We start from the raw sequence: 72,089 nt of genomic DNA on the forward strand, positions 1-72,089 counted from the left end.
CCGAACGCCACCATTATGTACACAATCACATGGATCTACACTCACATATTATGTAGATAAGCACATTGATCCACAGTACTATATTATGTACATAACCACATGGAGCCGCCCTCCTCTATCATGTACATAATCATGTGGAGCCGTCCTCCTCTATCATGTACATAATCACATGGAGCCATCCTCCTCTATCATGTACATAATCACATGGAGCCATCCTCCTCTATCATGTACATAATCATATGGAGCCGTCCTCCTTTATAATGTACATAATGACATGGAGCCGTCCTCCTCTATGATGTACATAACCACATGGAGCCGTCCTCCTCTATCATGTACATAATCACATGGAGCCGTCCTCCTCCATTATGTATATAATGACATAGAGCCATCCTCCTCTATCATGTACATAATCATATGGCGCTTCCTCCTTTATAATGTACATAATCATATGGAGCCGTCCTCCTCTATCATGTACATAATCACATGGAGCTGTCCTCCTCCATCATGTACATAATCATATGGCGCCGTACTCCTTTATAATGTACATAATGACATGGAGCCGTCCTCCTCTATCATGTACATAATCACATGGAGCTGTCCTCCTCCATCATGTACATAATCACATGGAGCTGTCCTTCTCCATCATGTACATAATCACATGGAGCCGTCCTCCTCCATTATGTACATAATGACATGGAGCCGTCCTCCTCTATCATGTACATAATCATATGGAGCCGTCCTCCTCCATCATGTACATAATCATATGGAGCTATCCGCCACCATCATGTACATAATCATGTGGACCCGTCCTCCTCTATCATGTACATAATCACACGGAGCTATCCTCCTCTATCATGTACATAATGATTTGGAGCCGTCCTCCTCTATCATGTACATAATCATGTGGAGCTGTCCTCCTCAATCATGTAAATAATCATGTGGAGCCGTCCTCCTCTATAATGTAAATAATCATGTGGAGCTGTCCTCCTCTATCATGTAAATAATCATGTGGAGCTGTCCTCCTCAATCATGTACATGATCATATGGAGCCATCTTCCATCATGTACATAATCATGTGGAGCTGTCCTCCTCAATCATGTACATAATCACAAATGGGCCATGCTCTTCCATCAAGTAGATCATCAAACTGAGCTATATTCCTCAATTACACACATAATATTTAATCTAAAGTAACACTATATAAAATCAGTTCTCTGCAGTCTTCGGCTCTGGAACAAGCACTTTAAAGGGTTTCTATCACTTCGTTTCACATATTTAGCTGTCAGACACTAGCGATCCGCTAGTGTCTGCTCTACCAAACCATCCTAATATAATTGCTTTTGGGGCAGCCGTTTTGCTAAAAAAATAACTTTTATTAATATGCTAATGAGCCTCTAGGTGCTATGGGGGCGTCATTAGCACCCAGAGGCTCGGTCTACCTTCACAAACTGCCGCCGCCCAGCGCATCCCTCCAGCCCGCCCATCTCCCCCGGAATGCGATGCTCCCTGTGAGCGCCTGTATTCGGCGCATGCGCAGTGAATGTCTGACCGCTTCCCTGCTCAGACATCTCCACTGCGCCTGCGCGATGACGTCATAGTGCTCCGAGGAACAGGCGCAGTGGAGATGTCTGAGCAGGGAAGCGGTCAGACATTCACTGCGCATGCGCCGAATACAGGCGCTCACAGGGAGCATCGCATTCCGGAGGAGATGGGCGGGCTGGAGGGACGCGCTGGGCGGCGGCAGTTTGTGAAGGTAGACCGAGCCTCTGGGTGCTAATGACGCCCCCATAGCACCTAGAGGCTCATTAGCATATTAATAAAAGTTCTTTTTTTAGCAAAACGGCTGCCCCAAAAGCAATTATATTAGGATGGTTTGGTAGAGCAGACACTAGCGGATCGCTAGTGTCTGACAGCTAAATATGTGAAACGAAGTGATAGAAACCCTTTAAATGACAGGGAATAGAGCTCCGCTCAATGTGTAGTGGCCGTGCCGGGTTACTGCAGCTCATCTCCCGTTCACTTCAATGGGAGCTTAGCCTCATAACCTAGCATGGAGATAACACTTTGAACAGAGCTTTGCTTCCTGCTCCATTCAAACTGCTATATCCTGGAACCTGGAAAAAAACTTTAATTTCTTAAAATTTTACTGTATTTCCCTTCTGTAGATTGTAAATCTGTTGACTGAATTGATAACATTGAAATACTGATATTTCTACTGTCTTCCTAGAGGATGAAAACATCAGGCTGTTTCTGGCTAGGGACAGCTGCAGGAGGATTTCAGACAAGGTAATATACTGTAATATTGAGGAATAGAAAATAAACTCTTCCAGATTATAGAAGGGGTTTATGCTAATGTGATCGGCATGAGACAAGCTGCAATCTATAACTTACAGTGTTGATACATTGTTGTCTTCGTGGTCAGAGGGAGATATTGACCACATAAATAATAAGATATTAGTTGTTTATAAGGATCTACAACCTATCTCTAACTGTCCTTCTCATCGCACTAGTACCTCCTGGCAATGGTCTTCATCTACTTCAGGAGAGGAAGACTACATCCTGACAAATATAGAAAGAACTTCTTTCCAGCTCTGTGAGTTTCCTTTATTATAACTGATATTTGTATATATGCAGCTGAAAAAATATTAAAATGAACACTAAAATACATGCACGTGCAGATCATACCATATTAATGAATTTATACCTTATCATTTATTTCTGCCAGGTTCTTAGCCAACCAATTTGAGGAGGAAGAAGGCCGATTTCGACGAGAGATCTACCCCTGGGCCTTAGGACGATCTTGGTACCTGATGAAGGAGAGGAAACGTCTGTTCCATCGACGCAACCTGCTGTTCCTCCGGATGGGATTCAAGGCTTGGGTGGACAAGGAATCCTGTGATCTGGTTAGTAAAAATAAAATACTCTGGTATTCGATGAAGAGTGTCTGTAGATAATATTAATTTACTACTCTTTAATTGCAGATCATGGCACAAGACCCTCTGCACTGGGCATGGACAAGAGAGAGGCAGATCCATCATGGTGCGGCTGTTCGCTCATTCAGGAGAAATGATGAGGAGTTCACCATCTATGGCCCATGGAGCATCCCTCCATCCTGCCCCATCTGTGAGACCATCCTTCTCCATCCATGTGCGAAAGAGGCTGAAAACATCATGTGCCAGGCAGACACACAGGAGGAACCTGGAACCTCACAGTCATAGTCATCTCTGGTAAGAAAAAGGCTGGTGTGGAACACGAGATTTAAATGGAGTCTGTCACCTACAGTATATTTAACATATATAATTAATCTTAAATTACTGGTATGCACTAAACATCATTAAAACCATACTTGAAGACCTTAGCAGTGCGGCATTTGCCCTGTACACACTGTGAGGCTGATGTATGTACTGTAATGCACAAGTGCAGGCAGACTTATAGCCTGCAAACAGACAAAATGTGGATACAGCGGCTCAATGACATCATAGGCAGTGGGGGGGGGATCAGTGACATCGATGGCACAGGAGATGGAACTGGGAGTGCAAGGAGAGGAACTGGGACCAAGAAAAGTGGCTGATTTGGGCTCTTTGAAAGATTTAAAATGGCTTGCTGGGCACTTGGTTTCCTCGTTTTACATGTAGTATCACATCTATCACTTCTCTCTTTGGGTTTGGTAATATTCATGTTCTGGTGCTTAGCATAAATATTTTCATCCACTTTATTTATTTCTCTATTTTTTACCAAGCTGTACTGCTGCCAAGATGGAAGACAACAACTTCAAGACCATCGAAGAAGAGATCTCCAAGACCAGATGGATGAAGACCACCAATATATCCTTTTATTGGTCACACACATGCACATAGACGTCACACACTCATGAAACATACTCATATAGGAACATCCACTCATCGTTACACACACAGTCCCAGCACATAATAACAGACACAATCACTGTAGGTAGACACATGCAGACACTAGAGGTAGTCACACACACCTGCACTACACACATTTGTATAGCGGTCACCTCCCTTAGTATGCCTGGAGGAAGGGCAGTACAGCGGCCATGGCTTCCCACAGGTTTCCTCCACAGGGGGTTTTTCCCGTCCTGAGTGTCGCTCTACACTCTTCGTGAGTGATGGGAGGTAACAACATATACACACACATATAATAGATATACATATAATAAATATCAATTTTTTTACACCTTATACTGTGTCTGACTCATTTCTTTTATTTCTGTGTGTGAAAGCCAAAGCAAATAAGCCTAAGCCTCTGTAAATACTAATCAATGGCATATATCTAGGATATGCAATCAATATGATGCAGGTCTGGACACTGGGACCACCACTGATCAGGAGTAGTGATGAGCGGCAGGGGTCATATTTGAATTAGTGATATTTCGCGAATATTTTGTAGAATATTCGTCGAATATTCCCGAATTCGAATATTCGTTATATTCCACACACTTTTTTTTTCCTCGCAAATCGGCAATGTAATGATCGCGTAATATGCGAATATTACGTGATCAATTCAGGCGTGTGTTAAAAACGAATATATAGCACTATAGAATATAGTGTTAAGTGTTCACTTCAGATGGAAAAAAATGACGACTATTCTAAAATACGAATATATAGCACTATATTCAATATAGTGCTATATATTTGTTTTTTAGAATATTCGTCATTTTTTTCCATCTAAAGTCATGATTCCTCCCTGCTTAAGTTGCTTGTGGGCCAATGACTCATTGGCCCACAAGCAAGGAGGAATCATGTGTTTAGATGGAAAAAATGACGAATATTCAATATAACAAATATATAGCAATATATTCGAAATATTCGCGAATTCTCGAAGTGGCGATATTCGAGATAAAAATTTACTTTTCGAATATTCATGCTCAATACTAATCAGGAGAATGCAGGGTCTGCTGCAATTGGTGGTCCATTGCAGTCCTTTCTCTTGCTTTATATCTTATTATATCTCAGTTTCAGCTCATCCCCATTCACTTGAATGAAGATGTCACAGTTCAGACCCAACCTGATCATATACTAATAACATATCCTAGTGATCTGTCATCAATTTGTATTAGTCTAGCACAGATTCTTAAACTCTGGTAAAATGTGATTTTTCATGTGTGGTTTACATTTCCCCTTCTTACACTCCTAGTCCTACCAGTATAAGGAACACTACTCCACGGCGAGACCTGCATGTGATACAGAAGAAGACAGAACTGTAGGAAGAAGATCTCAAGTCATAATCTGTCCTTCTGCCACTTATCTCCAATCACAAGATCATCAGTCATGGGGACATTTTACTGGGGGACTGATCAGTTTTGTTCCAAGAGCTGTGACCTGGGACATGGCTGGATATATTCTGAGGTCTCTTCCTTGTCTTTGTATCTGCCATATTCATCACCACTTTGTGTATATATATATATATATCCGGGGCGGACACTGGCAGCAGAGGGCCCCTGTGCAAAGAATGTGCCTGGGCCCCCCAACCACACATATAGAAATAAACATAGGACATAGGTAAAGATTAATACAATGAGGTGTGGCAGCAGAAGGGACCCCAATTTGTCATCTTCCCCTAATCCTACAGGGAGAGGAAGGGGTGATCAGTTGCATCAAAGATAGTGGAGACCCTTTAGATACTGTGGTGCGTATTAATGTCCTCTTAATGCTCCTACATAGTAATTTTTGCCCCTTTGTGCCAGCACACAGTAGTAATATCCACATTGTGACCCCTCCACAGTAGCTATGGACAGATATGTACCCCTCACAGTAGTTATGCCAGATATCTGCCCCCTCACAGTAGTAATGCCCAGATATGTGCCCCTCACAGTAGTAATGCCCAGATACGTGCCCACCACAGTAGTTATGCCAGATTATTTGCCCATCACAGTAGTTATGCTAGATTGTGTCCTTCACAGTAGTTATGCTAGATTATGTGCTCCCTCAAAGTAATTGTGACAGATTATGTGCCCCCTCACAGTATTTATGCCCAGATATGTGCCAACTTCACAGTAGTTATGCCAGATATGTGCCCCCCTCACAGTAGTTATGCCAGATTATGTGCCCCCTAACAGTAGTTATGGCCAGATATGTGCCCCTCACAGTAGTTATGGCAGATATGTGCCCCCCTCACAGTAGTTATGGCAGATATGTGCCCCCCTCACAGTAGTTATGGCCAGATATGTGCCCCCTCACAGTAGTTATGACCAGATATGTGCCCCCTCACAGTAGTTATGGCAGATATGTGCCCCCCTCACAGTAGTTATGGCCAGATATGTGCCCCCTCACAGTAGTTATGGCCAGATATGTGCCCCCTCACAGTAGTTATGGCCAGATATGTGCCCCCTCACAGTAGTTATGCCCAGATATTACCCCCCCCCTCACAGTAGTTATGGCCAGATATGTGCCCCTCACAGTAGTTATTGCCAGACATATGCCTCCTTACACAGACCTATTGAAATGAACGGATTCAGGATTCAGTCTGGATGATATGCATTTACACTGGCCGGCGCCTCTTCATAACATCAGCAGAACCACTTCCAGTTTAGGGGTTATTAGGACCAGTGTCTAAAACACCAGTCTTAATAAATGACCCCCTGCATGTCTGGGCAACACTTTTAACCCATTTACACGACACGGACCATATGTATTTTATGATCTGCTAATTACGGATGACGCCCATGTGCCATCTGCATTTTTTTGCAGAGCTATTAACTAGCCTGCATGTTGCGGACCAGTATAGAACATGTCACATTTTCTATCCTTTGCGGAACAGACATACGGATGCGGAAAGCAAATGACTTCCATGTGCTTTCTGCATCTGTATGTCCGTTCTGCACAAGATGGAGAATGTTACGTGTCCTATATTTCTCTACAAAATGCGGACTGCAGACCCATTTAAGTTAATGGGTTTGCAAAAATATACAGATCACATATGGACGGTATACATATCTTGCCAATAGGCGGACCGCAAAATACATTGTTAATGTAGCCTCACCGTATGTGGGTAAGGGACAGTCACAGGAGGGCCAGAGGGGTACAGGTGGGGTAAAAAAGAACAACATACCAAGCCAAGTTCAGTGTCTGGCAGAGACAGTGGTCACTGGGGGGCAGCCTCCGCTCCTCACTTCCTCCTAAGTTGCTGCTAGGAGAGGACCGCATGTGGGCGGAGCTACCACCAGGGGGCGGAGCTACTGACATTACCAGACGGGAGGCGGAGCTACACACAGTGAAGTGGCTCAGCACAGACCTGGCTGACGCTAGTACCCACTACACAGCAGGACTGAGCTGTATGGAGGATGGGGGGGCGATCGCAGATGCAGCTCAGGATGTGCTGCCCAGGCCCTGCTCCTCAGAGCTGCGGATGCAGAACATCCTGAGATTGAAGTCAGATAGTAAGGTGGGCCCTTCTACATGCGGGATGGTGTGATGATGAATGGTGAAGTGTGCGGCTCTCTGCTGCACCATTACAATCAGCTGTCTGTGCGTCCTGTAGATGCATAGACACCTTAATTGGAGGGCCCCCTCCCACGCTGGGCCCCTGTGCAGCTGAACCGGCTGCACAGGCGGTATGTCCGCCCCTGATATATATATATATTTATATATATATATATATATATATATATATATATATATATATGCATATATTAAGACAATTGTGGATATGTCAGCCCCTTTAAGCAGTTTACAGGTTGGGTGATATGTTATAAGTCTAAAGCGGCCAGGTACTATTTATCCTCAACATTGTTAAATGCTCTTATTTAAATAAAATATACATATTTCTTGTTCTTACAAGTGTGGTAGTGTCATTGATTGGTTTCTAGTGATATTCTAATAGAAACAGTTAATATGTACTAGTATAAAACTACTGAAATATTAAACATATTTTTTTCTATATCTAAAACTATATATGAAATAAGATCACAAACCAATTAGAATCCTAAAAAATAAATAAATAAATAACAGAGAAAAGACATAATGAAAAGCCAGCATGTGGCAGGCGCAGCACTATGAAGTGCCTTTTGCACTGTGGCATTAGAAGAATTTTGATATCTCTGGCTTTTAGTCTAACCAGACTGTCTATTGCTTGAAATAACTTCTTTATTAACTTCAACTTTTCTTCATATAACACTGCCGCCTCCGCAGCAGATAGTCCATGTACATAACACGTGTTGAAAAGATATCACAAAATGGCGGTATGATTAAGATGGTGCTTTAACTGTTCAATCTTGTCATTCAACACAAAATAGTGGATATATTTCTCTCTTAAGTATCTGTACTCTCACTTCAAGTTATTTAAGCACTTTATGATCTCTCTGAGAGGTATATCTGAGGTCTAACTAATAGTTCTGCTTGCTTAAGGGTACTTTCACACTTGCGTTTTTCTTTTCCGGCGTTGAGTTCCGTCCTAGGGGCTCAAATCCGGAAAAGAACTGATCAGTTTTATCCCCATGCATTCTGAATGGAGAGTCCGTCCTTCAGGATGCATCAGGATGGCTCCGCTTCAGTCTTTTCGACGTTTCCGTCGAAATGAAAAACCGTAGCATGCATAATTTTCTTCTCCGTCTCAAAAGCCGTATCATTAGCCGTAACGCCGGATCCGTCCTTAAGTCCCATTGATTTGTATTAAGGACGGATCCGACTTTAAATCTTCCGGAGAATGACGCATCGACTGATCCGGATATCCTGTCTGCGCCTGCGTCGGATAGAGGAGGAGCAAGTTTCGCGCCATCCTGTCTGGATCCAGCCTGCGAGGGAGTCGGGTGCAAGCCATAGAAGGTGAGTATATCTTGTATAATGACAGAAATAACTCATATAAACAGCTCCTATGTACTTATTCATAGGAGCTATAAGTACATAGGAGCTGTCAGTACTGAGTGCATGTTAGGAGTAGTAGTCCTGTCTACTGCTACTCCTAGCATCCACTGTGTACTTATATTAACTGCATACCCCTATGTACTGTAGCATAGGGGTTGCAGGTAATATAACTACCCAGTGCATGTTAGGAGTAGTAGTCCTGTCTGCTGCTACTCCTAGCATCCACTGTGTACTTATATTAACTGCATACCCCTATGTACTGTAGCATAGGGGTCGCAGGTAATATAACTACCCAGTGCATGTTAGGAGTAGTAGTCCTTCCTACTGCTACTCCTAGCATCCACTGTGTACTTATATTAACTGCATACCCCTATGTACTGTAGCATAGGGGTTGCAGGTAATATAACTACCCAGTGCATGTTAGGAGTAGTAGTCCTGTCTGCTGCTACTCCTAGCATCCACTGTGTACTTATATTAACTGCATACCCCTATGTACTGTAGCATAGGGGTCGCAGGTAATATAACTACCCAGTGCATGTTAGGAGTAGTAGTCCTTCCTACTGCTACTCCTAGCATCCACTGTGTACTTATATTAACTGCATACCCCTATGTACTGTAGCATAGGGGTTGCAGGTAATATAACTACCCAGTGCATGTTAGGAGTAGTAGTCCTGTCTGCTGCTACTCCTAGCATCCACTGTGTACTTATATTAACTGCATGCCCCTAAGTGTACTGTAGCATAGGGGTTGCAGGTAATATAATAGGAGTAGTATTTTTACGTTCGACAATATGACAACCTGTCCAATTTTTTTTTTTGACTGATCAAAAAAAAAAATCAGCCAGCTACCCAACAAGCCAGCCATCCAGCCAGCCAGCCAGCCAGCCAGACAGCCAGACAGCTATCTAGCCAGCCAGCCAGCCAGATAGCCAGCCAGCTAGCAGCCTGCCAGCCAGCCAGCCAGCCAGCCACCCAGGCAGAAAAAAAATATGACCAGTAAGTATTTTTTTCGTCGGTATGTCTGTTTATTAAAGTTCAAATATTCACCTTTTTTTTTTTTTTTTTAAAGGCACATCTTCTTCTGCGAGCGAGGCCGGGAGCTCTCCTCCACGATCACGACACCTCCAGGATGTGGTATGTAAAGTTCATTAGCATTCCAAACTGTATATTTATTTTATTATTAAATTAATTATTTTTTTCTTTGTTTATCAGTCAGACTCTATGGAGGAGAGTTCTCCTGCTCAAGCCAGAACCAGAGGAAGAGGGGAGGAGGAAGTTGGGGGTGGAGGAGAAACGGTTTGTTAATTTTTGGTTTATATTTTTCAAAATTTTTTATGCCTGTATTTTTTTAAAATATATATATATATATATAAAATCACAAATAACGCAGCAGCACAATCAGACCACGTGCACTGGCTGAAATTCCTCACAGAGGTAGGCTTCTCCCCACGATACGTACTCAACAAATGACGAGGCAGCACTTCCCGCTTTTGTTGACAGGTTGATGACCCCAACAAATTTTTTGCAGCAATGTTTCGGCCTACTCAATGAGGCCTTTGTCAAGCTTGACAAAGGCCTCATTGAGTTGGCCGATACGTTGCTGGGCAAAAAGTTTTGGGCTCGTTACCCTGGCAACAAAAGATGGAATTTTGTGCCTCGTCATTTGTTGAGTATATATATATATATATATATATATATATATATATATTTATTCATTTATTTATTATTATTTTTTTTTAGCCATCTCGTCCTGTTGCCAGTGAGAGAGGTCATCAAAGATCTTCCAGAGGACGCCGTGGAGCACGTGGCGGTCGTGGTCGTGTGAGTATTGTAAATTATTTTAATTTTTCTATTTTTTTTTTTTTAAATATTCCAAAAAAATGTTATTCTATTTTTTTTTCTTCTTTTAGGGATCCCAAACCTCCACCAGAAGGCATGAGGAGGACGTTGAAAGATTTTATATTGACAATGACCTCCTCATCCATATGGTGGAGGAACGTACACCGTTGTGGGACCACACCGACCGCCGCCATGCAGACCATCATCTTACACGGCTCCTCTGGAACGAGATCTGTGCGGCCATTGTCCCCAACTGGGATGACCTCCGAGAAAGGCAACAGGGCCAATGCCGTAAGTATAAATATATTTGTAGATAGCAGACATACATGTTAAAAAAATTTTTTTTCAAAAGTGGTTTACAGTATAATTTTATTATAAGCGCCACTTAATTTTTTTTAAAAAATTTTTTTTTCTTATTGTGGCTGTTTAAAGTACAATTGTAAACCAACTTTGATTAAATCACTTATTTTATAGATCCTAATTTGATTTATTTCTTTCTAGGAGACACGATCATGGTTCGGTGGCGCTCAATCAGGGACCGCTACAAGAAGGCCTTTAATGAGGAACTTCGGCGCCCGAGTGGGTCAGGAGGAGCCTCAAGACACGTATACCGCTATTCTGCCGCCTTGGGGTTCCTACGAAGGACCCTGGAGATGCGAAGGTAAGGTATTTGGTGTCTCTAAAAAAAAAAAATTATCAAACTAGGTGTATGGCCCAGACAGACTGTCATTAGGCACTTTGTCTTCGACATCCACATTGTATTTAGTGTAGTAGAGAGTAGCAATGTGTGCTTCCGATTTTTTCATTAGAAGTTGTTTTCCAAAAAAAAGGCTATACTGTACATAGACACTTCCTTGAAAAATCATTTAATTCATGGCCTCTATTTATGTACAGTATGTTTCTCTATTTTTTGGAATGTAACCTCCTATGTCGTTTCAGAAGTCTCTTTGCTAAACCTCTATCCGACTGTTTCTCCCATCCATTAAAAATTCTAAATTTATTTTTTTCTTTGCTTCACAGAACATCAAGCAGCACTCTTGCGCCCGAAGTTCCTCAGGAGGCGGTCCCTGAAGAGCAAGCCGCCGCGGGTCCCTCTCGCCCTGCTCCTACTGCTTGTCAGGAACACCATGTTCCCCTACTTGTGCCCTCTGGCGACGTAACGATGGCAACCATGGCACCACTTTTTGAGGCCCTCATGCGTCGCCAGAGGTCAGGTAGGAGCCGCCAGGCTAACTACGAAGACCTCACAAGGCTCATGTATGAGTCCTTGGCGGGGATCACAAATAGGGTTGCATCTGTGGAGGATCATTCGCGTCGTCTTCAGGAGGGGGCGGTGTTGACGACACAAATGAGTCCGATGCATCACTATCTTGTGTCGTTGTTACCTGCGCTGGAACGCTTATCACCCGACCAGCAGTATGAGGCCAGAAGACAGATGGACAGCGTTTTGTGGCAACTGGCACACCGCCCCACAACCATTCCCCCACCCCAGCCCTATCCCCCATCCTACTCCTATCCCCCATCCTTCACCTATCCCCCATCCCACACCTATCCAACTTTACAGCCCCACCAGGCTCAGCATTCCCACCCTCCCCCTCCCCCTCCCCCTCCCCACAACCCACCCCCATCCCAAACCCCCGAGCTCTTTTCTCAAAGCTTTTCTTCTCCTCCTTCTTACTATGCTCCTTCCTCTTTCACCACTCCCTCTACTCTTGCTCGGGAAACTCCTTCTCCTGCCCAATCCAGTCTTCACACTCCCTCTGTGCCACTTGCATCAACACGCACTTTGTTGTCCACAGTGGCAGAAGAACAACAGGAGAGAGTGGACCCAAACCAATCACTTTCCTCCACCCCCCACCATTTCCTCAATTTGTAACTTTGTGTTTTATTTATTTTATTGTTATTTATAATAAATGTTATTTTTTGGTTTAAAAAATCCAAGAACTGTTTTTGTTTTTTTTTTAAATTAAGATAGATATTTTAAATTTTTTGACAATTAAAATCTCACAGCGCTGGTGTAGCGACACAACAGATTGTCGCTCCACCAGCGTTGGTAGATTGAAAGCTAGGTGTCTTATAGGCCAGACATTATCTCCCAGCACTGGCGGAGCGACACAACAGATTGTCGCTCCTCCAGCGTTGGTAGATTGGTAAGAAAGCTAGGTGTCTTATAGGCCAGACATAATCTCCCAGCACTGGCGGAGCGACACAACAGATTGTCGCTCCTCCAGCGTTGGTAGATTGTAAGAAAGCTAGGTGTCTTATAGGCCAGACATAATCTCCCAGCACTGGTGGAGCGACACAACAGATTGTCGCTCCTCCAGCGTTGGTAGATTGGTAAGAAAGCTAGGTGTCTTATAGGCCAGACATAATCTCCCAGCACTGGCGGAGCGACACAACAGATTGTCGCTCCTCCAGCGTTGGTAGATTGTAAGAAAGCTAGGTGTCTTATAGGCCAGACATAATCTCCCAGCACTGGTGGAGCGACACAACAGATTGTCGCTCCTCCAGCGTTGGTAGATTGGTAAGAAAGCTAGGTGTCTTATAGGCCAGACATAATCTCCCAGCACTGGCGGAGCGACACAACAGATTGTCGCTCCTCCAGCGTTGGTAGATTGTAAGAAAGCTAGGTGTCTTATAGGCCAGACATAATCTCCCAGCACTGGCGGAGCGACACAACAGATTGTCGCTCCTCCAGCGTTGGTAGATTGTAAGAAAGCTAGGTGTCTTATAGGCCAGACATAATCTCCCAGCACTGGTGGAGCGACACAACAGATTGTCGCTCCTCCAGCGTTGGTAGATTGGTAAGAAAGCTAGGTGTCTTATAGGCCAGACATAATCTCCCAGCACTGGCGGAGCGACACAACAGATTGTCGCTCCTCCAGCGTTGGTAGATTGTAAGAAAGCTAGGTGTCTTATAGGCCAGACATAATCTCCCAGCACTGGTGGAGCGACACAACAGATTGTCGCTCCTCCAGCGTTGGTAGATTGTAAAGCTAGGTGTCTTATAGGCCAGACAATTAAAATCTCCCAGCACTGGCGTAGCGACAAAACAGATTGTCGATCCTCCAGCGTAGGCAGACAGTCTCCTAACAGGACTGATTGGAGCGACACAAGTATGTGTCGCTACTCCAGCGTGAGCACATCAATATATTAAAATAAAATCACAATTAATATATTAAAATAAAATCACAATTACGTATAAAAAATATTTATTTAACCTAAAATGCTATTGAAATCAAATACAACACACTGTAACCATCAACCAACGGGACAACAAACATAAATTAACGGTTATTTGAAAATTAATCCAAAATAGTTTATAAAAATTGGTCCTGCCAGTCCACCCTTCCAGCTTCTGTACAAAAATAATCTGCAAACGAGTCTCTCATCCGTGCAACCGCTACAGTTGACCGATGTCGACAACTTTGAATGCTCGCGATCTCGCTGTCCTCGGGCACCTGTTCCAAATTGAGTGGTTCTTTATGAAGGAGGTAGTTATGTAACACCACAGCACACTTGACAACCTCGTCTACTGATTCAACCTTCAGGTGAATAGGTTTAGTGAAAATCCTCCATTTTGCGACCAAAATTCCAAAAGTGCATTCTACCATTCTTCGAGCCCTGGTCAAGCGGTAGTTGTATGTGCGTTTTTTTAAATCTAATCCGCGGCTGGAATATGGTTTAATTAGATTTCCACACATTTGAAATGCCTCATCACCAACCAATACAAACGGCATGGGTGGGCCATCAGTACCTGGCAGTGGTTGAGGGAGAGGAAAATCGAATTGTCCATTATATAGACTACGGCCCATATTTGAATTTTTAAACACCATTGAATCGTTTGCGCGTCCATAGGCCCCTACGTCCACTGCAACAAAACGATATTGAGCATCTGCGATGGCCATCAGTATTATAGAAAAATATTTCTTATAATTGAAAAACTCGGATCCGGTTCCGTGAGGCTTGATGATACGAATATGTTTACCGTCTACAGCCCCTATGCAGTTGGGAAACTGACAAACATCCCAAAATCTTTCAGATATTTCTTTCCAATGCTGTCGAGTTGGATGTGGGATGAATTCATCATGCAGTTGTTCCCACAAAACACGGCATGTCTCCTTTACAATTATTGAAACAGTTGATATCCCAAGGCGAAATTGAAAATGGAGTGAGCTGAAACTTTCTCCACTTGCCAAAAACCTAAAATATAAAAGAAAAAAATAAGTGTATAAAAATTATTAATAAACAAGATAATATACAAGGTACAGTATATCAATTGGACGCAATTTTAGTGCACCCCTACATATATTAGTTTGGTCAAGATTTTTTTTGTGGCCAATGTAATTTTTAAAAAAATTCAACAATAAATGTTTGTTCTCCATGGCGAACAATATTCATCACAGTTCATAAATCTTCAATGACGAGTATATTGATTCAAACTTTTCCAAAACAAGATGTATAATTACAAAAAAAATAGATGAGCATCAATTGGGCCCAAAACACTTTGTACAGTGATCCCAGAAAGTACAGTGATCCCAGAAAAAGTAGATTTGGATTAAAAAATGTATGGCTTCACACTACCAAACAGCAGCTTTTGAAAATTTAGACCAAATATTGGTATAATATGTAATAAAGTATAAACTTTACCTTATCGTCAACAATAGGCGTTCTGCTGGGGAAACACAGCGACGGAAAGTGGTGTCTTGCCTTTGAATGTGAGGTGACACACGTTGTAGAAGATCATCGAAACTTTCTACCGTCATCCGTAAATAGGTAAAGAATTTTTCTGGATAATCCCTCAATTCAGGAAATAGAGTTTCAAAAACTCCCCTTCTTACTCTTGCAGAGGTTATTGGATGCACCCAATAGCGACGCGTTTTACGTCGCCTGGCTTGAAGACGTCTTCTCCATCGTGAAACCAGAATTAAAGCCTGAAATCCAAAACGAATATGGTCCGGCATCATCTTTGCACTCTGCTGAAGGAACTTCTGAGTGGTAAGTGAACTTTGCTGGTCTTTTATAGCCAGTTGTAGTATTTGCTTTAACAGATTGCATCTTTTTGTGACCTTCTCTTATCTTTTATAGACAGTTTTAATATTTGCTTAAAAAGATAGCATCCTTAATCTCTAAATTTAAACGCCGGATCCGTCTTTCCGTCTAAAAACGGAAGCAAACGGAATAGACGGATCAGCTTTTTAGACGGATCCGACGGACGGATCCGTCGAAAATTGACGACTGAAGGAAACTGAACGACGGATCCGGCTTTTCTAACAGTCGACGGAAGGACGGATCCGTTGCAGTAAAACTGTGCGGCGGTATGCGTTTTGTCGGATCCGGTGGCCAATTCCGGCGCCGGAACTGTTTGACGGATCAGTCTGCCGCAAGTGTGAAAGTAGCCTAACTTGGTTTGCAGTTTGCAGTATGCAACTGCTTATGATCTGGTATTCGCAGTTCGCAGTTTGTATGCAATTTGTATGGAATCTGGTTTGTATGCTTGCAATTTGTATTTGCAATTGTATGGTTGCAATTGGTGGAACTGTAAGTAAACACATACACTCACCTAAAGAATTATTAGGAACACCTGTTCTATTTCTCATTAATGCAATTATCTAGTCAACCAATCACATGGCAGTTGCTTCAATGCATTTAGGGGTGTGGTCCTGGTCAAGACAATCTCCTGAACTCCAAACTGAATGTCAGAATGGGAAAGAAAGGTGATTTAAGCAATTTTGAGCGTGGCATGGTTGTTGGTGCCAGACGGGCCGGTCTGAGTATTTCACAATCTGCTCAGTTACTGGGATTTTCACGCACAACCATTTCTAGGGTTTACAAAGAATGGTGTGAAAAGGGAAAAACATCCAGTATGCGGCAGTCCTGTGGGCAAAAATGCCTTGTGGATGCTAGAGGTCAGAGGAGAATGGGCCGACTGATTCAAGCTGATAGAAGAGCAACGTTGACTGAAATAACCACTCGTTACAACCGAGGTATGCAGCAAAGCATTTGTGAAGCCACAACATGCACAACCTTGAGGCAGATGGGCTACAACAGCAGAAGACCACACCGGGTACCACTCATCTGCACTACAAATAGGAAAAAGAGGCTACAATTTGCACGAGCTCACCAAAATTGGACTGTTGAAGATTGGAAAAATGTTGCCCGGTCTGATGAGTCTCGATTTCTTTTGAGACATTCAAATGGTAGAGTCCGAATTTGGCATAAACAGAATGAGAACATGTATCCATCCTCTGATGGCTACTTCCAGCAGGATAATGCACCATGTCACAAAGCTCGAATCATTTTAAATTGGTTTCTTGAACATGACAATGAGTTCACTGTACTAAAATGGCCCCCACAGTCACCAGATCTCAACCCAATAGAGCATCTTTGGAATGTGGTGGAACGGGAGCTTTGTGCACTGGATGTGCATCCCTCAAATCTCCATCAACTGCAAGATGCTATCCTATCAATATGGGCCAACATTTCTAAAGAATGCTATCAGCACCTTGTTGAATCAATGCCACGTAGAATTAAGGCAGTTCTGAAGGCAAAAGGGGGTCCAACATCGTATTAGTATGGTGTTCCTAATAATTCTTTAGGTGAGTGTATATATCTAGTTCAGTATACAGTTCTAAACACAATACTAACAATATGAACATTACATTATATAACTGTTTTAAATACCTATATTGGCCTTTTGTTCCCATAAAACTCAGCTCTCAGTGGAGTGAATGTTTCTTCAGCTCCTGTCTCTGGTGAATAATGATTCTAGCAGCAGGAGCTGGGGGAATTCCCAGACAGGCTGTCTGTGAGGGTGGCTGTAATTGGTGAAAACTCTTGCTATGTGAGAAGCTAGCTGTGATTGGTCTAGACTTCTGCCCAGCAACAACAGATTAACACTATGCTTTCTGTTGTTTTTGCTGTGTCACTGAGCTTACCTTACGCTATAAAATTAATCTTAAAGGCATATTATCTTTTTCTGCTTCAGTGAACACAAAATATAACAGTTATATGACATCCAAAATATGATGTCACAGTAAATAACTCTGCTTTTGTCTTTAACACATAAACATAGTGTCACGGAACCATGAACCAGACGTACAACAAGAGATAAGAGAAAATAAGAAGGCTTTATTGAAAATAAAGCTGTAAAGCAAAAGTCCAAACGGATGGTGAAACCGAGCAGAGTCTTTGCGAAGCCAGAGGTCAGGAACCAGAAGGGTAGTCAGACGAAGCCAGGATCAGGAACCAGCAGGGTAGTCAGACAAAGCCAGGATCAGGAACCAGCAGGGTAGTCAGACGAAGCCAGGATCAGGAACCAGCAGGGTAGTCAGACGAAGCCAGGATCAGGAACCAGAAGCAGCAGCAGTCTTAGAAGCATGTGAACACAAGAGGACCAAGCAAGGAACTGAAGCCACAGACCTCCTATATATATGAGCTAGGCATCCAGCTCCTCCCAGTGGGAAGGAGGAGCCGCAGGGTGGAAGGCTACAAGAAACCCAGAAACCAAGATGGCCGCCAGCACATGTCAAACGAAGGAGAACAGCAAGAAGGTAAGACCATGACAGTACCTCCCCCTCAAGGGCCCCTCCTCCGCGGAGCACAAAACGGTTTCTGAGGGAAGCGTACGTGGAAGGCTCGGAGCAAGGCAGGAGCATGGACATCTGCGGAGGGAACCCAGGAACGCTCCTCTGGACCATAACCACGCCAATGGACCAAAAACTGCAACCGACCGCGGACCAGGCGTGAGTCCAGGATATTGCTCACCTCATATTCCTCACGATTGCCCACTTGGACCGGACGAGGCCGAGGAACCGAGGAAGTGAAACGATTACACACCAGTGGCTTCAACAGGGAGACATGAAACACGTTGGAGATCCGCATGCCAGGAGGAAGCGCAAGGGCATAGGCTACCGGGTTTACCCTGCGAAGCACTCGGAAGGGACCAACAAAGCGAGGCGCCAGCTTGGGAGTCTGCACTCGAAGGTTGAGGTTGCGGGTGGACAACCATACACGGTCTCCGACCTGGTAGGAAGGAGCAGGCGCTCGTCTGCGATCAGCCTGGAGTCTCTGGCGCTGCGCAGAGACCTCAAGGGACTTCTGGATCTGTACCCAAGAAGCACGTAGGACGGAAAGGTGATCCTCCACAGCCGGAATATCCTGGGGAGAGAATACCTCCGGTAACACGGCAGGTTGGAACCCATAATTGGCCATGAAGGGAGACGTCCCAGAGGAAGAGTTCACCGCCGTGTTCCTGGCAAACTCAGCCCAAGGCAGGAGGTCAACCCAATTGTCTTGGTGGTCGGAGACATAGCAACGAAGGAATTGCTCCAAGGCCTGATTGGATCGTTCTGCGGCCCCATTGGACTGAGGGTGGTAGGCCGAGGAGAAGGAGAGATGAATCCCCAACTGGGAGCAAAAGGCGCGCCAGAACCTGGACACAAACTGACTCCCCCGATCCGACACAATCTCCTTGGGCAAACCGTGCAACCGGAAGACCTCCCTGGCAAAAATCGTGGCCAACTCTTGTGCAGAGGGTAACTTCTTGAGAGGAACACAGTGGCACATTTTGGAAAACCGATCCACAATCATGAGAATGACCGTATGGCCTCGGGATGCAGGGAGGTCCACAATGAAATCCATCCCCAGGTGTGACCATGGGCGCTCCCCGGTGGCTATGGGTTGCAGAAGGCCCAACGGAAGGTGCCGAGGGGACTTACTCTGGGCACAAACGGAGCATGCCGCTACATATGCGGCGATGTCGGAACGTAGGGAAGGCCACCAGAACAGACGTGAAACAGCCCAGGACAGCTGATTCTTTCCAGGATGCCCCGCGGTCTTGGAGTTATGGTAGGTTCGCAACAACCGAGTGCGCAACTCCTCAGGCACAAAACATCTGCCGTTGGGTCTCCCAGAGGGAGCACCAGATTGAGCCGCCAAAATCTGCTCACCCAGGGGAGAGGTCAGGCTGGTGCGAATGGCGGCCAGGATCTGATTCGGAGGTATGACCGAAGTCGGAATCGACTCCTCCCTGGACAGCTCGGAGTACTGCCGTGATAAGGCATCCGCCCTGATCTTCTTGGAACCGGGTAGGTAGGAGACCACGTAATTAAAACGTGACAAGAACAGAGCCCATCTGGCCTGACGTGGTGTCAATCTCTTGGCCTCAGAAAGGTAGGTCAGATTCTTGTGGTCCGTCAGGATGAGAACCGGAACCACCGAACCCTCGAGCAAGTGCCTCCATTCTTTAAGGGCCTGCACGATGGCCAATAACTCCCTGTCACCAATCTGATAGTTGCACTCCGCGGAAGACAGTTTCCGGGAGTAAAACCCACAAGGAAGCAGAGGACCCTCTGGTGTTCTACGCTGAGACAGAAGGGCGCCTACTCCCGTCTCAGACGCGTCCACCTCGAGGACAAAGGGCAACCCAGGGTTGGGATGCGACAGAATCGGAGCCGACACAAAGGCTGACTTTAGGGCCTCAAAAGCTCGGATGGCCTCGAGCGGCCAGACCTGGGAATTACTGCCCTTCCTGGTCAGATCCGTGAGAGGCTTGGCCAGCATGGAAAAGTCCCTGATGAACTTCCGATAATAATTGGCGAAGCCCAAAAAGCGCTGCAGGGAACGAAGACCACTGGGCTGGGGCCACTGTAAGACAGCCGAAACCTTCTCAGGATCCATGGAGAACCCCTCAGCGGAAATGATGTAACCTAAGAAGGTTACCTGGGATCGGTGAAATTCGCATTTCTCAAGCTTACCGAACAGCTTGTTCTCTCGTAACCGTTGCAACACTCGTCTGACATCCAGAATGTGGGCCTCCATGGATTCAGAATATACCAAGATGTCATCCAAATAGACCACCACACACTGCTGCAACAGGTCACGGAAAACATCGTTGATGAATTCCTGAAAGACTGCGGGCGCATTGCACAACCCAAAGGGCATAACCAAGGATTCATAATGACCGGTCCTGGTGTTAAACGCGGTCTTCCACTCATCGCCCGCCTTGATCCTTACCAGGTTATATGCCGCCCTCAGGTCGAGTTTGGTAAAGACCGTGGCCCCTTTAAGGCGATCGAACAGCTCGGAAATCAAGGGTATCAGGTAAGCGTTCTTGATCGTGATGCGATTGAGACCCCTGTAATCGATGCAAGGCCTCAACTCACCGCCCTTCTTTTTCACAAAGAAAAATCCAGCCCCTGCCGGGGACGAAGATTTGCGAATGTGTCCGCGTGAAAGCGCCTCCCTCACGTACTCCTCCATGGCCTCATTCTCCGCTACCGACAGTGGATAGACTTTGCCACGAGGAGGAACGGCACCAGATTGTAACTCTATGGCACAATCGTATGGGCGGTGCGGAGGTAGGGCAACTGCGCGCACCTTATCGAATACATCCCGGTACTCCTCGTATTCAGGAGGCAACAGAGAGTCCGAGGAAGTACACAGCAACTTGACAGGCCCATGGATGCAACTAGCCCCACACTGCGGTGACCACGAGAGGATCTCGACCGATCTCCAATCGAAAGTCGGATTATGCTTCTGGAGCCAGGGGTACCCCAAGACCACCGAGTAGTGTGGAGACGAAATAACCTGGAGGCAGACCGACTCTCTGTGAACGGCACCAATGGCTATCCCCACTGGAAGGGTCTCATGAGTCACGTGTGGCGGCAGAAGGGGTCTGCCGTCTATCGCCTCAAGAGCCAGTGGGGAACCTCGAGCCTGCAGAGGAATGGAATTGGCGGCAGCAAACACACTATCAATGAACAAACCACCAGCACCAGAGTCCACCAACGCCTGGGTCGTCACCGAGCCCCCGACCCAGGAGAGGACAACAGTGATCAGTGGTTTGTCAACACGGGAAACCGGGGACGAGGAGACTCCACCCAAGATCTGCCCCCGACAGGATCTCAGGTACGAGCGTTTTCCCGGAGGGTTCGGACATGCCAACCGAAAATGCCCACCGAGACCACAGTACATGCATCGGGCCTCGCGTCTCCGGAGTGCCCTCTCCCCCTCGGACAGGCGAGCAAACCCCAGCTGCATGGGTTCACCCCCAGACAAGTCATCCCCAGGAGGCGTGGGAGGAGAGGGAGGCACGGGTGGGACAGCAAACGTAGGCACCAATCTGTTAGAAGACCTCCGCAGGTTCTCCTTAAAGGAAGGTCTCTCCCTGAGTCTGGTATCAATCAAATTCAGGAAAGAAATAAGAGACTCGAGCTCAACTGGTAGGTCCTTAGCTGCAACCTCATCCTCCAAGGCATCCGAGAGACCATGAGAGAAAGCAGCGACCAGAGCCTCATTATTCCAGCCCACCTCTGCTGCCAGGGTACGAAACTCAATGGCGTATTCAGCTACGGATCGTGAACCCTGTCTGATGGACATAAGGAGCTTCGCAGCAGAGGCAGCACGAGCCGGCACATCGAATACCTTCCGAAGAGAAGCAACAAAACCGGAAAACTCGGCAACCACCGGATTGTTGTTCTCCCATAAAGGGCTGGCCCAGGCCAAGGCCTTGTCCGAGAGCAGCGAGATCAAGAAGCCCACCTTTGATCTCTCAGTAGGAAAGGCATGTGGCAGCAACTCGAAATAAATGCCCACCTGGTTAAGGAAACCTCGGCACTGAGTTGGCTCTCCCCCAAAGCGCTGTGGAAGAGGGGCAGAACCGGTCATACCCCGAAACACCGCAGGCGCAACAACAGGTGTCGGGGTAGACTCTGGCGCAACAACCGGAGCGGCAGTAGGAGCGAGCCCAGGAGCGACAACCGACCCATCGGCAACGGGAGCGAAATGAGCCGTGCGTTCAAGCAGGGTTTGCAACGCCACAGCGAACCGACCCAACAGGTGATCCTGCTGATCAAGTCTGGCAACCAGCGTGGGTAGCGAGGATGGCCCTGTACCGTCAGAATTCATGGCTTGGTTCTAATGTCACGGAACCATGAACCAGACGTACAACAAGAGATAAGAGAAAATAAGAAGGCTTTATTGAAAATAAAGCTGTAAAGCAAAAGTCCAAACGGATGGTGAAACCGAGCAGAGTCTTTGCGAAGCCAGAGGTCAGGAACCAGAAGGGTAGTCAGACGAAGCCAAGATCAGGAACCAGCAGGGTAGTCAGACGAAGCCAGGATCAGGAACCAGCAGGGTAGTCAGACGAAGCCAGGATCAGGAACCAGCAGGGTAGTCAGACGAAGCCAGGATCAGGAACCAGAAGCAGCAGCAGTCTTAGAAGCATGTGAACACAAGAGGACCAAGCAAGGAACTGAAGCCACAGACCTCCTATATATATGAGCTAGGCATCCAGCTCCTCCCAGTGGGAAGGAGGAGCCGCAGGGTGGAAGGCTACAAGAAACCCAGAAACCAAGATGGCCGCCAGCACATGTCAAACGAAGGAGAACAGCAAGAAGGTAAGACCATGACACATAGGAACTGTATTAAGGCTATTGGCAGGTCCAGCTGCATAAACATACAAGCTATATTAGCAACCTAGGACAGGTCTTAGCTGGCCAGCTACACAGCATAACTCTAATGATGACGTATAAAATGTAATCATCTTTAGTAATATATCCATAAGGCGTATGCAGGATCTGAAGTTCAGACAAAACAAAAAAAGCAGACAAGTGGATGATGCCCCTGATAACATATCCACCAAAGAAGAAGTGGAACAAGTGATATTGAAGTATGATCATGTGGGCTGGAAATGCAGTGGCCATGATCTGGTCAAAACATGCAGCTTCAGTTAAAGAGGCCCTTAACAAAAAAAAGGTGACCAAATTCAGATTTGGCAGGTGTTATCTCCACTGCACTATTAATAATGGACCATAGCACGACTACAATATAAACTTGTGCACCATTCTGATAGAAAGTATATAGAACAGCGCACAAGTTATCCATGCCTGGTGCATTATGAAAGCAATGTACTACGCTGTGTCAGTATATAAAATGTTCAATGCAAACTTACCATCAAGTATGATCAGTTGAATATAGAAAGCGCACTTTTAAGAAATGTTTGTGAAACATCTGATATTACTCTACATACACTAAGCAAAAATATAAATGCAACACTTTCGGTTTTGCTCCGATTTTGCATGAGCTGAAATATTTTCTACATACACAAAAGACCCATTACTCTCAAATATTGTTCTCAAATCTGTCTAAATCTGTGTTAGTAAGCACTTCTCCTTTGCCGAGATAATTCATCCCACCTCACAGGTGTGGCATATCAAGGTGATTAGACAGGATGAATATTGCGCAGGTGTGCCTTAGACTGCCCACAATAAAAGTCCACTCTGAAATGTGCAGTTTGATCACACAGCACAATGCCACAGATGTCGCAACGTTTGAGGGAGCGTGCAATTGGCATGCTGACTGCAGGAATGTCTACCAGAGCTGTTGCCCATGCAATGAATGTTTATCTCTCTACCATAAGCCATCTCAAAAGGCGTTTCAGAGAATTTGGCAGTACATCCAACCGGCCTCACAACTGCAGACCAGGTGTAACCACACCAGCCCAGGACCTCCACATCCAGCATGTTCACCTCCATGATCGTCTGAGACCAGCCACCCGAACAGCAGCAGCAACAATCAGTTTGCCTAACCAAAGAATTTCTGCACAGAAACCGTCTCAGGGAAGCTCATCTGCATTCTCGTCGTCCTCATCGGGTTCTGGACCTGACTGCAGTTCATCTTGAGTGGACAAATGCTCACGTTCGATGACATCTGGCACGTTGGAGAGAAGTTCTGTTCACAGATGAGTCTCGTTTTTCACTGTTCAGGGCAGATGGCAGACAGTGTGTGTGGCGTCGTGTGGGTGAGCGGTTTGCTGACGTCAGCGTTGTGCATCGAGTGGCCCATGGTGGCGGTGGGGTTATGGTATGTGCAGGTGTATGTTATGGACAACGAAAATAGGTGCATTTTATTGATGGCATTTTGAATGTACAGAGATACCGTGATGAGATCCCGAGGCCCATTGTTGTGCCATTCATCCACTACCATCACCTCATGTTGCAGCATGATAATGCACAGCCCCATATTGCAAGGATCTGTACACAATTCCTGGAAGCTGAAAATATCCCAGTTCTTGCATGGCCAGCATACTCACTGGTCACCCATTGAGCATGTTTGGGATGCTCTGGATCGGTGTATACGACAGCGTGTTCCAGTTCCTGCCAATATTCTGCAACTTCGCACAGCTATTGAAGAGGAGTGGACCAACATTCCACAGGCCACAATCAACAACCTGATCAACTCTTGATGACGGAGATGTGTTGCACTGCGTGAGGCAAATGGTGGCCACATCAGATACTGACTGGTTTTCTGACCCCCCCAGTAAGGCAAAACTGTGCACATTTCAGAGTGCCCTTTTATTGTGGGAAGTCTAAGGCACACCTGTGCAATATTCATGCTGTCTAATCAGCACCTTGATATGCCACACCTGTGAGGTAGGGTAGATTATCTGGGCAAAGGAGAAGTGCTCACTAACACAGATTTAGACAGATTTGTGAACAATATTTGAGAGTAATGGGTCTTTTGTGTATGTAGAAATTGTTTCAGATCTTTGAGTTCAGCTCATGCAAAATGGGAGCAAAACCAAAAGTGTTGCGTTTATATTTTTGCTCAGTGTATAATATTCTTCACACACAATTCATTCTGAATTTCCAGAACGAGGTTGCTTACAAGATTTGGTCAAAAAGGATCTTGTTAAACTTAGTAATTCCGTGGCTCACAGTACCAAGATAAACCTGTTCTGATCTTAAAAAGGACCCATAACCTCTCCTGACAGGTCTGTTTTAGTAACTACTCATATTCAATGACAATTCTTATGATTCTGGCATCTATTCTTATGAATCTATGTTGTGTCTTTCCTTTATTATTCATTTGTGAATATATCTTAAAAATCACAGAAAAAAATACAAAACATCCTGCACAATATGATAACTAAATATGCGGATGTCCATGGCTACATTTTGTGACACAGTGAGAGATTTGGTCTGGAAAAACAGGTATTTTCCTCCCAGCATGTGCTGCTGGGCTGATTTATAGCCAGGTGAGGTCAAATACTGGACGGGATTTTAAGTGCCGGTCAGGGTTTTGGCAGCACCTGGTTATCCTTAATAGGTAGCTGGGCTCAGAAGCCATGTCTTTGTGTTGGGATCTGGGAGCCTTGTGTCTAGATGAAGGCTTGCTACCTGTTTGGCGTGAAAACAGGTTGGTGCTGCTATGAGCAAGGACTCTTTGAGGCAGAATTGCCGCATAGTGTGAATTACTACCAACACCGCAAGGTGACTTTTTGTTTGAATATGACTGCTTGTTTTGTCACTTGCCTAAGTGTGAATAAAACACTGAACTGGTTGATCCAAAGAGCTTGTTGTTGCCTCTATACTGCATCTGCTAATCCTGTCTACTAGAGCGAGTCACCACAATTGGTGGAGGATGCATGCATCAGCAGTGAGGCTGGCGTGATCGCTGATATTTTTGGTTTCTGCATTTTTCAGGCACGGTTGTATGTTGTACATTAAACCAGCTGTATTATAACCAGTGCACCATGACAAAATGGAGGCTGTTGTGAAGGTCCTCATGGAGGCTAATCTGCAGCAGCGAGAGACAAAACTGCAGCAATGCAAGGCTAATAAGCAGCAGCAGGATTCTAACCAGTTGCTGCGACAATACATGATGGCTTTGCAGACAGCAGGAGCAACCCCGAGCGTCCACGATGCCTGGACCACCGCAGTCTAAGATGACCCCCGCAGACGACATTGAAACCTACCTGGCGATATACGAGAAAGTGGCCATCAGGGAAAAGCTACCCCGTGACCAGTGGGCTGAGGTCGTCGTTCCATTCCTGGCATCCGATTCCCAGCGGGTGTATTTTGTCTTGCCGGACGATCAAGCGGCCGACTACCAAAAAGTAAAGGGTGAGATTTTGGCAAGACTGGGGGGGAATGTGTTGGTCCAGGCCCAGGGCGTGCATCAGTGGGGGTTTAAGCCGGCTGAGCCTGCGAGGACCCAGTATTATGACTTACTCCACCTCTTGCAAAAGTGGCTACAGCCTGATGTGCTGAGTCCCCCGGCTATGCTGGATAGCCAATATGTTCTGGAGGGCTTTGCCATACCCTCTCCAGCACTGGATCAGTCAGTTGTCTCCTGGCAATGCCCTTGAGATGGTGGACCTGGTGGAACGCGATGAAGCTACCAGGAATCTAAAGGAGGGTTCTGTCGGGAGGGGGGTCGGCAATACCCGGAAATCTCCACCCCAGGCCCGGAGATTTGAGCCGATAAAACCCGCCCGGGATGTACCCACGGCGGACCTGGCTCCGATAGTCTGCTGGCGGTGTCAGGAGCCTGGCCATGTAAGGGCTGTCTGTACCCATCGGGTTGAGCACATGGACACTAACTATGGCTACAGTCAGTCGCTATATGCCAGGAGGCTGTGTGCAACAGGTACCCCAGTGTCTCTAGATCACTTGTACCAGGTGGAAGTGGAAGACACTCCGGCGGAAGCTCGGCTGGACTCAGGGAGTCTGGTGACCCTAGTAAGGGCTACCCTGGTGCGGTCCACTGAGTTTACTGGCCGGAAAGTCGGGGTGATGTGCATCCACAGAGACTTAAAAGACTACCCCACTGCGCTGGTGTCTCTAACCATGGAGGCCGGTAAAAAGATCCACGAGGTGGCTGTCGCCACAAATCTACATTATGAACTTATGATAATGAGAGACTTCCCGGGCTTCCCGACACTGTGGCCTGCTATGAGAGTGACTGATACCTATGAGACAGGGGTAACCCTAGCAGAGTGGCCCGGCTCAGGGGGGAGACCAGAACCCTGGGAACCTGAGACCGAAGGGCCAGCAGTAGGGGTGACCACCACTTCGGTGGAAGAGGGGGAGACAACCCCGCTAAGTGTGATGGTGGTAGACATGGAGGACTTGCCGCCGGGTCCTGAATTAGCAGACCTCAATGTCTCCGGGGATAATTTTGGTACCGCCGAACGTCGGGACCCAACCCTATCCCGCGCCTGGGAAAATATGTAAATAGTAGATGGTGAACCACAACAACCTGGGGCAGAGTCAGTGTTTCCCTGTTTTGTGGTTCATCAGGATGTGTTGTATAGGGTAAACCAACTACAGGGTGATCCTATTGAGCAGTTGGTGGTCCCTGAAAGGAATCCATGTTCTTTTTTATGTCAAAACCAATTCTGCTTTTTGCTGAAGTTTTGTTTCTCTGTTAGGAACTAACTCTGATTGCTGTGAAACTAATTGCTGTAAAGTTTCTATTCTCTGTAACCCTGAATCTTATCTCTTTGGCAGTTGGCACTACTCCCGGACAATATTCCTAATATGGAAGTTCCGTTTTTGTTTCTCTTTTTCTGTCTGTAGAATAAAACGTGTTAATATGATAGGTTGAATACATAACTTACGATGATATGCTAATAAGGGGGGTAAAGCCCCCTCTATATAACCTGTATGCATTAAAAATAAACCTCAGAGTGTTCATTCAGTACATCACTGTTGTGTCTTTTGTTACCTACTGAGTGAAGCGCTCTCCTGACGTCAGAAAAGGACTCAAACCAAGCCGATACTAGAAGTTTGGTGCCAGGGGTACCAAGCGGGACGTTGAGATTCCTATCAGTTTGGGGGCTCGTCCGGGATCAAGAAGGTTTTCCTCGTGTTCGGTAAGAAAGGCATCTGTTATTGTCCTCTGGCCGATCCGAGAACCACGTCTCGATCTAGTAAGTAGAACCTACAACTTCTAGTATAATTACTGTATCAGGGATACAGGGAACAGACTCCGGGAGTCTGGGGGAGTGACCCGGGGACTCCGGGAGTCCGCCGTGTGGATCACTCAGAGAAAATATAGTGCGCACTAGATAATATTGTCTCAGGGAGACAAGGATGGAGCTTGGTTTGACTCTTTTAAAGTTGTTTTAAAGTATAAGAATATTAGAGTTGATATAAGGATACTGTTGTCCGGGTGGTAAGTGTACGGACTGAAGTTCACTATTTGCATAGAGTTTTAAGGACATTGCATTGTTGTTTTACTGTGTTGCGGAGGTCTGCAAATTATATGTTTGATGAAACTCTCTGATATTTTGTGATCAGACCTGAGTCCTTTGCCTAGTTGACAGGATTAATTTGTCGAATCCTTAACGCTTCAGTACAGCCAGTCCTAGGAAAGTAGCATCATTAAAATATCAGACGGAATGGGGTCACTAGGGTCTAAAACAAAATTATCCAAAACCTGAGACGGGAGAAACATGCAAAGTTTATGTTGCACAGTGTAGTCCCACAAATTACTTCCTAGTTAACCCATGGGTGGATAATTTAGCTGGATGGACTGAGTCCATGCAAGCTGCTAGCCCCTTTTCCCAGGGACGGCGATAATAGCCCGTACTACATGTACATGATAAAGGGTCTTTGTCTGGGAGACAAAGAAGCATGGCCACATTTTGACCATGACCCGTCCTAGGATATGGATTACATGATACAAAGGGGTAGGGAATCCTGCAGAGTAAGTGATGTTATATGTGTAATATTATTATAGAAGACAAAAATTGTTCAATAATTTTCTTTCCCCAGCAGTGTAATGTGAGAATCCAGCTTTTAACAAGAATTATTATATATGTACAACATTAACTAAGAACACCTGGCATATAAAATGATTTGGGTTTAACAAAATGACTGTATGATTATAACATGTATATTGTCTTACAGCGACAGACCATCAGCAATTCTGGGTGTGGTGTGACTATCTGTTTCCCGGAAAGCTGTGTTTGTCTGTGCTGCAAGTTTTGGGATGAAACAAAGACAATTGTGTGATTAGGATGGAAGACAAATGATTCAGTGGAATGTGAATGGGTGTGGCTTTGAGTTGTAGTGGAGTTGAAAGTGTGAAAGAGCCCTAATGGATGCTTTCAGCAGAGCTGTGTGTGTAATTCAGTTTTTATGTGTAAGGGCGTGGTTATGAGCTGTTTTGTGAAGATGAGTACATGAAAATGAATATGAATGTGTATGGAGTACGATATTTGTTTTCATATAATATGCGCATTGAGAATTTTATTTTATTTTTCTTGGAAGTTTTTGGTTTTTATTGGTGCCAACAGCATTGATCAAGCTGTAAAAAATTTTATTATTGAAGTCAATGAAAAGTTTTTATGGGCCTTTTGTGTGTTTATGTCTGTATTGTCAGATCTGTTTGTTTCAATGTTTGAAGTTACGTGTTACATGTTAAGTGTTGTGCTTCACATCAGAGCTCTGTCCTCATGGACAGCTGGGACACTAATGACAGACAGAAGGTGGAACCACAGCGTCCGACTAAAAGGGGTGGACTTAGATGACTGAGAGTAGGATTCATGGTAGATAGCAGTCCAACCTCAAGTGTGTTAAGTAAAGATTTGTTCATTAAGCTTGACTTACAAGTGTCAGCCAAAAATCAGGGCATAAGAGTACACTCAGATCTCATTCCAATCTCTACACCAGTGCCACTGATTCTTTCAAACATACAGAACCACCCAGAACTTAAACCTACTGCCAAAAGAGAAACTCGATAGACTTAGGTCAATGATAAAAGAATTCCTACAAAAAGGGAATCCTGGAAGAGGTGATTTCACCCTACAGCACGCCTGTAAATCCAGTGACAAAGGCAGATGGTGCTACCCGCTTTGTACAGGATTTAAGGGCCATCAACAACATCATTGTGCCTAAAGCCCCTATTGTACCTGACATCACTCAATTACTATCTGCCATTCCAGCAGACGCTGTTTGGTTCAGTGTGATAGATCTGAAAAATGCATTCTTTTCTGTCCCAGTTGACAAGAAGACCAGACTAATTTTTGCTTTTTTCTTTGACAGATGTCAACTGACCTGGGGCAGAATGCCACAGGGATATGCTGATTCACCTGTAGTGTTCAGCATTGTCCTCCAAATGACTTTAAAACCATGGCACCCCCCCCCAAGGTTCCGTGTTGTTGCAATACGTGGATGATTTACTGTTGTGCAGTATGTCAGTGGAGGCCAACATTGAGGATGGTATATCACTGTTACAATGGTTGTTTGAATGTGGACACAAAGTGTCATTAGGGAAAATGCAATGGTGTAAACAGCAAGTCGAATACTTGGGGTTTGTCCTCACAAAGGGAGAAAGAAGGATCAGTCCAGGGAGAGTTCAGTCTGTAGCGGGCCTGGTCACCCCCGCTCTCCAAGAAGGAAATGCTATCCTTCCTTGGAATGATGAACTACTGCAGACAATGGATCCCAGACTGTTCCTACTATGACAATATCTTGAGGCAGGCAACACTGCAGGACAAACCTGATTTAATAAAATGGTCTTCAGAAATGTACAATGCATTTGATTATCTGAAATGTTCATTAATGTCAAGTGCAGGATTGAGCCTCCCTGACTACAAACTGCCCTTCCACATGTTTGCATGACAAAATTGTAACACCATGGCGGGTGTACTGACACAAGAACACGGAGGAAAGTTGCGTCCTTGTGTATTTTTCTCAAAGGTAATGCCCACCCCTGTTCAAGGGATGCCGGCATGTCTGTGTTCTCTTGCAGCCTGTGCTATGATGGTAGAGTTGGCAACTCCTTTCACAATGTGACGTTACACCATTTTTGCACACTACACATGATGTTGTAGGCCTACTCAAGGGCATCCACACTCAACACAGCAGGCAGCTGAGCTCATTGCACTCACTAGGATATGTATTCTACATGCTGGCAGACCTGTCACCATTTATACTGATAGTAGATACGCACATGGGGTAGTGTGGGACCATGGTATGATTTGACAGAGGAGAGGATTCACGGCAGCAGATGGTAAGGATCATGTCTCACAGGGCAATGCGCTGGCAGATAAGGTGGCGAAACGAGTGGCCAAATGCAACCCCACAGGTTTGTGTAACCATTGGGAGATGCCATGTTTGGCACCTCCAACCGCTGAGATGTCACAAATGCTTAATGATCTTCAAAGATATGCCACTGAACAGGAACAGCAAGACTGGTGTTATCCAGTATTGCAAAAAAATCCTAAGACAGGATTAGTCTGCAAAGAGGGGGTAGGATATAACAGCATTGAGAATCCTTACAGATACTCATAGGAAGGCCTTTCCCCACCCGCCCAACAATAGTGCAGGAAGGAGACCTTGATTTTATAAGGGAAGAATATGTCACCAAATTGATACAGGTACTTAATAAAACTGAGGAAAAAGTTGCTTGTAAGTCTCCATCTCTTCCACAGGAACCCACCCACCCATACAGGGTGGGGGATGAGGTAGTGATCAAAACACTGAAGAAAGTAAAATCCCAAGGTGACTTTGCATATGGCCCACCCACTACCGTGGTTGCAGTGACCAGAACAGCCGTGCTGACTGAACAGTCTCCAACTTGGATCCACGCCACTCGAGTGAAGCTTGTGAGAGCAAGAGAGGAGGCAGGAATGGAGGCAGACAGCCTTGGCCTTGAAGAAGGACAAGAGGTACTAACGGGGGCAGACAGCCCTGACCTCCAACAAGGCCCAGAGGTACTAACGGGGGCAGACAGCCCTGACCTCCAACATGATGAGCTCCTCACTCTTTTCTGGAAAATGGTTGAATGTACTGACTAAGATTGCTTCAATAATCTTGTTGATTTTACCAATTAGCAGTATGGGAGAAGTAGCCGCAACTAGCAAGGGCGGCGTAATCACCTTTTGGTATAATTCATCTAACACTCTCGTAGCTACCTACACCTTTTGTCTTTGTGATATATTGAAAACATGTTGATATTATAACTACTGTTCCAACAACTATGTAGAAGGACAGGCCTATATATGTGTAACAGACTCATACTGGGGAAAAGGTTGTGCATACTGGGGATCAGTGGGATGGAATACAGGGACAGAATGGGGATATAAACCAGAAAGCGCCCTCAAAAGGAGAAAAAAAAAATTCTAAGTCCCTTTTGACAAGAATGACACTCCTTGAGAGAGGGACGTGTTATGTGGACACCTCCTCATTGAATTATTGCAAAAAAAGGTCAGCGGAAATGAAAATTGTATTGACAATAGAAAACCCTGGTAAATATGATGAAGGAGATTATGTACTGGGATGGTACTTCCATAAAATGTGGGGAGCTGAGACTTCCCGGGTAACACAAATGTTCAGACTTAGAGATATGTATAAGTCTAAGGAATACCAACCCATCACAGGTGTCACCAAAAACCCACTAGCCCCACATATAGTTTCTTTAAAAAAACTAATGGCCATATCTGATCCCACATATGAGGATACTTTGGCCATGGAGACGGGTTTCTCTGATGTTAATTTGTGGCTGGAGTGGATGAAGTATAGTGCAGCCTCTGTGAATAAAAGTAACTGTTACATATACGGTGCTGCCAAGCCACACCTAGGTACCGTACCCCTAGTGTTACCAGAAAGTATTGAAGAATGTTTTTTGACTCTTTTTGTTAATATGTCTTATAACCACAGTGTATGTACAGAATGGAAATCAAAATACCCTCTGTTGTTAAAAAATCCTCGCCATGGGGCAGGTATCCAGGTATATCCAGGTAACTACACATGTTACAAAGGGAGTACACATGGGAGGAATGTACAGAATTTCACCAAAGGTTATTGTCACAAATACAGCAATCTGAACATATCCCTCACTCAGAACCAAGTGTACTCCATAGGAGATGTGTACTGGATCTGTGGAGATGGAAAAATAAGATCCAGATTGGAAGGTGCCTGGAAAGGTGAATGTACTCTTGCCAAAGTTTTAATGAACATGCACATTTTTACTGAATCAGATATTATAGAAAAAGGGGTGCTAAAGATAAACAAAAGAAGCAGCCCCCTTTCAAGTTTTGATCCCCATGTGTATATAGATGCAATAGGTGTTCCAAGAGGGGTCCCAGATGAGTTCAAAGCTAGAGATCAAGTAGCCGCCGGATTTGAATCAATATTTCCCATCATTACTGTGAATAAAAATGTGGATTGGATAAATTACATATACTACAATCAGCAAAGGTTTGTAAACTATACCAGAGATGCATTACGAGGGGTAGCAGAAGAACTACAAGCAGACTATAAGAAGAACTACAAGCAGAACTACAAGCAGGTGGAGTGTGCCGAATATTGACTGATCCGACCTCCTGTTGCACATACATACTAAACAATACTGGCCCCACTGGTAAGGTCACAATAGCTATAAAAAAGCTTGAAGATCTGTCAATAGAACTGAAAAAGAACTCAGGTATAAATAATCCATGGGATCAATACTTTGGGTGGTTCACAAGATGGAAACAAGGTCTCATGCAACTAGGGATTGTCATACTAATAGTAATTGTAGGTGTAGTAGCATTATGTGTTATTCCTTGAGACGAATGCTAGAAAAAGGGCTCTCTAATATGTCATTATATCAGACTACTCTACCCCAGGAAGATCGAAGCCCAGATGGGTATAAGAATTACCTAATATCATATAGAGAGAAAAAGGACAAGAAAGGAAAGAACCATGTAGTGTGATACACTAAAGGTTCTAAGAGGGGATTTGAAAGGAATCCATGTTCTTTTTTATGTCAAAACCATCTGCTTTTTGCTGAAGTTTTGTTTCTCTGTTAGGAACTAACTCTGATTGCTGTGAAACTAATTGCTGTAAAGTTTCTATTCTCTGTAACCCTGAATCTTATCTCTTTGGCAGTTGGCACTACTCCCGGACAATATTCCTAATATGGAAGTTCCGTTTTTGTTTCTTTTTTTCTGTCTGTAGAATAAAACGTGTTAATATGATAGGTTGAATACATAACTTACGATGATATGCTAATAAGGGGGTAAAGCCCCCTCTATATAACCTGTATGCATTAAAAATAAACCTCAGAGTGTTCATTCAGTACATCACTGTTGTGTCTTTTGTTACCTACTGAGTGAAGCGCTCTCCTGACGTCAGAAAAGGATTCAAACCAAACCGATACTAGAAGTTTGGTGCCAGGGGTACCAAGTGGGACGTTGAGATTCCTATCAGTCCCCAAGGCTTATCGCAAGCTTGTGTTAGATATAGCCCACTAAAATGTTCTCGGGGGTCACCTGGGGCTGCAGAAAACTTAGGATCGTATTCTACAGCAGTTTTACTGGCCCAGCATATTCAAAGAAGTGGAAGAGTTTTGTAAGTCTTGCCCGACCTGCCATATAACTAGCCCCCAGCCACATTTCTGTAGTCCCCTAGTACCTCACTCGATTATTGAAGTACCGTTTGACCAAATAGCTATGGACCTCATAGGCCCAGTACTTAAGTCCGCCAGAGGGCATTAACACATCTTATTCATTCTAGACTACGCCACTCCGTAACCTGAGGCTGTGCCACTGCGACATACCTTGGCCAAACTCATAGCTAAGGAGTTAATGGAGATGTTTTCCCGAGTAGGACTACCTAAAGAGGTTCTGACCGACCAAGGGACCCCTTTTATGTCCAAGGAGATGGGGGAACTCTGTAAGTTGCTGCACATAAAACAACTACGGACGGTCTGGTAGAACGGTTTAACCAAACATGAAAAAATATGTTGAAAAAGGTAGTGTCTAAAGATGGGAAGGACTGGGACCTTCTTCTGCCCTATCTCATGTTCGCAGTGCGAGAGTTACCCCAGGCCTCTACTGGGTTCTCGCCCTTCGAACTGCTGTATGGCAGACACCCTCGCGGTATCTTCAACGTGGCCAGTGAGGCGTGGGAACAACAACCCACTTCACATAAAAGTGTCATTGAGTACGTTACCCAGATAACCAAAAACACACATATAATGTAATTACATTTTATTGGTAGAAATACACACAACACAAATTAGACATCATATAAAATGTAGAAGCAAATACATAAATTGCAATGACCTAGTTAGATGTAATTACTCAGCTATGGAGTCCCCGGTTTTGGTGACTTCAAAAGAGAGTTTATAGTACAGACCGATGCCTCCGAAGTCGGCCTCGGTGCTGTACTGTCTCACTGTCTCAGGAAGTCAATAGGAGGAGCATCCCGTTGTATTCCTCAGCCGTAAGCTCACCCCAGCCGAGACGCGGTATAGTATAATGGAGAGAGAGTGCCTGGCTATCCTGTGGGCACTAAAATCTCTCTGCTATTATTTATTGGGGAGAAAATTCTGCCTGGTGACAGACCACTCCCCTCTCAAGTGGATGTGCCAGGCCAAGGATAGAAATGCCCGGGTCACCCGATGGTTTCTCTCCCTGCAAAACTTTACGTTTTCGGTGAAACGAAGGGCAGGCCGGTTACAGGGAAATGCGGATGCCCTGTCCCGGGTACACTGTTGTTAAGGAAATTATCCAGCTTTTCTGAAAGTGGATATAAAATTCATAAGATGTTTTCATTTTCTCTGTATACGTGATACAATGTGGTGACATTTGGAAAAGAACAAGCATAAGCTAAAAAACCAATAGAAGTGAACTGTGTGTGTTAAGATAAGATAAGATTTGTACGTACTACTAACCAAAAATATGCATCTCTTGTTAAAAAATCTAAACTCATTAGTTAACACATTTTTGTAAAAGTTGAAACTTGAAATGTCTGTAAACCAATCATGTTTTACTTTGAGGGGTTACACCCTTTTGAACTGTGTATAAATAAAGGATGCAGGACACATAATGTTAGGGTCCTGACAAGGTTTTGAACTAAACTCAGACTTCTGTCATTTTCCTCCGTCGACGTCATTCACCTGAACACGAGGCAACGATCATCACGTGGCTGACCCTTGGCCTGCCACAACATTTTCTGGTGGAGAATTGCGGACACTACAACAACACTCCTAGCTGCAGATCACGATACGGAGACCAGGACCCAGGAAGACCGCGGTAAGTAACCCATTGTGTTACTACCTGTCTCCTGAGCTCTGCTCGCTGTTCTGCAGTGTGGTGTGTGAACGTGGTGCCTGTACCGTGTTCTGGTGAATGAATTATTTCCCCTATATGTGCAAAAACTGTCTTTAGGCGTATGAATGTACGAACGTGTGAGTGGCTGAGATAAGCCAAATCTTGGAGGGGTCTGGCCCTGCTCCCCCTGAGCCAAGCTGAAAGTCTAGAGCTCGCTGACTGGCTTGTCCGGTCCCTGACTCTGGAGGCCTCTGGTTCTGGTGGAGAAAGGGTTGACAGACCTATCCTGGAGGAGGCTGTGAGAAGTGGCAGTGTAAAAGCTGTCCAGTAAGATTGGATAGGGGCCCTGCAGTTCCTTGTTGGTACCTGAGAAGGCGCCTGAGGTCAGGGGTTGTTTCAATGTTATGTCATACTGTGTGGTTTCACATGTACTGAGTGCCTGCTGATATTGTGTGAGGAAGAATTACTGCATTGTTGCCAATTCCTGTGCTGTACAGTGTATACATGCGTGGGTATTATGATACCAGTTTGGATTGGGTGGTTGCAGTTATAATCATTTGGATTGCAGTATTTGTTTGCTTCCTGTGCCATAGAAAGAACGTAGAGGGGTTTAAGGGGTTTCCAGCGAGTAACCCCAGAGAGGACGTGTGAATTACTCTGTGTGAGGGCAAGACTATATTGTAGTATTGCCAGACCAGTGGATCAGTGCTGCCTCGGAAGTGTGCCCACAGCACCACTGGTAGTAGAAAAAGTGGTGCCGCCTCGGAAGTGTGTCCACGGCACCACTAGTAGTGCCGCCTCGGAAGTGTGTCCACGGCACTACTGATAGTGCTGCCTCGGAAGTGTGTCCACAGCACTGTTGTAATTCACCAGGTGTGCGCGTCCCTGGATAGTGAATTACAAGGAGCCACCCACGGGATGGGGGCTACACAGAGTAAGCGTTCCTCTGAGAAGGGAGCAGAGAAATGGGTCTCTGCAATTGATATTATGCAATATGCAAAGGGCACTGAAGCAACCAAAGACTGTAGACAAATGCTAAAGAAATTGGGAGCAGGTGTGAATGGAACATTGGATGAACCAGTATGGCAGAAATTTCTCACTAATTTTAAGGGGTGGTTGGAAGACCATAACAAATATGACCAGGCCACAATGTGGTATGATGTAGCCCAGGGAATGACTTTGACTGCCCATAAGGCAAAAGACACTTACAAAGGGACTATGTATGAAATATGGGATGAAATTAAATTGCCAACAAAAGAATTAAACATCCCTTCTGAAGTACGGTGTATTATCCCCCATAAACCACAAAAATCTCTCACTCCAACAGCACCACCTCCATATAAAAGCCCGGAGGGGTGGACTTGTCCTAATTGTGGACAACAGAACCCAGACTCAAGAGAGAGATGCTCAGCCTGTGGGAGGCCCAAGCCACACTCTCGTGTAGGCTTATACCCATTAGTCAATAAAACCCTCCCCACAGTAAAAGCTGGGCAACTGGAAACACATGATTATGAGGTTTATAGGCCATGGACTCCTAGTGAGTTACTGGCTATGTGTAACACTTTGCCAGACCCCCGTACTGTCCCCAGTACTTTCCTTCGTAAATTGGAAAGTATCCAGACCGCATATAAAGCCACTTGGGCGGATCTGGAGAGTCTTTTAGAGACTAAAGGAGGGGAAGTACTTAAGAATCAAATGATGGCAAAGGCCCCTGGTACTGTCCCTGTGGGTAAGGCCACAGACCAGTCAGGCCAGGAATTTATCATGGCCCTTAAACCCTGGGTAAAAGAGCAACAGGACAATCAGACTGACACTTTTATGATGCAAACACAAGACGCTAGGCAGACTGTAGCTGACTATGCCACAGCTTTAGAACAGCTCTGGCTTGACTATGGGTATGAGACAGGAGACAGTAAGGACATGAGACTACTAAAACATACATTTATGTCTGGATTAAAAGCACCTATACAGGATGCTGTAAAGAAGGCTCGCCCTGATTGGCGGACCTGCCAGTTCCCTGACCTAGTGGCCATAGCAAAAGGAGCTGAGCTAGACTTACAAAATAAAAAGAAGCCAATAATGACTAACCAACCCTTTAAACCTAAGGGCAGGTTTCAGGAAAGGGTACCAGGTGGGGATCAGTCTCCACGTAACTGGGACCAAGTAACATGCTGGAATTGTGGGAAAAAAGGGCATTACTCAGTCAAATGTCCCCGGAGAGGTCAGGCTATTGCCCGGACCTCTCAATGAAGTGACGGCAATCCTGTGAGTTCCCTCAACGTTAGCTACCCCCTTGACGCAACCCCAGGTCCACAACTAATCATCACATCCACATGTGAGGACACGGGGAATTCAATTGAATTTTTGGTAGACACAGGAGCAGCCCATACCCTAATACAAGAAAAATATGTGCCTGAAGAGCTTATCTCCTCAGATTATATCTACTGTCAAGGGGTTGAGGGAACAACTGTTAAACTTCCACTAACAAAGCCTGTTAAACTTAACATTCATGATGCCTTATCTATTGTCACGCGTGTGTTGGTAAGCTCAGATAGTCCATACAATTTGTTGGGGACTGACGTACTCAGTGCTATGAGGGCATCTGTGGATTTCTCTTCAGGAAAACCCCAAATTACAGCCCCTGTGCCTGAAGAGACTCTGTGTGCACTTATGTCCTTAATGACACTTAGTGCCTCCTCTACCTCTAAGATTACACCCCCAGATTGGCTGTCTGAAGTCCCATCACATTTGTGGGCGACTTCCAAGACAGATGTAGGCAGGCTACCAGTAACTCCGGTGGTTGTGCAGCTGAAACCTGGCATTAAGCCGCCATGTGTACGTCAGTACCCACTAAATTCTTCACAGGAGGATGCTATTGCAAATGATCTGAAAGATCTTTTGGGGAAAGGGCTAATAATCCCTATAAAAAGCCCCTTTAATACACCCCTATTTCCCGTAAAGAAGAAACAGACTGTGAAGGGTCAGCCTCCAGTCTATCGTATGGTACATGATTTAAGGGCAGTGAATGCTGTAACTGTCATAAATACACCACAAGTGCCCAATCCACACACGCTGTTAAACCAAGTGCCCATAGATGCCACATCTTTTTCTGTCATTGATCTTGCAAATGCTTTCTTCTCTGTTCCTTTAGATGAAGAATGCTGGCCCTATTTTGCTTTCACTTTCCGTCACAAGCAATATGCATGGGTCGTTTTACCACAAGGGGCTGCCAATTCCCCTGATATTTTCTCCACTGCTTTACACTCTGTGTTGCAGTCCTGGCAGCCTGCCTATCCGGACACTGTTCTTTTACAATATATTGATGATCTGTTGCTTTGTTGTCACAGCTCTGAACAGTGTAATGAAGAGACTTTATCTTTGCTTATTTTCCTTGCTGAAAATGGTTGTAAAGCCTCCAAGGAGAAGCTGCAACTTTGTAAATCTACTGTGATTTTCCTAGGTCACTGTATTTCTCCAGGTACCAAACACCTCACAACTGAGAGGGTTACTGCTATACAGCAGCACCCCCTGCCAAGTACTCCAAGGGCTCTGCGTGCCTTTATTGGACTTGTCAGTTACTGTCGCCCCTGGATTAAGGATTGCTCTCAGATGATGCAGCCACTATATGACTGCCTCAAAGCAGAGACCTTTGAACTAACATCAGAAGCTGTGAGTGCATTTCATGCATTAAAACTCACTCTCACCACAACACCAGCATTGGGCATCCCCAATTACAAACAAAACTTCACATTGTATTGTCACGAGCAAGGGGGATTTGCCTCAGGTGTACTGACGCAGAAACACGGGGACCGTATGCGGCCCATAGCATACTATTCTGCCAGTTTGGACTGTATTGCCAGAGCACTACCCACATGTTTCAGAGCTGTCGCTGCAGCCTCTGAATTGGTGCTAAAGACGGAAGACTTGGTACTACAACACCCTCTTACCTTACAAGCACCACATTCAGTTGCTGAATTACTACACTCCACCAAACTGAAACATTTGTCTCAAGCCAGAATCACAAAATATGAGATGACACTACTCAGTCCCCACATTACCTTGCAGCGATGTACTGTTCTAAATCCAGCTACTTTGATGCCAGTGGATTTAGAAGAGGAGGGGGGAGTGGGAGGAGTAGAAATGTCTGATCCAGTTGCAAATCATAACTGTCATGAATTGATGATTGCAGAAACAAAAGGGTTACCAAATGTTACTGAAACACCATTAACTAGTCCTGATGCTGAGTATTTTGTAGATGGCTCCAGATGGTGGAATGACGAACAAGGACACTTTGTCACCGGGTATGCGGTAATCCAGGATGGTAAGGTAATCATACAAAACCCACTCCCATCTTGTGCGTCTGCACAGGAGGCGGAGTTGAAGGCACTCACTGACGCATGTACAATGGGTAAGGGACTGAGAATAAATTGTTACACTGATTCCAGGTATGCTTTCGGGGTAGCACATGACTTTGGTGTTATCTGGAAAACTAGGGGATTTCTGACTTCATCGGGCAAACCAATCAAAAATTCAGAAGCAGTACAGAGCCTCATAGAGGCCCTAGAGCTGCCCACAGAGGTAGCCATTGTTAAAGTGCCAGCCCATGTGAAGCAAGATGATCCGCTAGCTGTGGGAAATGCTCAAGCAGACCAAGCAGCCAAACAAGCAGCCGGTCTGCCGCTCCTGACATTGTTTTTTCCAACTATGCCAGATTTGTCGCTCTTGCAGGAATTACAGGCCCAGATAACGCCTCAAGACAAAAAGGTATGGATGGAGGCGGGGGCTACGAAGACAGGAGAGCTCTGGCAGGTAAATGGCAGAACATGTTTGCCTCGGAGTTTGTATCCGATGATGGCCAATTTAGCACATGGCCCTACTCATTTGTCGAAAGGAGCTATGAGCGCACTAGTGTTAGAACATTGGTTTGCACCTGGAATTCAGACCCTCTTTGAAAAGTTTGTTCAGGGTTGTCTTACATGTGCCAGACATAACCCTGGGAGGTTTGTAAAGACCCCCAAGAAACACACTCCCAAACCCTTGTACCCGTTTCAAAGAGTGCAGGTGGATTACATACAGCTACCCAAGGTGAGCACATATGAGTATGTCCTTGTAGCCATTGATGTGTTCTCAGGCTGGCCAGAAGCCTGGCCAGTAACTACGGCTACAGCCAAAAATACTGCTAAGAAAATATTGTCAGAGGTAGTCTGCAGATATGGGATTCCAGAGGTGATAGAGTCAGACAGAGGTACCCACTTCACTGGGGAGATAATGGGACACATACTGAAGACCCTAGGGATCACACAAGCCCTGCACACTCCCTATCACCCGGAAAGCAGCGGAAAGGTGGAAAGACTTAATGGGACAATTAAATTAAAATTGCAAAAGTATTTAGACTCACACAGTTCTATGAACTGGGTAGAAGCTTTACCAGTAGTATTATATGCCATCCGCACTACTCCTACGGGACAAGAAAAGCTTAGTCCGTTTGAAATTTTGTTTGGTTCTGCACCAAGGACAGGGTTATATTTTCCACAGCAGCTGCAAGCAGACTATTCTACCCTGACTTCTTATTTGGTGGAATTGCATGAACATCTGTCAAAGGTGCATTCACGTGTTTTCTCTTCTATACCAGATCCTAATTCTCTTGAAGGTACACATTCTCTGGTTCCTGGAGATTGGGTAGTCCTGAAGAGGCACGTAAGAAAGACCCTGGAGCCAAGGTTTGACGGTCCATATCAGGTGCAACTGACCACACCCACTGCCGTCAAGCTGAACGGGAGACCAGTCTGGGTCCATGCAAGTCACTGCAAAAAGGTTCTGAAGACAGACAGTCACGAACAGGAGAGCAGCCCCACGGTTGTAAATCCAACCAGTTGTGAGAGTAACGTGGATCAGTAGACTATCACAATGCATGCAATGCCTTGCCTGTTTCTTTGTATTCTATGTTTTTGTGCGCAGGTGAAAGGAGGAAAACATACAAATTCCATTTGGCAACTACATCAACAGACTGCCAAGCAGCTGAATACTACTGACTGTTGGATATGCTCTCATATCCCCGCCAGCTACAAGGGAATCCCTCTGATAGGTGTTCCAATCTCTATGAATGATTTGAATCTCACAGACTATAACTATGATGTTCAAATAGATGTAGAACACACCTCACATAATGCTGTTTCTGATCAAGGGATATACTTAGAGATTACTGGTATAATCTCTCCGCCCACTATATGTTTGGGGCCTATGTATGTGAACCATATAGCTAAGATAAAGGGCCGCTTTGTCAGTTTACCACAGATATATGTGGGGGAAACAGATTGTAGAAATGCTACTCTGATATTCAATATGGAATTTAGGAAGACTTCATGTGACATAATGAATACTAACTGTAATAGTTTGTGTTTCTGTCCAACTATGAAAGTTTCTTGTGCCCCCAGGTGTGCCTGTCCAGAAAAGAAGGACAAGGACAAATGGAATTGTGAGACCAAATTGTATGATAATATGATATGGTTTCAGGAATGGATGGGACATCACGGCAGGATGATTCCCAAAGTCCTGAAACAAGGACTATACTACATTTGTGGTAACAGAGCCTACTCATGGCTCCCTATGGGGGCATGGGGCAACTGTACCATAGGAAGAGTTGTCCCAGCCATCAGACAACGCACAAACATTTCCTTTACCGATGCCCCTGAAACTCTTCTTGGGATGACTAGAAACAAACGAGAGTTATTCACATCAGCAGATAAAGCTTGGATGTGGTTCCCTTCTTGGACAGGTTGGGGAATTGAGTTAGCAAATAAATTAAACAAATATGCAAATATCATGGATGGAATTATTAATGAGACCACAAGTTCAATCCATGCCCTTAATGAGGAACTGGCACAAGTCAGGAAAGTGGCTCTCCAAAATAGGATGGCCTTAGACTACCTCCTAGCTATAGAGGGTGGGACTTGTGCTGTCATAGGAGAAGAATGCTGCACCTGGGTTGAAGATTCACATGATCCCATAGAGGCCCACATGAATAAGGTAAAGGAATTGCAACAAAAGGCTAGAGACATAGCTAAAGAAGGATGGAACCCTTTCTCTTGGATGGGGTCTATAGGTGTGTGGTTCAACAATATGATCTCTGATTTACTGAAGCCTATAGTGGTAGTGATAGGCCTGGTTTTGGTATTGCTAATTGCTTGGAAATTACTAATGTTGTGTATTTCTCATTGCAGTAGGGGAAATTCCCTCCCTTGAAAATAGATGACAGTCTGAAGCTCCTGTGCTGCGATATATCCCTAGTTGCTGTTGTCGTCCACTTAGATAGTGTGTGTTTGTGTGTCGTATGTGGTTTTAATAAAATGTATGTATGCTTAATCAAATGACAACTACTAGACAGACTGGAATCGATGCTTGCATCGCATGGTCTATGCAGCTTATCTGTATACTCTTTGAAGTACGGGCTGTCTAAGGGGTCATTTGTTTGTCCAGGCAGGTTAGTAGTTAGCAAGACACACACATGATACAATGTAGCCTTCAGAACAAAATGTCTACCACGTGAACAGAAAAATTGAAAAAAAAGGAGGGAAATGTTAAGGAAATTATCCAGCTTTTCTGAAAGTGGATATAAAATTCATAAGATGTTTTCATTTTCTCTGTATACGTGATACAATGTGGTGACATTTGGAAAAGAACAAGCATAAGCTAAAAAACCAATAGAAGTGAACTGTGTGTGTTAAGATAAGATAAGATTTGTACGTACTACTAACCAAAAATATGCATCTCTTGTTAAAAAATCTAAACTCATTAGTTAACACATTTTTGTAAAAGTTGAAACTTGAAATGTCTGTAAACCAATCATGTTTTACTTTGAGGGGTTACACCCTTTTGAACTGTGTATAAATAAAGGATGCAGGACACATAATGTTAGGGTCCTGACAAGGTTTTGAACTAAACTCAGACTTCTGTCATTTTCCTCCGTCGACGTCATTCACCTGAACACGAGGCAACGATCATCACGTGGCTGACCCTTGGCCTGCCACAACACTGTCTGGCGTGTGTTCACCCCCTCAGGGTTGAACAAAGGGGGGGTATGTGAGAGGTTTGGTCTGGGGAAACAGGTATTTATCTCCCAGCATGTGCTGCTGGGCTGATTTAAAGCCAGGTGAGGTCAAATACTGGACCGGATTTTAAATGCTTTTTACGGGTTTTGGCAGCACCTAGCTGTCCTTAATAGGCAGCTGGGCTCAGAAGCCATGTCTCTGTGTTAGGATCTGGTAGCCTTGTGTCTGGAATTAAGGCTTGCTACAGATGTAGCAGGGGTAACACACACACTCTTAACTCAAATTTCTTAACTCATCATGTTATCTTGAAACAAAAGCCATTGAAAAGCAATTGCTTAACGCATTTAGTTACATTTAGTTTAGATAACATGTCTCATAAAGCATGTGTGTTAACCCTGCTACATCCGTACCTGTTTGGCGTGAAAACAGGTTGGTGCTGCTATGAGCAAGGACTCTTTGAGGCAGAATTGCCGCATGGTGTGAATTACCACCACCAACACCGCAAGGTGACTTTTTTGTTTGAATATGACTGCTTGCTTTGTCACTTGCCTAAAGTGTGAATAAAACACTGAACTGTTTGATGCAAAGAACTTGTTGTTGCCTCTATACTGCATCCACTAATCCTGTCTACCAGAGTGAGTCCCCACAATTTATAAAATAAAAATTACAGAAAATAATGCACTCATACAATTGATGCAAACATTATAAAATCTGAGACTCTCATCCAATATACACTGCTCAAAAAAATAAATGGAACACTTAAACAACACAATGTAACTCCAAGTCAATCACACTTCTGTGAAATCAAACTGTCCACTTAGGAAGCAACACTGAGTGACAATCAATTTCACATGCTGTTGTGCAAATGGGATAGACAACAGGTGGAAATTATAGGCAATTAGCAAGACACCCCCAATAAAGGAGTGGTTCTGCAGGTGGTGACCACAGACCACTTCTCAGTTCCTATGCTTCCTGGCTGATGTTTTGGTCACTTTTGAATGCTGGCGGTGCTTTCACTCTAGTGGTAGCATGAGACGGAGTCTACAACCCACACAAGTGGCTCAGGTAGTGCAGCTTATCCAGGATGGCACATCAATGCGAGCTGTGGCAAGAAGGTTTGCTGTGTCTGTCAGCGTAGTGTTCAGAGCATGGAGGCGCTACCAGGAGACAGGCCAGTACATCAGGAGACGTGGAGGAGGCCGTAGGATGGCAACAACCCAGCAGCAGGACCGCTACCTCTGCCTTTGTGCAAGGAGGAACAGGAGGAGCACTGCCAGAGCCCTGCAAAATGACCTCCAGCAGGCCACAAATGTGCATGTGTCTGCTCAAACGGTCAGAAACAGACTCCATGAGGGTGATATGAGGGCCCGACATCCACAGGTGGGGGTTGTGCTTACAGCCCAACACCGTGCAGGACGTTTGGCATTTGCCAGAGAACACCAAGATTCGCCACTGGCGCCCTGTGCTCTTCACAGATGAAAGCAGGTTCACACTGAGCACATGTGACAGACGTGACAGAGTCTGGAGACGCCGTGGAGAACGTTCTGCTGCCTGCAACCTCCTTCAGCATGACCGGTTTGGCATTGGGTCAGTAATGGTGTGGGGTGGCATTTCTTTGGAGGGCCGCACAGCCCTCCATGTGCTCTCCAGAGGTAGCCTGACTGCCATTAGGTACCGAGATGAGATCCTCAGACCCCTTGTGAGACCATATGCTGGTGCGGTTGGCCCTGGGTTCCTCCTAATGCAAGACAATGCTAGACCTCATGTGGCTGGAGTGTGTCAGCAGTTCCTGCAAGACGAAGGCATTGATGCTATGGACTGGCTCGCCCGTTCCCCAGACCTGAATCCAATTGAGCACATCTGGGACATCATGTCTCGCTCTATCCACCAACGTCACGTTGCACCACAGACTGTCCAGGAGATGGCAGATGCGTTAGTCCAGGTCTGGGAGGAGATCCCTCAGGAGACCGTCCGCCACCTCATCAGGAGCATGCACAGGCGTTGTAGGGAGGTCATACAGGCACGTGGAGGCCACACACACTACTGAGCCTCATTTTGACTTGTTTTAAGGACATTACATCAAAGTTGGATCAGCCTGTAGTGTGTTTTTCCACTTTAATTTTGAGTGTGACTCCAAATCCAGACCTCCATGGGTTGAAAAATTTGATTTCCATTTTTTTATTTTTGTGTGATTTTGTTGTCAGCACATTCAACTATGTAAAGAACAAAGTATTTTAGAAGAATATTTAATTCAGATCTAGGATGTGTTATTTTTGTGTTCCCTTTATTTTTTTGAGCAGTGTACTGTATATTAGATATATAAATCCAAAAGAATATATGATATGACTCCAAAAAGTTCCAAAAAATGCAAAGTCACTCTTTAGTAGTATGTTCCAAAAGTGACCATTATGTGTTGATTAAAGTATATATGCAAATGTCCCGTTCGAATAGTTGATTATTTGGATGATGATCAGGACTTATATTTAAGTAATTGTGGAATACAATGTTACTTTCATTTAGGACACAATGTTGCAAAATAGTTGATCATAAAATAATGATGTGGACTTGTATATATAGGTAGTCTCCTTCCAAGAAGTTATGGAAATAAGATTCTAGTCCAAGAATGTAATGATAAAATAATAGAATTATTCAGTTCATTTGTAGGCGAGCTGTTGCTTAATGCGCTGTTTGATCTTTTAATACCAAAGTCTTAGAATATCTTATCACTGTGATATTTCCCTTGATAATGTAGCAGATTGTAATGTTGTAAATCATACGTTACCATTCCACGATATGTTTGTAATCACCGGTGATTATATGTGGGATTTTCAATCTTTATTTTTAATCCTGTACTTTTTTTTTCTTGTAACACACGGTGTGAATAAATTTGTTTATAACTCCTCATTCTAATGTAGTCCATGCGACACCAGATATTAGTGTGCCATCCATTATTTTTACTTTTATTATTTAGATTTATATCAAGCTGGCAGCTCAGGGGAGTGTCTTTCCTGTTGAAGCTCAGGAGGCGTGTCCTTTCTGCTGGAGCTCTCTCCATATCACAGGATAAAACTGAGCATGTGCGTCCATCTCAGTGAGCCGGACAAATAAATAAGAAAAAGAACAATAAGTAAGTGGCGCTATACTGATATATTTCATTGAATAACTCTGTGGATTTTTAATTCCGTACAATTACAAAAGTATTCAGATCCAGGTGCTGATTTGAAAACGGCAAAATATTTTTATGGGACAACCTCTTTAAAGAATTGTCTGCTCATGAAACCATCAGCTTGCTTGACACCATATCTACTGGCATGGTATCCTCATGACTGCTGCTTATTCTTTGTTTTCCTGCACTTTCCCAGCACTTGGGAAGATTCTGGAGATTTGGGGCTGGAAAGTGCTAGTTTGGATTCAAGCCTGCAAGAGCACTCAGTATCCTTGCAGTTATATGCCACTTCTGAAAGTGGAAGCTGTCTCCATTTAATGATGACCACCAGTTCCCCCAGTAATGATCCAGACTGAAACTGCCTATATAAAATAAAGCTACTGATAACCATCTTGAAGGTGAATTAATCACTCATGAGTTTTAAGGGTAGGACCCAGTAGGCTTTTATTCTGCCAGTGTATTCCTTAAAAAAAACTAAATATGGGGTAAGAATTTGCAAGATGTGTGGGACCACTATCGGATACACCTTTGTCTTTAGAGTCTATTAAGGGGGGAAAAAAATACATTGAATTCCTAAGATTTGTCAGTGAAATTGCAACCATTGGCAAAATAGTCTAGGACTTGAAGTGGCCTCTACTGAATACTTATTAGTTGTACACTCATTACTATGCAAGTGTTCCATTGTATAAGCAATTACATGGACTGATATGGGGGCTTTTACAACAAAATTTCAGTGACTGCAAGGACAAGTTTAGGTTGATACCTGTCCACACAAACACAAAAGCGAGAGAACATGGTGGTCCCACCTCTGATATCAAATGGACGGTCTGCATCACAGTCTACAATAAATTCATTGGAGTAAATGAGTATAAAAAGATGTTCATCCACCTGATACACATAGCAACATATAATGCCTTTGTGTTTTACAAATAATCAAATCGGCTACATTACTTTCTCCAGTTCCTAGAGAACATTATTGAAAAGCTTTAATTTCAGTCCCCTGACTCTAGACTAAGCCATGAGGCAGAAGATGTCTGAAAGTTTGTGTAACATCATTTTGTAAACACTATGCCTGCTAGTGAAAACAGAAAAATACCTCCAAAAGTATGCAAAGCAGAGGTATATACAGATCTCAGAGGACCCCATTACATAATTGAGAATTGGCCCCCTTCCCAGTGAGATTTTGAACAAATATATGATTTTTTTAATTAAGTAGAGGAAATTTTTAATAAAAAGATGGACTCGCCTTACCTCCTAGGGGAGGGGATTTTTGGGCTTGGTTGGTTCGATTTCCTCCGTAAAACTGCAGTATCAGTGAATTTTTTGCTAAAATATTTTATTTTACTGAGATAGGAAGATGAGAGGAAGGCTATCTTAGGCTATGTCAACATCTCCTTAAAGTAATCTGGTAGTCTGTTCTGGTAGAACTCCTTCTATGTTATACCCTATAGTGGATAGATACACAAGACAGGACATACATATCTGCTGTATCTCCAGAAGTAGCAGAATGTAAACTGGTGACAATTTTACTGGTGTGTCATCCAGGGTTTCAAAAAGGCTTGAGAAAAATGCCATAACTTCTGTATGAAAAAACAGTTATATTTATTTTTTGGGGGGGAGTTACAGTGGAGTACCGCCAATATAGGCAGACCACGCCGTTGCTATAGGGCCCGCGGCACTGGGGGGCCCGGAGCGCAGGAAAGGCCCCGCCCACTCTGTTTGGCCCCGCCTACTCCGTTTACTGTGGGGAAAAAAGTTAATATGTGGCGCAGCGGGGCACTTGTGTTCATTCAGCATCCAGCGACCGTCTACCCCGCTCCCAGCCCAGTTTCTGTCTGACCTGCGGATCCATCCAGTCAAGGGCTTGCTGCACGTAACACTGGCCAATCAGCGCAAGTCAGCAGAAAGAGACAGCTGCTGATTGGCCAGTGTATTGCTGGCACAGGCATGCTCCACCCAGACTCCGACCCGGAGGGTAACGTCGCCACTCACCAACAGCCGACAGGCACAGCACAGGCCAGTGGAGGACCGCTGCAGACGGGACAGACAGAGTGACACGGTCACCAAGGTCTATATCGCTGGTTGGTGTAGTTCAGTAAAACTGCATAGGTGACAGGGACTTAAATTTCTAAAATTCGTCTTTAATTGGCCCTTTCATTCAATCCTTCTGCTTTAATAACTTGTCCCACATTTCCGCTCAATCACATTGCATCCATTGACCTCCCTTGGATGTGGTCTCCCTTTCTCAAGGATCCATGATGTAATAGCACCCAGCTTTTCTGCTGTCCTGCATGGCACATGTGGAGAGACATGAGAATAGTCTGAGAAAGCTGAGTATAAAGGTTACTTTCACACTTGCGTTCAGAGCGGATCCGTCTGATGTCTGCACAGATGGATCCGCTCCTATAATGCAGACGATGGGATCCGTTCAGGACGGATCCGTCTGCATTATAGTTCAGAAAAAAATCTAAGTGTGAAAGTTAGTCAGACGGATCCGTCCAGACTTTACATTGAAAGTCAATGGGGACGGATCTGTTTGAAATTGCACCATATAGTGTCATCTTCAAACGGATCCGTCCCCATTGACTTACATTGTAAGTCTGGAAGGATCCGTTTGCCTCCGCACGGCCAGGCGGGCAACCGAACGCTGCAAGCAGCGTTCAGGTGTCCGCCTGCTGAGCAGAGGCTGAACGCCGCCAGACTGATGCATTCTGAGCGGATCCGCGTCCACTCAGAATGCATTGGGGCAGGACGGATGCGTTCGGGGCCGCTTGTGAGAGCCTTCAAACGGAGCTCACAAGCGGAGCCCCGAAAGCAGGTGTGAAAGTAGCCTAACACAACTCCCACCTCCCCTTATATCTTCTCCTACCTCTGCACTTGTGCCATACAGGACATCAGGAAAGCTGAGTCACATTACATAATAGCACCCAGCTTTCCTCCTGTTCTGGAAAGCGCCTGACTGTATAGGGAGGGTGCTTAGGGACTGATGGTCCTCCCCCCCCCCCCCTTTTCCCCTTAGGGGCATTTAGGAATCTGGCCCCGTCTCAGTAATGGTTAAGTAGGTTGCAGATTAGGGTCATTGAGGGTTAATCACTGGGGAACCTCCTTAGACAGGATGAGGGCGGTGCAGGAAATCCTGAAGGTCACATATACATCATCTCTGTCCTGGTCACTTCCTCTTGCAAGTGGAAGCAGATTGGCCCTCCCTCCCTCCCTTTGCGGTTATTCTTGGGAGGCGGATCGAAGTGAACGGTTCTGTTCAGTTATGGATACTTGGTTATTCTGTTTTGTTTTTCTATTTTTAAGAGACCCTGCTGGGAGTCCAGCGGTTTTGGATGTTGCTCCGATGATTACGGCTTTGGAGAAGCTGCGAATTTTGGTCGAGTTTATCAATAAAGTGAAAAAAATAAAATAAAATAAGAAGTCACAGCTGGCGGCATTTGAGTACAGCGGAGATATGGTGGTTGCAGATGGAGTAACTGCCCGCTGGAAGTCCAGCGGTTGGCAGACAGCTCGGATGATTACGGTTTAACTTGCCCGCTGGGAGTCCAGCCTTTGGCATACCGTTCCGATATTATGGTTTATTAAGGTTTGCCGCTTTAATAAAGAAGCTGTGGCCGATCACCATCCAGCAATAAAGTGATACAGTTGTCGTGTCTTTTGTTATGGGTCAAGGTTGGGTAAAGGGGCCAAGGGTGAGTTAAAGGTGGTATCCCCTCCCCCTGTTACCCTGGATACCAGCAGTCTGAATGGCATATGTGCAGAGGAATAGCCTGGGAAAGCAGAGTGACCCCTCCCCCCCTCCCCCACACACCTCTGCACAGTCCTCACCTACAAGTCGTCACTTCATTACTGGTGGGGTTGTGGCAATCCAGAGGAATCAGGCGGGAGGCGGAGCTAGGAGATGGGAGGCGGAGCTAGGAGGCAGGGCTAGCAGACGGGAGAAAGTTAGGAAGATAGATGGGGGGGGGGACTCTCTTCCACTGGGGGCCCCCCTTCCTCACGGGCCCCATAGCAGCTGCGTGGTCTGCCTATGGTAGGTACACCACTGCTTTGCTTCTCCTTCAATCCAAGTTCTCTGCTCTGGGCAGGGGGGGGCGGAGCCTGTGGCAACATAACATACGTCAGCCAGACGCTAGACGTGCCTGCCTGTGCTGTGCATGCCGCTGCTCCAGTCTCGGATCTCTTAAAGAGACAAGCAGCGCAGCCACAGCAGCAGCCGCCGGCGTCCAGCGGGGGGCCCCTCCACTCCAGACTCCAGCCCAGTTTTAATTACATTACTGCGGCACGGCGCCACACAATAGAATTATAGATATAGTAGTAGTTGCGGCCGGCGCTGGGGGCCCCTAAGGAGTCGGGGGCCCGGGGGCAATTGCCCCCCTTGCCTCTATGGTAGCGCCGGCCCTGTATATAAATGCGGTCTAGATAATAGGGATAACAAAACATTTAGATGAGGTTGTATATATTATAAGGCTGCGGCGACATGATAGTGAAAAGCACACCGTACAAGTGAAAAAGATCGAACTGATTTTTGAATATATCTGGTGTACGGTTGATATTGTTTTATGGTGAGATTGCAGATATTAATGATATGTTAAATGTATTGTATTTTATTGATGTAATTTAATATGTCCTGATTGGGCTATGGCTCCCACAGCTTGAGAATGGGAGATTGGGCTATTTAAAGGGCCCAGCTGTGGACATGCGCAGTTGTCGCCCCTGAGGAAGCCAGAGAGCGAAACCCGGGTCGGGCAGGAGTTTGAATTGATTTTACTGTGACATGCCTGTTATCTACTGTGACATGCCTGTTAAATAAATCTGTTAGCGGTTTTGCCAGCTCACCACTAAGCTCTTTTAATAATTTTGGGTGTATCTCATCAGGCCCCTGTGACTTATTTGTCTTCACCTTAGACAGCAAACTTAGAACATCTTCCTCTGTAAAGATACATGCATCAAATGATTTATTAGTCATCCTTTCTAGTGGAGGTCCTTCTCCTTTTTCTTTTGTAAAAACTGAACAGAAGTATTCATTAAGGCAGTCGGCTAGCCCTTTATTCTCTTCTACATACCTTCCGTCCTTTGTTTTTAATTTAGTTATTCCTTGTTTTAATTTCCTTTTTTCATTTATATATCTGAAGAATGTCTTATCCCCTTTTTTCATAGACTGAGCTAGTTTTTCTTGTGCCTGCGCTTTAGAAGTTCTTATAACTTGCTTGGCCTCTCTCTGCCTAATCTTGTAGATTTCCTTATCTTCATTGCTCTGGTTTTTTTTATAATTACAAAATGCTAGCTTTTTATTTTTAATGATTTGGGCCACTTCTGCTGAGTACCACAGTGGTCTCTTCCTTTTTTTGCTTTTACTGACAAGTCTAATGCAATTTTCTGTTGCCTTCAATAATGCACCTTTTAAGTAGTCCCATTTCTCCTGGACTCCATGTAATCCGTTCCAGTCTGATAAGGACTCATTTATTACTAATTTCATTTTTGAAAAGTCTGTTTTTCTAAAATCTAAAACTTTTGTTTTTGTGTGGTGGGACTCTTTCACAGTTCTTATATTAAACCACACTGACTGGTGATCACTAGATCCCAAGGTTTCGCCTACAATGACATCATATACCGAATCCCCATTTGTGAATACCAAATCCAAAATGGCCTCCCTCCGGGTTGGCTCCTCAACCACTTGTTGTAGAGATAACTCCAGTAGGGAATTTAGAATATCTGTACTCCTGGTAGAACTTGCTATTTTGGTTTTCCAGTTTATATCTGGAAGATTGAAATCTCCCATAATGATAACTTCTCCTTTCATTGTCATTTTAGCTATCTCTTTAACTAGTAGATCATCTAGTTCTTTAACTTGACCAGGTGGTCTATATATCACACCTACACGAGTTACTGCATGGTTAGCAAACTGCAACGTAACCCAAACTGACTCTATGTTGGCCTCACCAACTTGTATTAGGTTAGATTTAATGTTATCTTTCACATACAGGGCCATTCCTCCTCCTTTTTTGCCTTCTCTGTCTCTTCTGCAAGTCATTGAACACCCTTACCATGCAAGTGGGGGCCATTAAAGAGGATGTCTCAATAGTAAGGCACGATATGAGAAAGCTGGCTGACCGCACGACAGCTCTGGAGGGTCAGATGGGAGAAAGGGAGGACCCCATGACACCTCTGACTAATAATGTGAGGGACTATTCAATGAGATTGGACATTATTGCCGCAAAGCAGGATGATCTTGAAAATCGATCTCGCAGAAATAATGTGCGGGTGGTGGGTGCACCAGAGAAAGTGGAAGGCGGGAATCCGTCAGAATATTTTGAATCCTGGTTACGGGAGAATTTTGGCGCAGATGTATTAACTCCCTTATTTGCAGTGGAAAGGGCCCACAGGGTTCCTACGTGACCTTTACCGCCGGGTGCCCCACCCAAAACAGTCCTGATTAAGATCTTACACTTCAGAGACCGGGACATTATCTTAAGAAAAGCGCGGGATAAACCAGATCTGTCAGTTGATGGTCATAAAGTAGCACTCTTCCCGGATTATTCGCAAGAGGTCCAGAAGCGAAGGGCCAGATTTACAGATGTGAAGAGGCGTTTGCGAGCACATGGCGTGTCCTATTCCATGATGTATCCGGCCAAGCTACGGGTAGCCGCATTGGGAGCCACACATTTTTTCGAGGATCCGAAAGAGGCAGCAAGATGGACGGATCGACATGAGAGGCAGCTTGCAGCAGAACAAGGCTGATCCGCACTAGAAGAAGTGCCATTATGTTTATAGGCTCAGGTCATATAATTCTGTTGATGCGGCCTTGTGGTGTTTGGGTGTGAGTGTTTAAGTGTGGTGTTATGTATGTTGTGGGCATGTGAACAAGAGTCTTATGGTAATATTCTATTGGAATGTATAGTCTGATAGGTATAATCATTCCTTAACTGTTTTCGCACATAATTGTCTGAGGAGTAATGTGAGGGAGGTTCTGGGCCCTTTTATGAGCTCACTACCTAATGGTTGCGTACACACAGTTATTACTAGGTACGCTTCAACCTCTTCTCCAAGTGACTGGAGGAAGGTTCTCAGCACGTGATTAACTTCAATAGCGGGTTGTGTACCCTTTTTCCCACAGGCCTTATATAGGTGTTATTGTGGGGCCTGTTGTTGGGGTGATCGCTGTGTTAAGTAATAACTTGGAATGTTTGGGAGGGAAAGTTTTGGGGAGTGGGAGAGGGGTGTTTTGTTTAGCCTAAATGCACGCACTGTATATGAGGTTGTAGATATAAGTCTGCGGTCTAAATATGACATGTCCTACTACTATGTCTGTTCTCTTAATGCTATTAGTCTGGATGCTGGATGTACACATTCTATGATATTTAAATATGGCAGGGAAGGTTAATGTTCTCAGCTGGAATGTACGGGGGATTAAAGATGTGATTAAAAGACGGGCGGTTATGGACTGCTTAAGTCAGCATCAACCTTTGATTTGTTGTGTGCAGGAGACCCATCTCACCTCAGATCAGACTAAATTGCTTACCCCTAGGTGGGCAGGACACTGTTATCATTCCACTTTCTCGTCCTATGCGAGGGGGGTGAGTCTCCTGATACACAAGTCAATTGGGTTTCAATGCATTGCTAAAAAGGTGGACAAAGAAGGGAGATATATCTGCTTGCATTGTGTGATTTTTGCAACTACATGTGTTCTAGTGGGAGTGTACATTCCACCGCCATATTCACCAGTGGTACTTAAAAATATTCTACAGTTTATAGCGGATGCGCCTGATATTCCAGTCTTATTATTGGGGGACTTCAACAATATTCTCAATCATAACCTGGATAGAATGGGGTCGGGTCAAACTCCTCAAGTGATGCAGGAAGCTATGTTGTTAGATTTTTGGAGGTTGAAAAATCCGTCAGTAAAGCAATTTTCATGCTGCTCTAGTACATATAATTCTCTATCCAGGATAGACCTCATTCTTGGTAATGCCCTTATAGGTCAATACGTAAGGGACGTGCAGTATTTACCACGAAGGATCTCAGATCATTCACCTGTATTGATGGTGCTTGACCTTCGTAAAACGCGGAGCAATAAGTGTGGGGGTTGGAAGTTTAATCCTTACTGGTTACCTCTCCTACCAGATGCTGGCGGAATTGGCGAAAAACTTAAGGAATTCTTCCAGATTAATTTACCGTCTGCAACCAAGTCAATAGTGTGGGAGACTATGAAAGCATTTTTGAGGGGTCTGCTTATAGCAGAAGTAAACAGGAAAAAGAGTGAATCTAGGGCACACATCATGGAATCATGGAAGTAGAGGCAGCAGAGGCAGATTTTATACTACAACCACAAGATGTCACTAGAGAGAAATGGAAAGAGTCCCAACAAAAATTGAATGACAGGTTACTGATGCAGGCAAAAAATAAACGATTCTTTCAAAAGCAAACCTTCTATGAGGAGGGGGAGAGAGCGGGTAGACTTTTGTCACTAATATCTAAAGCCCAATTACAGTCTACATATATTGCAGCTTTGAGGGATTCATATGGTGTTATTCAAACTGAACCCCCGCGTTTGCTCCAGGTCATGTATTCCTTCTATTCCACACTATATAAATCCAAACTGAAAGTTACAGATGGGGAGATAGGTCAGTTTTTGCAACCCCTAAAATTACGTACCCTATCAAATGAACATAAAGCACTATTGGATGGTCCTATTACTGTTCAGGAGTTAGAGGTAGCATTAAGTACAATGTCTAATAACAAAGCCCCAGGAAGGGATGGCCTACCGGCCGAGATATACAAACGTTATTCTGACATTCTCCTCCCTCAATTACTGGAGGTTTGTGATGATGCCAAGCGGAGGGGCCGGCTCCCTGACTCCATGAATGAAGCGGTCATTGCGCTCTTGCCCAAGCCAGGCAAAGATGTGCTTGAAGCTGAATCATACAGACCCATTTCTTTTCTCCCAGTTGATATTAAACTTTGAGCGAAAGTATTAGCAAATCGTCTGAACTCAGTGATAACTACTTTAATATGTCAGGATCAAGCAGGTTTTATGCCAAATATGTCGACGGCGGTAAATATCAGACGTCTATTTCTGAACATTCAAGCGACACATGTCCACGCCTCGACCGCGGCGGTCGCATCTCTTGATGCGGCCAAAGCGTTTGATAGCCTGGAATGGCGCTATTTATGGTTGGTACTTGAAAAAATGGGCTTTGGAGTTGAATTTCATTGGTTCAACTACTATATGCATGCCCTAGAGCGGCAGTGAGGGTTAACGGAGACCTGTCTGATCCGTTCATGTTGTTTAGAGGAACTAGACAGGGATGTCCACTGTCGCCGCTTCTCTTCGCGGTGGCAGTAGAGACCTTAGCGGAAGCTCTGAGAATGGCTGCTACTGTCAAAGGACTTCAGTACGGGCCTAGAATAGAAAAAGTAGCATTATATGCAGATGACTTGCTTTTATTCTTGGATGACTGGGAGCAGTCTCTTCCTGCTGCTATGGCAATCATTAATCAATTTGGGGCTATGTCTGGGTTAGTGATTAATTGGTCAAAATCTGCCTTATTACCCCTAAGTGGTGGCAGTATTGTGCCACCACCTGATACGGGAGGGTTGCAGGTAGTGCCGTCTTTAAAGTATTTGGGGGTGTGGGTAACTGCGAATCTAGGTGACTATGAACGTCTAAACTTGGTGCCAATGCTTACTGAATTTAGGAAGAAAATACAGGCCTGGAGCAAATTACCCTTATCTGTGATCGGACGGGTTAATCTCTTGAAAATGATATTGATGCCAAAACTCTTATACCTTCTCCATAACGCACCGATCTGGATTCCGCTTAGGTTTTTTAATACTGTCAACGCAGTGTTCAGGGATTTAATATGGAGGGGAGGTGTCCCTAGGATTAAGCTTTCAACCCTGCAACGACCTAAAACACAAGGAGGACTGGCTGTACCAGATCCTTGGTCCTATTACATTGCAGCCCAGTTACAGCATTTTAGAGGATGGGGGGATGTGACGCAATTGAACAGTGCGGGTCGCATTGTTCAACATTTGATACATCGCACGTGCTTATTGTCGGCTTTAGAGGATGGTTCATTTCATTCTCATGGTACTCAATATCCATTGATAAACATGATGCATAAGATATGGTGGAAAACCAAAGAAAGAATGAGTATAACCGGGTATAGTACTCACACACCTATATGGCCCAATTGCCTATATTCTGAATTGAATAAGATCAGTGGAGTGCAACAGTGGGAGCAATATGGGTTGGGGAGGATGGCTCAACTGTTTTCAGACGGGTCATTAAAGAACTTTGAGGTATTAAGACAGGAATTTAGTATTCCACATAAATATTTCTATGTGTATTTACAGTTGAGGCACGCTATTCAAACTCAGGAAAAGAAGGGAAAGATCCAACAGGCAGCCAGATGCCCCATCATTGACTGCACAGCAAGGTCAGGATCCACTAGTGGGGTGATATCCATATATTACAACACACTCAGGGAGGAAATTGATAAATCCAACCCACTGAAACTGTATGAGAAATGGAAGAAGGATATTGAGGAGCTAACTGAGGAGCAATGGAAGGAAATTCTCACCGACCTACCGACGCTGTCATTGAGCGAGTTATATAGGATCTCACAATTATATCTCCTACATAGGGTCTATAGAACACCTGCACTACTATTCAGAATGGGTTATAGGGAGAATGATGTATGTCCACGTTGTAATATTAGTAGTGCAAATTTGATCCATCTTATGTGGAATTGCCCACGATTAAGAAGGTATTGGGTTGAGATAGTGGAACTTATAAATAGGGTTTTTCAAATCAACCTAGAAGTTGGACCATTAACCTGTTTACTTGGTTTTGTGAAAGTACCAAGAAACATGCTCAAAAAAAAAGGTGGCCGTAATGAGGATATTATATCAAGCTAGGAAGTGCATAGCATTTCATTGGATTGATGAAACAGCTCCTACGATTCAGGAAGTAGTAGGTAGGGTGCATACACTGGTTAAGCTGGAGGAATATGTTTATTTGAAAAGCAACTTGATGAAAAAATTTGAAGGGATATGGTCCTCGTGGATTACACATTATGACTTGTCCTAAAATATGCTTGCAGGGTATGAAAGGAGTGTTAGAGACGGATGTGTATGAGTATGTGAATGATAAAATGTGGGATAGTAGACTATGATGGTATATTTGTGCCGGCATATTATGTGGATATATATTTAGTAGTACGGAGGCTCTGTGATGCCATGTACTATGATTTAAGAGAATGGACTATGATTTTTCCAGATGGACTTTCCAATCACAGTTATGGACTGTATACTGCTTCTTCTAAATGGTCGTGCTTTGGGGTGGGGTTGGGAGGGAAGGGTGGGTTATTGTTGTAATTGCATTACAAATTTTCTTGAAAAAGCAATAAAAATTATCTGATTAAAAAAAAAAAGAGGGTACTTCACTATATGCCGGTCATTTAATCCTACAGAGGAGGCGGTCAGAGGAGGATCGAACCCCTTGAGAGAGGAGGACGGAGGCTAATACCCTGATTCTTTCACCTGTGCAGCGTTCGACTGAATCTTAAGCAGCGCGGTTTCAAACCTTTTCATTGCATGACTCCCGAGTGTGAATTACCCACCACACTATATCGAAACCAGCAGCGCAAGTAACTGTCCGTGTTCTGGGACACAGGACTAACACTTCTATTTTCTTGATTTCATACAGTGCTGGGCTTGGAAGAAAGGGGTGCTGGGCACTGCAGGGGGGCGTTACTGGGCACTAGAGCAGAGTAATAATGCCCCTCTGGGCACCTTGAGACTTAACCCCTTAAGGACGCAGGGCGTATCGGTACGCCCTATTTCCCGAGTCCTTAAGGACTCAGGGCGTACCGGTACGTCCTAACTTGAAATCGGTATTCCGGCGCCCCAGAGGTTAATCGGAACAGGATTTCGGCTGAAATCATTCAGCCGGCATCCCGTAACAATGCAGGGGGGGTCATTTGACCCCCCCGCATCGACGATCGCAGAAAACCGCAGGTCAATTCAGACCTGCCGTTTTCTGCGTTTCCGGTCCATTCGGGTGTCCTGTGACCCGATGAACCGGAAAAAGACTGCGATCGGTGGCGTAATTATACACCACCTATCGCAGTCCGAGGATTTGGAGAGGCGGTGCTGGCCCTGGTGCTGATGCCTGCTGTCCAGGGTGCTGATTGGTGCAGGGGAGAGAGGCGCGAGATTCAAACATCCTGCGCTCCTCTCTCCCCTCCTCTTCCTGTCCAGCACCCTGACCGTGCAGCACCGTCCAGCACCAGCTCCTGTGTCCCCCTAATCGGTATCCATCACCCTCCTGCACCCATCGCCACCCAGGTAGGTTAGGGTCAGTGACGGAGAGGCATCGTTAGGCAGGGAAAGAAGGGAAAAGTTAGTTAGGAAAAAAAAAAAAAAAAACTTTTATTCCAAACTTTCTTTGATCAATTTCTTTGATCCATCCATCAGACCCCAGACCCCCCCCCCTGCCACCTGCCCCCCCCCACCAGCCCCCCCACCACCAGCATGCTAGGGATCCTGTGGCCCACCCTAGTACGAGCCGCCCTGGGGTTCGTACTGGTTTCCCGACCCACCAAATAAGCCCACCGGAGCCCCCTGCCGATGAACTTAGTTGGTGTCCCCCAGTGGACTTTGAGCCTGAGATTCCGGATTTTGCTGGCAATCCTGGAATCCAGATTCCCACAGTGGGGTTTACTGAAATTGACTATTTTAGTTTTTTTTTTTCAGTAACCCACTGGTGAATCTGATGGTGGAGCAGACGAATCTGTACGCCCAACAGTTCGTCGCTCAAAACCCAGGCTCATTTTTGGCTAGACCCGGTGGCTGGACGCCGGTCAGTGCAGCCGAGATGAGGACATTTTGGGGCCTCGTGCTGCATATGGGTCTAGTCCAAAAACCCAGTGTCAGGCAATACTGGAGTGGGGACGTCCTATACCAGACCCCACTGTACAGTATGGTCATGACACGTCCCCGGTTTGAGGCCATCCGGAAATGTCTGCATTATTCCGATAATGCAGCATGTCCACCCCAAGGTGATCCTGCCTATGACCGGCTGTATAAGATACGGCCGGTCATCGATCACTTTGGGGCCACATTTCAGCAGGCCTACGTACCTGGAAGGGAGGTCGCGGTTGATGAGTCTCTCGTTGCGTTCAAGGGGAGACTCAGTTTCTGCCAATACATTCCCACAAAGCGGGCGAGGTATGGCGTGAAGCTATACAAAATTTGTGAGAGTACCTCAGGGTACACTTACAAATTTCGTGTGTACAAGGGGCGAGATTCCCGGATTCAACCCCCAGAATGTCTCTCTAATTTGGGTGTTACCGGGAAACTCGTGTGGGACCTTATGTACCCACTGCTGGATAAGGGTTACCACTTGTACGTGAACAACTTTTATACCAGCATTCCCTCGTTCAGGTCCCTTGCCGCCAGATCCACGTTCGCTTGTGGGACCGTGCGGAAAAATCAACGCTGCCTCCCTGCCTACCCCCTCCAGGTACCTATCCCCAGGGGTGAGACCCGTGCCCTTACCAGTGGAAACCTGTTGCTGGTCAGGTATAAGGACAAGAGGGATGTCCTTATGCTGTCCACAATTCATGGTAACGGCATCACCCCTGTCCCTGTGCGAGGTACCGCGGCAACGGTCCTCAAGCCCGATTGTATCGTCGACTACAATCGGTATATGGGAGGAGTTGATCTCTCTGATCAAGTCCTCACGCCATATAACGCCATGCGCAAAACCCGGGCATGGTACAAAAAAGTTGCGGTCTACTTGGTGCAGGTTGCCATGTACAACTCTTTTGTACTATCCCGAAGCGCTGGCAGCACAGGGACATTCCTCCAATTCTATGAGGCAGTCCTCAAGGACCTGATCTTTTCGGACCGGGAAAGAGCAGGCCGGAGTACCTCGGGAATTGGAGGCGCCCGGATCGTCCCTGGCCAACACTTTCCAGGTGTGGTCCCCCATACTGGAAAGAAGGGACGAACCCAAAAAAAGTGCAGAGTGTGTCGCAGGAGGGGGATACGGAAGGACACCGCCACTCAGTGCGACACTTGCCCCGATCATCCGGGCCTCTGCGTTATCGATTGCTTCAGGGAGTATCACACTTCCATGGAGTACTAAATTTTTATAATCCCCAACAGTCCACTAGAGAACATAAAAAACTATGGCTCTTAGACTTTGGAGACACGGAAACAATTTTTTTTCCCCAAAAAAATATTAGTTTTAGTGCAGGCATCCTCAAACTGCGGCCCTCCAGATGTTGTAAAACTATAACTCCCAGCATGCCCAGACAACCTACAGCCATCAGCAGGGCATGGTGGGAATTGTAGTTTTACAACATCTGGAGGGCCGCAGTTTTTAGGATGCCTGCTTAGTGTCTCCAAAGTCTGAGAACCATACATATTGGGCATCGTCGCGTGCGTAAACGTCGTCGCTATAAAAATAACTTTTGCCCAAACGACTCGGATGAACGGTGTTAAAAATATAAAATAAAAACGGTGCCAAAACACCCATTTTTGGGCAAAATTTCCATTTGAATCCTTTTTGCCGATAATAAAGCAAGGGTTAACAGCCAAACAAAACTCAATATTTATGGCCCTGATTCTGTAGTTTGCAGAAACACCCCATATGTGGTCGTAAATGGCTATATAGCCGCACGGCAGGGCATAGAACGAAGGGAACTCCATACGGTTTCTGGAAGGCAGATTTTGATGGACAGTTTTATTTTTGACACTATGTCCCATTAGAAGCCCCCCCTGATGTAGCCTAGACTAGAAACTCCAAAAAAGTGACCCCATCTAAGAAACTACACCCCTCAAGGTATTCAAAAGTTACTTTACAAACTATGTTAACCCTTTAGGTGTTCCACAAAACTAAATAGCGAATGTAGAAACAATTTTAGAATTTAATTTTTTTGTTACATTGCCTCAAAAAAGAGTAATATAGAGCAACCAAAAATCATATTTACCCCTAAAATAGTCCCAAAACAACAACCACCTTATCCCGTAGTTTCCTAGATGGGGTCACTTTTATGCAGTTTCTACTCTAGGGGTGCATCACCTAATACATAACATATTCTCTGACTCGCCTACAGAGCACAGTTCACACCCTGTCTCAGGTGCGGCTTTCCCAGCCCATCGTCCATCAGCCTCCCAGGCTGTAGCTAAGTCCGTACGTCTGGGGAATTTAGGCTCAGCAGTCCGCCTGACTCTGGCCGTGCGACCCTCTCTCTCAGCAGGCGTCGCTTGGTCCCCTAAACTCCAGGCTATCTCCCAGCCTCGTGGTCCCTCAGCCTAGCCCGGCTGAGAGCACACTCACAGAGCCTCAGCAGCACTCTGTTTCAAAGTCCCCCCCCCCTCTCACTTTGAGGATACTTTTATTCCCAGGTGATTGTGGCACCTGGTGCTGCCTCAGGCCTGACGACTGATAGGGAAGACGTGGAAAAACCTGCCATACATCTCCCCTAACAACCATGAGGCCTGTCACTGCCTCACAATTTCTTATACTCAGCCCCATTGGACAGACAATTAGCAGATTTGGTTTCCAGTACCATCTCTATGCTTATGACACCCAACTATACACTTCATCCTATAACATTACCCTCTGCTGTACTACAGAACACCAGTGACTGTCCGCTGCCTGTAACATCATGTCCTCTCTCTATCTGTAACTGAATCTTCTACTAACCCACTTAAACTTGATATCTCCCTCTCAGTGTGAACCACTACTATAACACCTAGCAGCACGACCGCTATCTTGGTGTTATGTTTGATAGTGATCTTTCCTCTATACTCTATTTTCAATCACTTGCCCAATTATGTCACCTACACCTCAAAAACATCTCTTCAATTTCCCCTTCCTTACTGTGAAAACAACAATACTCTTATTGTTGCGCTGATCCATTCCTGTCTCGATTACTATAACTCATTACTAATTGGTCTCCCTCTCACCAGACTCACCCCTCTCCAATCTATCCTGAACGCAGCAGCTACGCTCATCTATATGCCCAGCCGCTACTGCAATGCCTCCGCCCTGTGCCAGTAACTGCACTGGTTGCCCATACAGTACAGGATTCAATTTAAAGTCCTCATTTCTATCCACAAAGCTCTCCACACTGCTGTACTCATTCCTCTTGTTTTAATTGTTGACTTGTCTGTTGCTATGTTATTTATGACTCTGTTTGTACTTGAACCCCTTGATTGTAAAGAGCTGCGGAGTATGTTGGCACTGTATAAATAAAGATTATTATACTTTTGCCATGTTTATTCCCTTACTCCTATTTCCCGTCTACCCCTATCCCGTTTCCTGTTATTCCCTACTGTTTGATTTTTATTGTTACTAACAATGCTACTTTGCTACTAGGCAGTGCTGCTCTCTTATGCTGATGACATTCAGCAAAGTTAATTGTTTCCCTGCATATACCTTTCTACTTCGTTAAAAAAAATATACATTATTAAATATTTGAAAAGAAGTATAGATGCTCTAGAATTATGATTACATGGGACATGCTAGTATTTATTAGAACTAATGTTAGAGATGTTATATATCCAATATATAGTCAGTGTACCGGACTAAAACAGACAACATCAATCTAATAATTCATAAAGCAGAAAAGGGCCATATTAAAAAGTCTATATGGAGTTGTTAAGTGATACGAGCAGAGTGGCTGCAGAACCAACTAGTTCAGTCCAATATCTGGAACCTTAGCAGGAGGGCAAAGTATTAAGTGGTCTTATTGATAAAATTGCTGAATATTTGTTTCTAACCGTGTGACAGTAGTTAGTGTTCAGCGAAGCATTCAAAGTGGAATTCAGTCCGAAGTTTAGGAAAACTTTGATTCACAGCGCTTCCAAATTTTCTCGCCTTTCGTTTTAACAAATCAGGTTTTCCTAAAATGGTGGCTGCACATGTTACAAAGCAAAACTAACTGTAGAGGAGACAAGCCCGGGAACGCAAGATCACCTATAATGCCGTGCAGACAGCCAATCGACAGATAGCCATCCCCTGTTTTGTCACAGCCTTATAAAATTCTCACCCCATGCAGTCTCCGCCATTGTCCTGTGAGCTGAGCATAGAGAGAGATATGGCAAGCACTCTGGCGCTAGGGAAAGTGTTGCTGAAAATGATTAATAGAATGATCACTTAACTGGAATAATGACCAGTCAAACAAATAGTATTCTATACGGCACCCGTAATTTTTGAAAGTGTAATTGAAAAGTGGGATTGCCTTAAAAGATTACTTTTAATAGTCAATGGTTAAAATAGTAGGCCCAATAATTTGTTAGGAGACTACATACATACGTAGTCATACACCACCAAATGAAAGAAGGTGGAGAAAAATGGCAGGTGTGAAATGTAAACATCTGCTAGGAGGGTGAGTTTACGAAACATAGGGATACCAATAAAGAGGGAGACAGATGCTGGGTCTCTTCCCCTAATGTACCCCTAGGTTCTAACTCCAAGTAATCCCCTCTCTGTATGTCCCTTCGTGTCCCTTGCAGGCAATAACAGTGACTGCCCAGCTTCGTCAGAAGTGCAAAGGTATCATTTATCCCAGGACATACACATCATAGGTACTAGACATACACATAGTCCCGACGCGTTTCACTGGCAGTCAGCCAGGTCATCAGGGGACCTATATACAAAACAAGACAAAGTATACACCTGTACACAACAGAGAAGTATCCAATCCACGGCGCTTCCAAGTTTGTTGGAGCCAGCCCAGAAAGCAACAGTATTGTGAGACAAGAACTGATACTTAGCTTCTCTTTGTGCAGCGATTCAAGGTCCACTCCTCTTGCGTATGGCAGAGATGGCAGAGTGCGCCCGTACTGGCATTCTTTTAAACCAGCGCGGGCCTTAGATAGATCCGCCCCCAAGATCACCTGCTCCGATCACGCGGGCAGTGTTGTCAGTGGTCACAAGTGCATTGCGTCACGGAGAGGAGTCACATGATCGGGACATAGACTGAAGGTATATCGGTATAGCCCAATGTCCGTCCCCTGCATGTTAGGGGACGGTGACTCAGAGAACATTAGGGGGCGGGAATATTGGAGATAAAGGGGTGAAGGGGATGGGCTAACTCTGTCACCCCCAATCAACAAATTATAGTGGCATAAATAGCCAAGTACGGTATGTCACTCCTATAGAGTCATAGAGACGCGCTACCTAGGTATTTAAACAGCAGGTTCACTGGACAGGCTAGATTAGAAAAGGATAGACAAATACATTGTCAAATGGTATCTGATCATCAGAACAGGCGTGCTGGCAATCAGTTGCACTGTACCCACATTGCAGGGAGCTAGACAAGCAAATATGTACCATACGTATGTCGGGCACTCAGCCCCTACAAATGTAAAGTGGGGGTCGACTGCCAGACTTCATATAGGAGCATTCAATGAGGGTCACTCTTGGTACATAAAGGGGGTGCATCAGTTAAAAAGAAATAAATCATCCATTGAACTCAAGTTTTTCGACCCTCATAGAGGAGGCAATTGGACTGCTATCACATGTCAACGGGATGACCTGGTCTCCTCAATGTAGCACCCAAATGAGAGATGCTCATTGAGGCCTGATGGTTGTGAGTTCTTCAATTCAAAGATCCACCAGGTCTCCCTTTGCAGTATTTTACTGTCCCAGTTGCCTCCTCTTTTCAAGGGAGGAATGAGTTCAATGGCCATACATGTCATGCCCTCTGTTTTACCATTGTGGCTGGTTTCTACATGTTTAGCTAATGGGGTGTCCCTACCGTTTCTAATGTCACCTAAGTGTTCTCCCACCCGTCTTCGAAATTCCCGGGTGGTTTTGCCTATATATTCTAGGCCACAGTGGCATGTAACCTTGTAGCATTATGTTATGAGGAAACAAGTACAAAGTTGCACAACTGGCATATCACAAAGAACTTTTATCTTGGAAACCTTGCTCACTAGCTTGATTAACCACCAAGAGCACCTGTCCACTAATTCACAGACCCCAGGACTCAAAAACCGGCAAGTACAACAGGGGTAATATTCAAGATCTCGAGATAACCCACGAGACTCACCACGTAAGGAGCCGCATTCACGCTGAATACAGGTGGGACGCCACACAGCGTGCAACATCACCCGCGGTCTGGAGATACCAACTGTGAGTACTCTGTAATGCCGACACTACAACTGTAGAAAGCAGGGTTTATTGTGAAGTGGACGAATAATAACTACACTTAATATCCCCACTTGAATATACTTTGGGGAGGACATGGAGTGATGTGAATGTGAGCACGCACAGCACATAATCAATTCACCGCACTGTTTCTGGAGAGACATTTCAAACAGATTCAACTCTGCTTCATTATATAGGGTTGAAGTCTACCCCTTTCTAATATACATTTTTTCCACATATACGTGACCTTGTTTGAGGCACCGCATATCATCATCTCAATATATCTCCTTATTTTAGTGTTTTATTGTTGTTTTATTGTTATTGAGCGCCGCATATATATTTTATATATTTTTAATACAGATGCTATAGTATTCCATTTGATGTTGAATAAATTTTTGTTTTTCCAAGTGAACTGAATATTTTGGTTGTGCCTATCTCCTATTTCATTATCCAGAGTGCAGGGAGACTTATGCTGCATCAGTTTTTTTTATTTATTACTACATTTACTTATTCCTATATCAGCTGTAAACTCAGATATGTAATTCAATACCAATAAGATGGAAGCCTTTATTATTCCACAGCCAGCGTGCCAACCAATACCAGTCTGCACCCCTTAGGGGGGTTCAGGTCTTAATGATGACTATCCTCATATTTTGCTGGATTTACAAATCAGTCTTCAGAGTCTCCATGTCCTAGAAAAGTCAGCAAGATGCAGAGAGAAGAGGAGCTGCATGTTCCTGATGACATATTATCATCGATATTATATGATGTGGAAAAGGAGGAAAAGCAGATGGCAGAAGAAGGACTCCCACCTGTAGGACAGGAGAACGCTGGGGTTGGAGAAGTAGGTATGCCAGAGCTGATTAATAATCAGTGTTTACTGTCAAATAATCTGCAGGAGATTGCAGGCAAGAACAGCAATAATATGCATATTGGCCCTCCATCTAACCAGCCAAACCCCATACAAGCAACAGCCCCATTTAACGGTGCTCAAAGGTGCCGCGTGACCATTAAAAATGAAGACCAACTATACAGTACGATCTTCATTTTTAAATGAAAGGCAGCTGTGGGCTAATTGGCCATGCACGTCTACCCTGCAGCATGGCCGCACTGTGTGGCCGTTCCCTAAGGCAAAGTGGCCTGAGTATACCTGATTTATAGCGATTCGTGACAAATTAACTTCGGGGAAGTTGCTGAATCAAATTTTTCAAAACTTCGCTCACCTATAACAGTGGTTTTCTACTCACTCCCCAAAGTCCTTAAGGATTTATTTCCTCCCCACTCCAGAATCACTGTGGCAGGTATTACTGCTGTGGCAAAGCATCTTAAAGCATAGGTGGATCTTCATCTACAGACTTTGGTAAAGGCTATACTGTGTTGAGTCCATGAAACCAGGTACCATATATTTCGCTTTATGATACACTTTTTCCCCCCAAAAGTGGAGGGAAAATGTCAGTGCATATTATAAAGCAAATACTACTACTTCTATTATAGTTTCGCTCACTATTATGCAAGAGTCGCAGGGAGCGGTAAGTGATGCGCTTCAAGTGCTGCCTGTACTCACCACTCTCTGGTCTTCTCTGGGCCTGCGCTGCACTGTGCTGACTGCTTACAGCAACAGGACATAGTGCGAGCACTATGATCTGATTCTGTATGTAGTTAGGTCACAATGCAGCACAGATACAGAGAAGCCCAGGTAGCATGACTGCAGGTGAGCACGCCAGACCTGCAGAGTAGTGGCGGAGCAGAAGAGGTAAGTTTAATTTATATATTTTAGCTCTGATGGGGGTCTGATGTGAAAAATGATATGGGGGTCTCGCAGGGACATCTAAACGGGGTCTTATCTGAGGTCTCATATGGGGGAGGTCTAATATGGAGGTCTTATGGTGGTCTGATCTGAAGTTTGATATGGGGATGTGATATGAAGGTCTGATCTGAGGATCTGATATGGGGGTCTTATCTGAGGTCTGATATGGGGGTCTGATCTGAAGATATGATATGGGCTTCTGATCTGAGGATATGATATAGAGGTCTGATCTGAGGATCTGATATGGGGGTCTTTTCTGAAGTCTGATATGGGAGTCTAATCTGAAGATATGATATGGGCTTCTGATCTGAGGATCTGATATGGGGGTTTGATTTGAGGTCTGATATGGGGGTCTGATTTGGGTTTTGATATGGGGTCTGATCTGAGGATCTGTTATGGGGGTCTGATTTGATATCTGATGTAAAATATTTTTTTCTTATTTCCCCCCCTAAAACCTAGGTGCGTCTTACCATCAGGTGTGTCTTATAAAGTGAAAACTATGAACATTTTGGGTGCACTTAAGGATTTTCAGTCAAGAAGTTAATTCTGATATCCTTTGAATGTTTATAATATTTCTTCATTTTTAATGAAGAATATTATTTTCGCACGGTGGGAAAGGGGAGATTAACCCCATAGTTTTCTAACCTCTATAGGTGTGTATAGAAAGAAATATACATTTAGACACTAAATAAAGCAGATTTTTCATGAATTAAGTGGTCCTCCAGATATATTGACAATCTTTATCTAAAATAGAATGGTACTGAGAGTGAATTCCATGAGGTTGCTAGATACATGAATGATAACAGCATTAATTTGTCTTTTAGCACATGTTACAAAAGAAATCAAATTACTTTTTTGGGTATAATTGGAAATCTGGGTTCAAAGGTAGGTACAATGACTTATCAGAAACAATCTGCAGGAAACTCCACCCTCCTTGCTTCTTCATGTCACCAAACATGTAATCCACAACATTCCATTAGGGAAATTGGTTAGAACTAGTAGGAACTGTCCAGATAATGCAATTTTTCAAAAGTAGACCGGATATTTATATGATAGACAGGATTTTAAGCTTGTTATCATGATGATCTACTATTATATCGTCATTATACAGTAATTTCAGATATGAACTGATAACAGAGAAATCTTGTGTTTGATCAAATACACTGCCTATTCCCAAAAAAATTTGCCACCTGGATTTAACTAAGCAAATAGTTATGAGCCTCCTATTGGATAATTACTGCACGGGCGATTATCTTTCAGCTGGCAACAAGTTATTTAACCCCAACTGGTGCAATGAGTTGCTTCTCATTTCTTAAACAACCATGTCGAAAGACACATCTCATTGTCGTGGAAAAGATGTTAGTCTGTTTGAGAAGGGTCAAATCATTGGCATGCATCAAGCAGAGAAAACATCTAAGGAGATTGCAGAAACTACTAAAATTGGGTTAAGAACTGTCCAACGCATTATTAAAAACTGGAAGGATAGTGGAGACCCATCGTATTCGAGGAAGAAATGTGGCGGGAAAAAAATCCTGAATGATGGTGATCGGCGATCACCTAAACGTTTGGCGATATCAAATCAAAGAAAAACAGTAGAACTCAGGGCTATGTTTAATAGTGAAAGTAAGAGCATTTCCACACACACAATGCGAAGGGAACTCAAGGGATTGGGACGGAACAGCTGTGTAGCCGTAAGAAAACCACTAATCAGTGAGGCAAACCAGAAAAAAAGGCTTCAATTTGCTAGGGAGCATAAAGATTGGACTCTGGAGCAATGGAAGAAGGTCATGTGGTCTGATGAGTCCAGATTTACCCTGTTCCAGAGTAATGGGCACATCAGGGTAAGAAGAGAGGCAGATGAAGTGATGCACCCATCATGCCTAGTGCCTTCTGTACAAGCCTGTGGGGGCAGTGCTATGATCTGGGGTTGCTGCAGATGGTCAGGTCTAGGTTCAGCAACAGTATGTGCTGCAAGAATGAGGTCAGCTGACTACCTGAACATACTGAATGACCAGGTTATTCCATCAATGGGTTTTTTCTTCCCTGATGGCACGGGAATATTCCAAGATGACAATGCCAGGATTCATCGGGCTCAAATTGTGAAAGAGTGGTTCAGGGAGCATGAGACATCATTTTCACACATGGATTGGCCACCACAGAGTCCAGACCTTAACCCTATTCAGAATATTTGGGATGTGCTGGAGAAGGCTTTGCTCAGCAGTCAGACTCTACCATCAACAATGCAAGATCTTGGTGAAAAATTAATGCAACACTGGATGGAAATAAATCTTGTGACATTGCAGAAGCTTATCGAAACAATGCCACAGCAAATGCGTGCTGTAACGAAAACTAGTGTGTGTGACCTTTTTTTTGGTGGAGACTTTTTTTTTGGACAGGCAGTGTATATCGCAAAGAATATAATTAAAGGGGTTCTCCGGGCTTTTTATATTGATGACCTATCCTCATATAGCCTTCCCCTCATATAGCTGATTAGCAGGGGTGTCAGACCCCCCCAATATGATATTGATGATCTATCTTGAGGATAGGTCACCAATATTAAAAGCCCAGAGAACCCCTTTAATATAATTATACATTATTCTTAATATAATCAAGAAGCATCTTCAAGTTCACAGAATAATGTGGTAGAACATATGACAACCAGGGTTTAAGTTTTTCTTAAAATGGGCATGCATGCCACCTCATTGTCTCCTAGACTATACTCAGATGAGAGGCATCATACAACTACCTTGCTTTCCTATAACAGTAGAGTTTCTCTGTGGGAATATAAGCTGTATACTGTAGCTATTGTGGGAATTCGCTCAGGTAGGCAGTTAGCGGATGCAGTACAGAGGCAAAAAAAACAGTTTGTAAATCAAAACTTCAGTGTTTATTCACACATAAGGCCAAAACAAAACGCCACTTTTCAGTCTTTGTGTTAGTTCACACAATGGAAAGTCCACAGAACAAAAAATCACCTTGTTTGCAGTTTTATCTCCAGCGGTCCACAGCAGGCTTTAGGGGGCCTGTTTCCCAGCGTGCGGCTCTCAGCCCTCCAGCATGGCACAAAGATTCAGATCCCAAACACAGAGACTGACAGCGCTAGCACTAGCTGCCACTGACACCTGAAATTACCGGCTCTTACTTCACTGAGACCAGGAACCTTGGTGACACATACCTTCCATCAACGACGGACCCTTGCGCCTTCCTACACTATATACTGTGGACCTAGGCAGTACCTTCACATCCTATATACCATTAGTAACGTAAAATGTTTGTGCCTACATTAACCATAACACTAGTAATATAGTACATTTGGTAGTCTGGAAAAAATGTAAAATACAATATGTTGGACATATATTTTGTCCCCTTAATCTGTTTCATCATCTAATAA

General features: G+C 44.7%; 1 long non-coding RNA gene across 1 annotated transcript; it reads left to right on the plus strand.

Moving 5' to 3' along the window:
* The first annotated feature begins 15,499 nt into the window (after positions 1–15,499).
* On the plus strand, positions 15,500–33,926 carry LOC120996939. The gene is made up of 3 exons (XR_005777990.1): positions 15,500–15,511; positions 17,878–17,881; positions 33,749–33,926. It is a non-coding gene; the product is annotated as an uncharacterized LOC120996939 (long non-coding RNA).
* Positions 33,927–72,089: the final 38,163 nt, after the last annotated feature.

The sequence above is a fragment of the Bufo bufo genome, chromosome 4 (assembly GCF_905171765.1).
Source record: "Bufo bufo chromosome 4, aBufBuf1.1, whole genome shotgun sequence".
NCBI classification, from domain to species: Eukaryota; Metazoa; Chordata; class Amphibia; order Anura; family Bufonidae; genus Bufo; species Bufo bufo.